The following is a 72,089-nucleotide window of genomic DNA, read 5'->3' as shown; positions in this document are numbered from 1 at the left end:
TACAGGTCACAGAATAGAAGACTACTTAAGACAAAATGGGATAGAACACCAGAAAATGGTTCCATACACACCTGAACAAAATGGAGTAGCAGAAAGGAAAAACAGAACTCTAACAGAGATGATAAGATGTATGCTGACGGATTCCAAACTACCAGAGAAATATTGGGGTGAGGCAACAATGACAGCTACTTATCTACAGAACCGACTTTTTTCCAGAAAACTGACGAAAACTCCATATGAACTGTGGCAAGGTATGAAACCAAGTGTCAATCATTTAAAAGTTTTTGGATGTAAAGTTTTCATATTCATTCCAACAGAAAAACGTTCCAAACTTCAAAACAGATCCATGGAAGGATTATTTGTTTGATATAGTGAAAATTGCAAAGGATACAGAATCCTAGATCCCAAAACAGACAGAGTTACGGTGAGTAACAGTGTGACATTCATTGAAGATTTGAATGAAGACATTATGATTTCAGTTGAAACAAAAAAAATGAGAAAACCAATAATGACACAACTGAAGAAATATCTGATGAGAAAGAAGCAGAAATTAATGAAGAACAAAATACTGAAAGTGAAGAATCACAACTACAAACAGACACAGAACCAAGACGTTCAATGAGAGAGAACAAAGGAAAACCACCGAAACGTCTCTCATACAAGACAAGCACAAGAAAAATCTATGAGCCTATTTCTTGGGAAGAAATATCTAAACTTCCTGTAGAAGAAGCTAATAAATGGATAGAAGCAACAGAAATGGAAATTAAATCCATGCAAGATTCAAATACATGGACACTAACAGATTTACCAGAAGGAAGAAAAACCATAGGATGTAAATGGATTTTTAAAGTTAAATACCAAACAGATGGCACAGCTGAAAGATACCGAGCAAGACTCGTAGATAAAGGGTATTCTCAAAAATATGGAGAAGACTATGATGAGACATTTGCTCCAGTTGTCAAACACACTACAATAAGAACTTTACTTACAGTTGCAGCAATGAAACAGATGCAACTGAGACATCTGGATGTAAAGACAGCTTTTCTGAATGGAGATTTAACAGAAGACATTTATATGGAACAACCTCCAGGATTCAAACATGAAAGAAATCCAAACAAAGTTTGTAAACTACAGAAAAGCATATATGGTTTAAAGCAAGCAGCTAAAGCGTGGAATGACAAAATCACGGAAGTACTTACAAATGAAAAATTTCAAAGAAGCAAAGCTGATCCATGCTTATACACAAAAAGGCTGATTAATAGATGGATTTACATACTCATATATGTAGACGATATTTTGATTTGTTTTGAACAAGAAAGGGATAACGAAAACATTCTAAAAATCCTGAAGCGACATTTCGAAATCAAAGACTTGGGAAATGTAAAACAATATCTAGGAATACAAGTAGAAAGAGAAGAAGACGGAAGTTTCCTACTGAATCAAAATCACATGATTCAAGACATAACAGAAAAATTTGGATTAAAGGATGCAAAAACAGTAAAGTCTCCAATGGAAACTAATTATCTCAAAGAGATGAACAGTGAACAAAATATCCTACCAAATAATGAAGAATACAGAACAGCAATAGGAAAACTACTGTATCTAGCGACCGTTACAAGACCAGACATCGCAGCAGCAGTAGGAATCCTGAGTAGAAAGGTATCAAAACCAAATAAAGCTGATTGGAATGCTGTGAAGAGAGTAATGCGTTATTTGAAAGGAATTAGCAATGTTCAGCTGAAATTACCCACAAGCGATGATTGCATTTTAACAGGATATGTTGATGCAGATTGGGCTGGAGATCCAACTGACAGAAGATCTACCAGTGGACATATTTTTTTTCTCTCAGGTGGACCAATAAGTTGGACAAGTAAGAAACAGTCAATTGTGACACTATCCTCAACAGAAGCAGAATATGTTGCAGTAGCACATGCGAGTCAAGAAGTACTGTGGTTAAGACAATTGTTGACAGAATTAGGACAACCACAGTTGGCACCAACAAAACTGAAAGAGGACAATCAAGGATGTCTTGTTCTTGCTCAGATGGAAAGAGTCAATCCAAGAACCAAGCATATTGATGTGAAATATCATTTCTTGAGAGATCATCAGGAACAAGGAGTCTTGAAGTTAGAGTACTGTCCTACTGAAGAAATGACAGCAGACATTTTCACGAAGGCGTTGAATGCTGATAAACATCAGAGACTAAATAAAAAGTTGGGTTTGATTGAATAAATCCTTACTGTTGAGAAAGGGTAATACTAAATCCAGACTCATAATGTGACCCTTACCAATTGCTCGGTCACTATATTTACCTCCATATATGTCAATGCACAAACAGGAGAAAGACATGGAGTTTGTTTAAAAAATGTACAAAATTGCTTTAATTAAATATACCAAAACACTAACACAGAAATAACAAACAAACAATAAAGAAAATGATGTGTAGATGCCTAAAACATATACAGCGAGCCACATTTCCATATAGTAGTGTAACACATAATATGTAACAAGAGGTGAGGGGCACCAACCCACCTAAAAGCTCCCAAGTAAGTCAAACAAATAACAGAATCACCCCCTCTGATCGAACGGTCCATGCTCCATTGCAATGAACCTAGTCCCTCCAATTAGGGGTCCGTCTCTATAGACCATGTTATGACAGTCAGAGGGAGGTAGATGAAGGGTGAAGGGAGAGAAAGGAAGGTATAGATGTCACCTCACCAGTGGCCACGCTGCCCGAACGTCCCCACTCCTAACATTACCCCTCCTCCTAGGCCCCCCCCTTGGGCCTCGCTACGTTCGAAGGCAGCAATAAGCTGCGGAGCCCGAATGTGCTCAGCAGGCTCCCAGGACCTATCCTCAGGACCGTAACCCTTCCAGTCCACCCAAAAAATTTTTTTGCCACGTACCACCTTGCACCCCAAGATAGCGTTCACCTCGAAATCGTCCGTAGACGAACCCGATGTCTCGGCAGATGACTCAGAAAACCGGGACATGTATACGGGCTTAAGGAGGGACACATGAAAGGTGTCGGTGATACCAAGGCGTGGAGGAAGGGCCAGACGGTAGACCACAGGATTAACCTGTTCGAGGACCTTGAAGGGGCCCAAGTAGTGAGGAGCAAACTTAGTGGACTCAACTCGCAGCCTGATGTTACGGGCGGAGAGCCACACCAAGTCGCCAGGAGCAAAGGTCGGAGCGGGGCGCCGATGAGCATCGGCGGAGGACCTCATTCTCTCCTTAGAGGCCCGAATAGCATCCTGAGTGCGGTTCCAAATATCCCGTGCCTCCACAGCCCAGTCTGCCACCCTGGAGTCTGCGGAAGACGCGGGCATAGGCACAGGTACCCGTGGATGCTGACCATAGTTGAGAAGGAATGGGGTTTGTCCAGTGGAGTCGGCTACAGCGTTGTTCAGTGCAAACTCTGCCCATGATAGCAAGGATGCCCAGTCATCCTGCCTGGCTGAAACAAAATGTCGCAGGTATGTGACCAAGGTCTGGTTGGCCCTCTCTACCAACCCATTCGTCTCGGGATGATAAGCGGAAGAGAGATTCAACTCGATACTGAGAAGACGACAAAGCTCTCTCCAGAACCGAGACGCAACTGGGGACCCCGGTCACTGACAATTTTGTCAGGCATACCATGTAGGCGGAAGATGTGTTTAATGAACAACGCTGCCAAGGCCCGTGCAGAAGGTAACCGTGGTAGCGGCACCAAATGCACCATTTTTGAGAAATGATCGGTGATGATCCAAATGATGGTACAGCCGCGAGACTTGGGTAAACCCACGACAAAGTCCATCCTGACCATCTCCCAGGGTCTATCTGCCACCGGCAAGGGATAGAGCAACCCAGCTGGCCTTTGACGCGGAGATTTATTTTTGGCGCAGGAGACACACGCCAGAATATAATCCCTGACATCCCGGATCATATGCGGCCACCAGTACGTCCTCACCAGTAGCTCAGATGTCCTTTTTGTCCCAAAGTGTCCACCCACCCTGGACGAATGAGCCCAAGAGAGAACCTCCGGTCACAAATTAATGGGCACAAAAGTCTTGCCCGGAGGCACAGACTCTAGCGAAACCGGCGCGACGGTTCTCAGGCTCTCAGAAGGGACAATAAGCCGAGGCTCCTCTTCCTCCTCCTCAGTTGACATAAGGGAGCGAGAGAGAGCATCGGCATGAATATTCTTCTCCCCGACGAGATAATGCAGAGTAAAATGGAACCGGGAGAAAAATAAGGACCATCTGGCCTGATGAGAATTCAGCCGCTGGGCTGTGTGTAAATACACCAAATTTTTGTGGTCCGTGAAAACCTGGAAGGGAAACCGTGCACCTTCCAGAAGATGTCTCCACTCTGAAAAGGCCAACTTCATTGCTAGCAACTCCCTATCCCCGATGGAGTAATTTCTCTCCGCTGATATGAAGGTCTTAGAGAAGAAGCATGGATGCTTCCGACCTTGAGCGTCCTTTTGATAGAGGACTGCTCCAGCACAAACGGATGAGGCATCCACCTCCATTAGGAATGGCTTATCCACATTGGGGCGATGTAAGATGGGAGCGCTAGCAAAATGAGACTTAACAGAAGTGAAGGCCTTGGAGACCTCTTCTGACCACAATTTAGGATTCGCTCCCTTCTTGGTGAGGGCCACCAAGGGAGCTACCAGAGTTGAGAAGTGGGGAATGAACTGGCGGTAATAATTAATGAACCCCATAAAGCGCTGCACCGCCTTAAGAGTATGGGGCTCTTGCCAGTTCATCACAGCCTGTAGTTTGGCAGGATCCATAGCCAATCCCTGGGCGGAGATGATATAGCCCAGGAACGGTAAAGACTCCTGCTCAAACATACACTTCTCCAACTTTGCATAGAGAGAGTTTGCCCGTAAGAGGTCGAAGACTCTGCCAACATCTCTCCGGTGGGAGTCAATATCTGGAGAAAAGATGAGAATATCATCCAGATAGACTACTACCGAGGTGGAAAGCATATCCCGGAAGATGTCGTTGACAAAGTCTTGGAAAACGGCTGGGGCATTACAGAGCCCGAAGGGCATCACCAGATACTCATAATGCCCATCCCTGGTGTTAAACGCCGTTTTCCATTCATCCCCCTCACGGATGCGAATCAGGTTGTAAGCACCCCGCAGATCTAATTTAGTAAACACTCTAGCTCCCCGAAGCCTATCAAAGAGCTCGGATATCAAGGGCAAAGGATACTTGTTCTTAACGGTGATAGCGTTAAGACCCCTGTAGTCTATGCATGGACGTAGTTCCCCATTCTTCTTCTGCACGAAGAAGAACCCTGCCCCAGCAGGTGACACTGACTTCCTGATGAACCCTCTTGCCAGATTCTCTTGAATGTACTGAGACATGGCCTCCGTCTCCGGGAGAGATAATGGATAAACTCGACCCCGGGGAGGCTCTGCACCAGGCAAGAGATCGATAGGACAGTCATAAGGGCGATGGGGCGGAAGGGTCTCCGCCGCCTTTTTGGAGAACACGTCTGCATAAGACCAGTATTGCTTGAGGAGAGAGGAAAGATCTGAGGGTACTTCAGTAGTAGCAACCTGAACACACTCTCGGTAACACCTACCCCCACATGATTCACCCCATCCCAGAATTCTGCCTGAGGACCACTCGATGTGAGGAGAGTGGAACCGTAACCAAGGTATCCCCAACAGGACCTCATCAATCCCCTCGGGAATGATGAGCAGAGATATAATCTCCTGATGGGATGGTGACATGGACAGAGTAAAAGGGATGGTCTGATGTGTTATCTGTGCGGGGAGTGTTGACCCATTCACCACTCGTACCGTTACTGGTTGAGATAGCATAACCAGGGGTATTGCGTGATGCTGGGCGAAGGCAGAAGACATGAAATTGCCTTCCGCCCCAGAATCCATGCAGAGCTCTACCGAGTGGGAGGATGAGCCAAAAGTTATTGTCCCCTTAACGGACAATTTGGAGGCAAACGTCGCCGTGTCTAGTGCACCTCCACCTACTACCACTAGACGCTGACGTTTCCTCGACCGCTGGTGACATCTGTTGGCAAGATGTCCTGACTGTTGGCAAACATGGCAAACCTTGAGTGCACGAGCGGTCCGGGACTTAGATCCCGCTCGAGACACTACCTTAGGTTCATGTGACTCAGGAGCCTGGACTGGAGATTCCAAAGTTTTGGCGAAGGTGGGAGCCAGCCGAAACCTCTGCCTACACTGGGCTCGCTCTAACCTCCGCTCGTGAAAACGGAGGTCAATACGAGTAGACACTGTTATTAATTCTTCCAGTGTGGCGGGAATCTCCCTAGTGGCCAGGGCGTCCTTAACGTGGTCAGCCAGCCCCCTCCAAAATATAGGAATAAGAGGTTTATCCGACCACTCCAGCTCAGATGCTAGAGTGCGGAAGCGGACGGCAAAATGGCTGACCAAGGACGAGCCCTGAGTCAATGCCAACAGTTGGAGCGCCGTATCATGGGTGACACGAGGTCCTAAAAAGACCTGTTTCAGAGTGCTCAGGAATAACGGAGCACACTGCACCACATGATCGCCACGCTCCCACAGCGGCGTAGCCCACTGCAACGCCCTGTCCGACAGTAAAGATACGATAAAGCCCACCTTAGCCCGCTCTGTAGGGAAACGAGAGGCCAGAAGCTCGAGATGTATTGAGCATTGACTCACGAAACCCCTACAGGACTTACTGTCACCAGAAAATTTCTCTGGTAGCGGGAGGCGAGATAGCGTCGGTACAGGGGCGGCAGTGGACAAGGTAGCTGCAGCCACACTTGCAGCCTGAACAGCGACAGCAGTAACATCCACAGCTGAGGTTGAACGCTCAAGAGCCGCCAACCTTCCCTCCAGCTGCTGGATGTACCGCTGTAAACGCTGATCGTCCGTCATTACTAGCCAGACCTTGGTGCTAGTATTATGTTACGGACCGGCGGAACGCACCAAGTATAGATAATATGAAACTAGGTGCGTTCGCAGTCCGAGGTCCACCGTGCAGGTAAAAGACCCTGCTGCTAGTAAGACGGACTATATGGCGGTACTAAGTATACACACATGGGTTAACTTCACCCTGCGTGAAGGAAGCGATCCTGTTGCGTCACAGGACCACAGTACCGCACATAGAGCGCGAGCAAGAAGTCAGCGAACTCAACCCCTACACAGGATTGAAGTCCGATTAGACACTTGCTGGCACAACACCGCAACTGGGTGTGTAAGGAAACTTATAAAATAGAATCTATAGGCACGAGAGTGCGTGCGGTGCCGCACTGACGGACGCCACTAACCACCCAGGCTTGGGTAAGGAAAGCGCAGAGGAAGCGCACGGCGCCGTACTGGCGGGCACAGCAACAGGACGCTGTGATGTGTGTTACATGCAGATGGCTAGTCGGGCGCTAGATAGCTACCATCATCCGCGAGCAGTCAACAACTCTAGGGAGGGATACTTAGGAGCTTTCATCCATCGACATACATCCATCTACACACACACATAATATCAAGACAATACTAGCGCATGGCCGTGCGGTCATGCGCAGTTTATATAGCTGCAGCACAGGAAACAGCTACAGAAGTTTTGCCCTTTCAGGACCTGCCAAAAGGACCAATGGGATGTGCTGCAGTACCTGAGCATGTGACCCTCGATCTCCAACGGGAGATCTTGCCCTGGGCATGCTCAGTGTGTGCAAATAAGGACTTAGTCCCAGAGAAGCCTGCTCGCTGCAGATCAGTGCAGGGTACAAGAGGAGAGCCAGAAAAGGCAGCAGTAACCCTTTGCACAGAATCAGTCCCAGCAAGACGCTGGGAGCGATGCCTCCGCTGAGCAGAGCCCACTGCGGCTGAAACAGAATGGGAGACCGCAGCAGACACGGATCGAGATTCCCCCTGTGCAGCAGAGGAAACTCGACTCCTAACACCTATGTGTTGGGAATGGGCATGTTTATTGCGCTCCAGCAACAGGTGTAGTTGCACCTGCCCCACGTCCTTGACATCTGCGTGCATCATCAACAGCACTTCCACTCCTCCGTCCCTTAATGCACATCTTATGCATTTTGTAATTGCTAGGTTGCTTGAAAAAAAAAAATTGGTCACCTGCAGAAATCAGAAAGAACGAAAAAGTGTATGGATGACAATCAAATTAACCCCTTCATGACCAGAGCTTTTTTCGATTTTGCATTTTCGTTTTTCACTCCCCTCCTTTCCAGAGCCATAACTTTTTAATTTTCAATCAATATGGCCATGTGAGGGTTTATTTTTTGCGGGGCGAGTTGTACATTTGAACGACACCATTGGTTTTACCATGTCATGTACGAGAAAATGGAAAAAAAATCCCAAGTGCTGTGAAATTGCAAAAAAAGTGCAATCCCACATTTGTTTTTTATTTGGCTTTTTTGCTAGGTTCACTAAATGCTAAAACTGACCAGCCATTCTGATTCTCCAGGTCATTGTGAGTTCATAGACACCAAACATGTCTAGGTTATTTTTTATGTAAGTGGTGAAAAAATTACAAACTTTGCTAAAAAAAAAAATTGCGCCATTTTACGATACCCGTAGCGTCTCTATTTTTCATCATATTGGGTTGGGTGAGGGCTTATTTTTTGCATGCCAAGCTGACTTTTATAATGATATCATTTTGGTGCAGATACAATCTTTTTATTGCCTGTTATTGCATTTTAATGCAATATCGTGGCGACCAAAAAAACATAATTCTGGAATTTTGACTTTTTTTCTCGCTACGCCATTTAGTGATCAGGTTAATCCTTTTTTATTGATGGATCAGGTGATTCTGAATGTGGCGATACCCAAAATGTGTTTGTTTGATTTTTGTTATTTTTTTTTTTTTAATGGGTCGAAAGGAGGGTGATTTAAACTTTTATATTTTTTAATTTTTTTAATATTTTGAAAATATTTTTTTTTACTTTTGCTATGCTTCAATAGTCTCCATAGAAGACTAGAAGCTGGCACAACTCAATCGTCTCTGCTACACAGAGGAGATGGTCAGATTGCCTCTACAGTATGTAGTGTAATGGTTGACTTGATATGAGCGCCGACCTCTGGGTCGGCCGCCCCCCCATGTGACCTGGTCTGACTTGGTGTGGGCGGCGTGCAGTGGTGAGTGGCTCAGCGACTGTGCGCCTGCGCGATTAGTTCGTCCTAACTGGTCTCTGATCATTTGATCAGAGAGACCGGATATAAAAGATGGGATATTTGACCTTTTAAGCCATGCCCCCTGATGAAGGACAGACTACCGAAACGTACGTCGGGGACCAAGTGCCGGGACATACGCTACATATTATGACAGGTAATGGCATTTATATACTTTTATTTGCTGCTTCCCACTATGAGAGATATGGTGGATGGAACCCTGGGACTCCCGATCTGGGATTGGGAGATTGAGAGAATGTGTTAGGGATCACTAGTACCATTTCCATTTTGGGCATCCATCTACTTGCACCTCATATACCTAAATTCCCTTAACCTAGGAAACCGCCAACTATCCCACAATATGCAATAGAGGTCTTTTTGATCTGAAACTGCATCGAAGCAGCAGAAACATCCATTTTATTTACCCTATGTGCCTCTACCTTTGTGCCTGGCACTCCTGCTTGTCTTGGATTTTTTGTCACTAACCTATGGTTTCTATGCTTTAAATTGTCTACTCTATACACTGCTTTTAAGATTTCTTATTGATTCAAATTTGTGTGATTAAATGTTTGAAATAAAATAAAATATATAGATTTTTTGATATTTAGCATGGACTCAGGTTTCTCTTATATTTTTTCAAAATGGTATTGAGTCGCTACTCACAATATGCAATCTGCATATAGATGCAATAAAGTGCATCCTTATATATGGTATAGAATGATTTGGAGAATATTTATATTAAATAAATAATGTTGATGTTGTCCTTACTAATGGTTGTTGGATGTCTTCCAGCCTTCTACTAAGAAAAAATACCGACTGGAGATTAGTAGGTAGCACAAAATTCTGAATGGAGAACAGTAGTAAGGACAAAATGCTGACTGGAGATAAGCAGGTAGCACAAAATGCTGACTGGTGAATAGTGGATAGGAGACAAATTATGAGGCCTAACAGCCAATGGTACCCATCTCCACTTACATTTAAGCTACTGATAACTGTGGGGAGAGAAGTAGAGTTATGGAAACAGCTGATCTGGTTGCAGAATGTTGGAGGTTCTTGTAAATGTCTGTAATGGGTCTAACCAATGACCTTCTTGCTATGAATTCAGATTTTTATAAAGCGCATTTTTACACATTCAGTTGATATTTCACAGTTGATGAGCTTGATGAATAAGGATTTCCAAACATGCAGACTTCCATATTTAACTTGGAAAAGGCTTTATCTAAACTGCCGGCTGAGTACTTTTATTGATGTGACCCGTTAAAAATCTCCATAAAAACCTTAATGCTATCTCATTTGTATGGTTGTTTACTAAACCTGATATTTTAGCTGACTACTCTGCTCTGTACAAATAATTACGGTACTTAAAAAAACACTTCACAAAGGTGTAATCATAAACAGGCATGTGTTTAATATCAAACATGTACATTCTACTCTGTGATAGACCTAGATATTTTTCCCAAGAGTTCTGCTTGGCATCAAATCGTGATTTGTCTGTTTACGCTTGTATAAGAGACATGAAACAACTAATTCACGATACAGAACTAGTATTTGATGTTCATTTGCCTTTTTTTTTGCATAATATGATTTTTTAGATAAAAAAAAACATATTACTTAAACAAATCATATACAGTCATGGCCAATAATGTTAGCACACTTGCAATTGTTCCAGAAAATGAAGTATTTCTCCAATAAAATTATTGCAATAAGACACATTTGTTACACACATATTTATTTACTTTGTGTGTATTGGAACAGCACACAAAAAAACTAAGTAAAAAAGGCAAAATGAACATAATTTCACACAAAACCCCCAAAACGGGCAGGACAAAATTGTTGACACCTTTCCAAAAATGTGGGTAAACAATTTTGTTTCAAGCATGTGATGCTCACTCAAACTCACATATGGCAAGTAATAGGTGTGGCCAATCTAAAAATCACACCTGATAAAAGGGGAGAAGTTGACTCAATCTTTGCATTTTGTGTCTGTCTGTGCAACACTAAGCATGGAGAACAGAAAGAGAACTGTCTGAGCACTTGAGAACCAAAATTGTTGAACAACATCAACAACTTCAAGGTTACAAATCCATCTCCAGAGATCTTGATGTTCCTTTGTCCATGGTGCGCAACATAGTCAAGAAGTTTACAAAAAAGCTGGACTGCTATTTGGCAAAATATACGTAAGCCAAAATTCTTCTGGGAAAGCATCTTGCCCACAGATGAAACCAAGATAAAGTTTTTTTGGTGAAGCACATGATTTTACTGTTTATCGAAAACAGAATGAGGCTTTCAAAGAAAAGAACACAGTACCTACAGTCAAATATGGTGGAGGTTCAAAGATCATTGGGATTGTTTTGCTGCTTCTTGCACTGGGTTTCTTGGCTGTGTAAAAGGCATCATGCAATCAGAAGGTTACAAAAGGATTTTTGGTTGCAATGTAGTACCCAGTGTCAGAAAGCTGGGTTTGCATTCTAGATCGTGGGACTTCCAACAGGACAAAGATAGGATAAGAAGTACCAAACAAATGGATGAAAACAAAGCCCTGGAGAATTCTGAAGTGGCTAGAAATGAGTCTGGATCTTAATCCCATTGAACATAGATCTTTTAACATTTCTGTTGGCAAAAGGCACCGTTCAAATTTGAGAGACATGCAGTAGTTTGTAAAAGAAAAGTGGTCCAAATTCCAGTTATGTGATGTTATAGGCTTGTTGATGGTTACAGGAAGTGATTGATTTCAACTATTTATTCCAAAGAGTATGCAACCAAATATTAAGTTCAGGGTGCCAAGAATTGTGTTCTGCCTATTTTGGGGATTTTGTGTGAAACTATGTCCAATTGCCTTTTTTCTCTGTTATTGTCTTGTTCCAATACACACAAAGGAAATATAAATATGTGTATAACAAAAGGTGTAATTGTAATAATTTTCTGGGAGAAATACTTCATTTTAATAAACAATTTCAAGAGCGTCAACACTTTCGTCCATGACATTAAATTAGGCAAAATGTTAATGATGAAGCAGAGAATCAAAAAGTAACGTGTACGTTTCAAGAACATTTGAATGCCTTTAGCAGCACCCAATAGGTGTACAAAGATGGTATCTCTAAGGGCTATTGTTAGGACACTGTCTTCCATAGTCATGCCATCAGAGGGAGAGTGGTGACAGAGTGACTCACTCCTGAGTCAACCACTTACCCAGGTGCGTATTGACTGGGTTAAATTACTAGTAGGAAGTGATAGGAATGTCTGATGTGTCTGCTATAGCTTCCTCCCAAAATGTTAAAGTGGTTGGCCACTACATTTTTATTGACGGCTTATCTTCAGAATAGGTCATCAATCTTTCATCAGCGAGGATGCAGCACTGCTTATTAGGCTAGGTTCAGTTTGCGTTAGTGCAATCCGTTTAGCGCCTAGCGCTACGCAATGTGTTGTTTAGGGGTCGCGTTAAACGTCCCCGCTCTCGCAGATCTGTGATCTGCGAGAGCGGGGAACGGACCGCGGGTGCGCCTTGGACGCTGCAAGCAGCGTCCGCGGCGCGCCACAAAACACCGGCACATCGCTAGCGCGTGCTGAAAATGGCACGCGCTAGTGATGCGCGTCCCCATTGCTGTTAATGGGCGCGCTAATGGACGCGTTGCACGGCGTTAATTTCGCCGTGCAACGCTGTCCGTTAGCGCGGTCCCATTAACGCAATGGGAACCTAGCCTTAGCTGTTACAGACACTGACCAGAAGTTCTTAGATGTTGCAGGAACACAACAGCTCCATTATTTTTATAGTGGCCATGACCACTTACTACAGATACGCCCATTATTTAAATGAGTAGGGGGTGGATGTTGTGTACCTGGCCATGACCATTATAGTTTTGATGGAGCGTCTGTGTTCTGGCAGCATCCAAAAACTTTCTACAACTGCCATCGCCAATAACATCTTAAAGTCATGTTTAAACACTTTGATAACTTAATGACATTTTGTGCTATATTTTTCTTAAAGCCCTGGCCATAGCTGACAGAATTTGTTCCACTTGGTTGAGCCCAAGACATAGCCTCAACTCTCATTCTTATTCATAGTTAAATTGCCTTCCTACAAACGACCCTTCTTCAACTTCTAGCGGCAGGATGTGCTGTAAATGCTGCAGACAAAAAATGGGGTGACGTTTATGCAAACCCTGTCAAAAAATGAGTGTTAATGGGTGGGACGGGTTATTTCTTGATGGGATTGGGAAAGGCTTAAAGATTCCTATACTCCCAACTATACTGTTGCAATTATGCATCTGCTGCAGATATTGCTTGTTCATTCCTCTCTTTTAGCTCACTCCAGTTCTCCACAGAGTGTCTACTTGAAAGACTTGACTGTGTAGTGTATGTAATTACCTTAGTCTGAATTCTGGTTTGCTTTGCCTTAATGCGACCTGACAGGCAGTTACATTATGGTTGTTTCACAGGACTCAAAGCTGTTTCTTTATAATAACAGCTGTGATAGAACAAAATTGATGTTCTCAGTCGCTTATACCTTAGATACCTTATTCACTTCTAATCTCTTTATTAGGAGATACATAAAGTTCCTTTGACAGGCCTCTACCTAACAATCTTATATATGCCATTAAAATTACCTCAATATTTCACAAACATAATCAATAATGTAATGGAATGCAAGTAATAATAATTTAAAAAACTAATACACAAAAGACATGCATAAAAAGATAGATATTTGGTTTCTAACTATTTATAAAACACTGCAAAGTGCCCTGGATGAAGCTGCACCTTCTAAACATTGGCACAGACGGCGACAACTCTGGCACACAATGCAAACACGTTTCCTTCAGCGGTGCTCCAGGTGCACTAAACGTCTGTGGAGAAAATCCTATCAGGCCGAAGATTTCATCCATTATAAGTTTATGCTTAAACACAGAACTCCGCCCTTCACCTCTCCAAACAAACCTACTTCAAAACCCTCATCACCTCACTAGCCAACAATCCTAAATGTCTCTTTGACACTTTTCATTCCCTCCTCAATCCAAGAGTGTAGGCCTCGACCACTAATCTCAGCACGGACGATCTGGCAAATTATTTCAAAGAAAAAATTGACCTTATCTGGCAGGATATTTTCTACCAATCCTTTCATATCATGCACTGTTCTCCCTCCCCTACTGCATATAGCTCACTCTCTGTCTTTGAACTAGTCATGGAAGAAGTGATCAGGTTCCTCACATCTTCTCGCTCTATTACTTGCACCAGAGACCATATTGCCTCACATCTCCTCCAGTCCATTTCCCCAGCTGTCACCACTCACCTAACAAAACTCTCTCTTCCAGTATCTTTCTCTCCTCACTTAAGCATGCTTGCATACATCCATTACTTTAAAAAACATCCTTCTACCAAAACTGTGCTGCTATCTGTAGTCCTGTCTCTAATCTTCCCTTCATCTCTAAACTCCTGGAACTCTTTAGGTACCGTCACACTCAGCGACTTTACAACGAGAACGACAACGATCCGTGACGTAGCAGCGTCCTGGATAGCGATATCGTTGTATTTGACACGCAGCAGCGATCTGGATCCCGCTGTGATATCGTTGGTCGGAGCTGAAAGTTCAGAACTTTATTTGGTCGTTAGATCGGCGTGTATCGTCGTGTTTGACATCAAAAGCAACGATGCCAGCAACGAGCATAGGGGCCGTCGCAGCGTCTCGTTCTAGCCAGGTAGGCATTGTACATTAGAAAAGGAGACTCTAAGTCAACTCTTTGTCAACTTTGTCTAGTATGCTATCTCTCAGATCACTCTCTTCTTGACCCTCTACAATCTAGTTTCCGTTCTTTATACTTTATTGACACTGCCATTACTAAAGTCTCCAATGATCTACTAACAGATATATCTAATGGTCACTAATCCATGATGATTCTCCTGGATCTCTCTGCAGCATTCGACACTGTGGATCATCAGCTCCTCCTCACTATGCTCTGCTCTATCTATGCTCCTCACTATGCCTCAAGGACACCATTCTCTCCTGGGTCTCCTCCTACTTCTTTGACTGCTCCTTCACTGTATCTTTTCCTGGCTCATTCTCCTCTCCTTTTCCCATTACTGTAGTGGTTCCTCAAGGATTAGTCCTAGGCCCCTTCCTCTTCTCCTTGTATACTGCCCCTATTGGACAATCAGTAGACTTGGTTTCCAATGCCATCTCTATGCAGATGACATGTGATTATACACCTCTACTCCTGATATCATGCTTGCATTGTTACAAAACGCCACTGATTGTCTTACAGCTGTCTCTTACATCATGTCCCCCCTCTATCTGATCCTGAACCTGTTAAAAACGTAATTCTCTGTGCCTGCTGTCTTGAGGTCATACTTGATTCAGATCTTTCATTGATCCTCTACATCAGATGACTAGCTCACCCTTAGCCATTAAAAGGTATCAACCACTGAGGACTCTCAATTTTAAATATTTTTCACCCTTGTGATCTACACCTCAAAACATTTCTAGAATTTGACCTTTTCTTACTTTCGACTCTGCAAAAACTCTTACTGTAGCTCTAATTCATTCTTGTCTGAACTATTGTAACTCTCTACTAATCAGTCTCCCTCTTACTAAACCCTCTCCTATCCAATCTGTCCTGAATGCAGCAGCCAGGATCATATCCCTCATCAACCTTTACACTGATGCCTCTACTCTGTCAGTTACCCGTGCACACCAGAGTTCAATATAAACTTATCACTCTCACCCAGTGCTCGACGGTTCAGCACCACCCTACATCTTCTCCCTTCTCTCTGTCTACCACCCTTCCTGTGCCACCATTCTGCTTATGACCTAAGATTAACATCCTCATTAATCCGAACTCCCACTCCAGTCTCCAAGACTTCTTGTGTTCTGTGCCAATTATTTAGAATGCACTACCCAGGACAATTCGATAAATCTCCAATACCCACAGTTTTAATCGTGCCCTAAAGTGCATTTCATCAAACTGGCCTATTGCTTAAAAACGTTTTGCCCATATTAAAATTGTTTTCAAAACCAGGACCCTTGTATCATCTTTTCTCACACGCTTTTTGCATTTAATAGCCCTCTGTGTCTGTACTTTTACACATACCAGTTGGTTACCGATTCATGCAGCATTACGTGAACACCCTATCTAATACATTGATGGCTGGACCGTACAATGAAAACAATTGTTACCGTCCACCTTTCATGTCTCCTCTATTTCCCCATAGATTGTAAGCTTGCGAGCAGGGCCCTCATTCCTCTTCGTATCCGATTTATATGATTATTGTTATTCTGTAATGTCTTTTATCGTCTGTACAAGTCCAATCTAACATGTAAAGTGCTGCATAACATGTTTGACGTTATAGAAACTTATTATTATTTATTGCACCTAAACAACCATGTGCCTTCCAACAACAGTTTACTGAAACCTAAAAGACCAATTATGCAGAGAATTGAAACTAGATTATTCTTATGAGATATGTTTAACTTTGTGGAAGGACTTAGATGCACTTGAACGTTTCCGTTTAAGTTACTTTGCATCCATAAGATCTTAATAACCTTTAAATACTCATGAAGGTTTAAGTTAGAAGATTTAGCTTTGACATGTTAATAACTACTTCAATAGATCTCGTTTTCACATTTCTAAGTGGAAAAAGCATTAAAAATTACTCGGAGGACACCCGAGCGTGCTCGGGAAATCTCGAGTAATGAGTATATTCGCTCATCACTAATAGGCATAGATAGAATCTAAATGAATTAAATACAAGTTATGCACAATCTTACTCCACAAACCTATAATATCATTCAGTTCCTCCTGCTCTCCACAGATAGGATTGCATATAAAATATTTTAGGCTCCCATTACGGGATGGGAACCTACTTGAGCACCAACCGTTAACATGAGTGCCGGGTCTATATTGAACCCCTTATTCTAAAAACATACAGGCAGGGAATTTAGATTGTGAGCCTCAATGTGGACAGCTATGGTAATATCTGTCAGCACTGTGTGATTAATGACACTATATATACATACTTAGGCTGTTAACTGGTTCATGCAGCTTTACATGAACACTCGATCCTTACACTATGGCTGGTCCGAACAACAATTTTGGCATCTCTGTTGCTAAAAACAAATTTTCTTGACAAGAGATAGTGGACAACTCTCAGGAACCAGTACTTTGAAGCAATTGATGGTGCTAATCTTTTGTTTTTAGTGAATAATTTCATTGTCAGTATTGATTAGATTAGTTATCAAATACGTATCTTTGAAAACATTACTGACCATTGAAAAGTAATCCTCCCAGAAATGTTTTGTGTATGAGGTTTCGATTTTGGAGCTATATCTTACAGATAAAGAAATAACAGTTGCAATGTAATGGACCCATTTTTCTTCCTTTATATTGAAAATAGTTTTTATTACAGTATTTAAGAGGTAATGTAAATGGGCTTTACATAAAACTTGTGATATTTGAACATTTAGAAATCTTAATTTGATAATTGTCAAAAAATTGTACTTTTCAAAATGACACATTCAATCTAAAACGCAGCTATACATTTGGATTCATAAGGTGAAAATGTATTGATCAGAAGAGCCTGTGACATTTTCTTACAAGTCTTTGCAGTAATTGAAAACGGTGCAAGCAACACCAGCAAGGATCTATATCTGCCATAGCTGACTGCTTTTCCTAAATCTCAGCTGAAAGCTCAATATTTGTGTCGATGCTCCAAAAACAGAATCAGATAGGATTGTTTCCATAAAGTGCGATAGCACAGCTCTTACATCTGATATCACAGATTAGAAGTGTTGTGCTGGATTGCCTGAGGAAAGCATTAAAACCGTCTATTTTATCACCCAAGTAGTGTCTGCCTAATCGAAAAGAAGCGCAGCAGAATCTATTATTGTACTGCTAAAAGTATATTTTCAAGTCAAAATAAAATCTCTATTACCGAGGAGAAATGGTAAAATTAAAAATGATTTTAGAGGTAATGATTGTTAGTGACATTTTCATTGGTACAAAAGTTTATGGTGAAATGTAGAGCGGTCAAGTTCAGACCAGCTATACATGTGTTATGTCTAGCACTGTGTAATATATACAATACAGCACATGCTTGTGGGAAATTATGGAAAATTGAGTATCATTCTTCTCCATGGTGTGAAAATGTAGCAGGGTCAGTTCTTTGGGATTTTACGTGATGTTACCCTCACGTGAGACTTTTTATGTTTTGCTAAAAATACCTCTGAAAATTATCATTAAACCTCAACAACACAACTCTTTTCTACTGTATATGGCTGAATTCAGACATTATATGGAAAAGCTGGAAAAGCAGGGTAGTCATATCAACAAATTGCGGATGTGACTGGCTCCATGTGCAGCTCGCTGTGCTCATCTGCATTGCCGATAGGTGCAGGAGCTGCCTGCAAGTACATGCACTAGTCTGGTCCTAGAAATGGATGAGATTAGTGCATGCTGTGATATTCTTACCACTGGTGTGCACAAGTATATCAGATATTATTAGATCATTGTGCTGTCGATTGAGCACATGGACAGCACACTAACCAAAAATATGGCTGTCTGAGCTTGGTGTGTTTCTTAGTTATGCTATGCCAAACCCCAAAAATAGGACATGAGCTGTTCCTAGGGCTGTGAAGTCAATAAGCCAAACCTCCCACTACAACTCCTAAATTTCCCTGACTCTGACTTCCAACTCCGACTCCACAGCACTGGAGATGGAGCGTCACTACTGAGCATGTACATAAAGTGCAGCACAGATTCATCTTAACTAAAAGCCTAGATCCTTAGTTCAGGAACAGAACAGACATTTGTAGAACATTTCAGAACTTTCCCAAATTGTTGAAAAAAATGACAGCACATACTGCATTGTATTACTGTACCCAATGTATTATATATTTTAGGAGTTGAAGGTGGTCCATTTTATACCGACTGACTCCAACTCTGAATCTATACAGTGGCATGTAAAAGTTTGAGTACCCGGGGTTAAAATTACTGTTGTTGTGAACAATTAAACAAGTTAAAGATGAAATGATCTCTAAAAGGGCTAAAGTTAAAGATCACACATTTCTTACTTTAGTCAAAATATATATAGTAAATTTTTTACATTTTAAAAATTAGAAAAAGGAAAATTGGACCAATGCGAAAGTTTGCATGGTTAGTATCTAATAACACCCCTTGTGCAAGTATCACAACTTTTAAACACTTTTTGTAGCCAGACAAGAGTCTTTTTATTCATGTTTGAGGGATTTTCATCCATTCTTCCTTGGAACATTTTTCCAGTTCTGTGAGATTCCGGGGTCATCTTGCATGCACGGCTATTTTGAGGTCTAACCGCAGATATTCAATGATGTTCAGATCAGGGAATGATGAGCGCCATTATAATACCTTCATCTTGTGTCTTTGGAGATAGTCTATTGTGGATTTTGAGGTGTGTTTAGGATCATTAATTCTCCATTTGTGGATGACATCCTCTTTTCAATTCAGCCTTTTAACCTCTTAGGCCCCAGAGCATTTTTTGGCTTTGCGTTTTCGTTTTTTGCTCCACTTCTTCTCAGAGCCATAACTTTTTTTTTGCGGGGCGAGTTGTACTTTTGAATGACACCATTGGTTCTACCATGTCGTGTACTAGAAAATGGGGAAAAAATTCCAAGTGCGGTGAAATTGCAAAAAAAAGTGCACTCCAACACTTGTTCTTTGTTTGTTTTTTTACCATGTTCACTGAATGCTAAAACTGACCTGCCATTATGATTCTCCTGGTCATTATGAGTTCATAGACACCAAACATGTTTAGGTTCTTTTTTATCTAAGTGGTGAAAAATAATTACAAACTTTGTTACAAAAAAATGAGCCATTTTCCGATACCTATAGTGTCTCCATTTTTCGTAATCTTGGGTTGGGTGAGGACTTATTTTTTGCATGCTAAGCGCATGTTTTTAATTATACCATTTTGGTGCAGATACAATCTTTTAATCTCCCGCTACTGCATTTTAATGCAATGTTGCGGTGACCAAAAAAACATAATTCTGGCGTTTTTACTTTTTTTCTCGAGATGCCATTTAGCGATCAGGTTAATCCTTTTTTTTTTTATTCATAAATCTGGTAATTCTGAATGCGGCGATACCAAATCTGTTTTTTTTTTTTTTACTTTTTTTATTGTTTTTTTTTTAATGGGGCGAAAAAGGGGGTGATTTGAAATTTTATATTTTTTTTATATTTTTAAAAACATTTTTTTTTTAACTTTTGGCATGCTTCAATAGTCTCTATGGGAGACTAGAAGCTGCCACAACCCGATCGGCTCTGCTATATAGAGGCGATGATCAGATCGCCTCTATATAGCAGAATTACTTACTTGCTATGAGCGCTGACCACAGGGTGGAGCTCACAGCAAGCCAGCACTGACAACCATAGAGGTCTCCAGGAGACCTCCGGTTGTCATGCCAACACACTGGTGACTCACAATCATGTACCTAGAGTCACCGGTGTGCGTATTTCCGGTGCAATTACCAGAAGTGCTTGTTAAATGCCGCTGTCAGAGTTTAACAGTGGCATTTAACTGTTTAATAGCTGTGAGTGGATGTTCAAAACAGCTGACATGTCCCGGGAAAGATGTGGGCTCACTGCTGGAGCCCACATCAAAGAGAGGGAGTCCGAGATCAGCGTACTATTATGCCCAATGTCGGAATGGGGTTAACAAATGGTGTTATGTTTGTATCAAGAATTTATTGAAAATTCAATGAACCCATTCTTCCCTCTACCCATGAAATTTTCCCTGTGCTATTGGGTGCAACACAACACGAAAGCATGATTGATCCACCCCCATACTTGGTGGTTGTCGAGATGTTCTTTTCCTGAAATTCTGTGCCCTTTTTTCTCTACACATATACCTTTGATTATTGTGGCCAAATAGTTCTATTTTAACCTCATCGGTCCACAGGACTTGTTTCCAAAATGTATTAGACTTGTTTAGATGTTCCTTTGCATATTTGTAATACTGAATTTTATGGTGAGGATGCAGGAGAGGTTTTATTATGATTGATATTTATTATGATTGATATTATGATGACTCTTCTTTGAAGGCCATATTTGTGCAGATGTCTCTGAACAGTAGAACAATGTACCACAACTCCAGAGTGTGCTAAATCATTCTGAAGTTCTTTTCCAGTCAAGGGGAGGTTTTGATTTGCCTCTCTAGCAAGCCTATGAGCAGCTCTCATTGAAAGTTTGCTTGGTCTTCCAGACCTTATCTTGACCTCCACTGTTCCTGTTCACTGTCATTTCTTAATTACATTTCAAACTGAGGAAAGGGCAACTTGAAAATGCTTTGCTATTTTCTGATAGCCTTCTCTTGCTTTGTGAGCCTCCACAATTTTCATTTTCAGAGTGCTAGGCAGATGCTTAGAAGAACCCATGGCTGTTGTTTTTTGGCACAAGGTTATAAGAAGCTGGGTCTTTATGAAGCTTGGAGATTTCCATCACTTGACCTTTCCTAACGAAGATAATGAACAAGTGATAAGCCTAACAGGCTAATTAATGTCTGAATCCTTGGTCAAAGTTATTTGAGCACATAAATTTCCAAGGGAGTTCAAACAATTGCATCAGCCCATTTTCCTTTTTGTAATTTTTAAAATGTAAAAATTGACTACACATACACATATTACATACACATAACTTCCTAAAATACAAAGAAAATGTGTCATTTTTAACTTAGGCTTTTTAGAGATCATTTCATATGCCACTTGCACTCATCAGCCCAGAAGCTGCACATGGGACGTACTTGGACGATCAATCCAACATTACAATGATCCAAAACACAAGGCCAATTCGACCTTTCATTGGCTACATCAGCACAAAGTGTCTGTTCTGGAGTGGCCATCTCAGTCTCCTGACCTCAATATCATTGAGCCACTCTCAGGAGATCACAAGCACGCAGTTCACGCTAGACAAAAATTGAAAGGATGGCACTCACCGGTTAAAAAAAGTTCTTTATTCCAATACTTTAAAACATTGGTGTCAGGAGGATGGGAGCAGGAGAATGTGGAATTGGGTGTTTTGTCCAGAAAAAAGGCTGAGAAGCTGCTGCCGGCGTTCCCACGCTGCCCTCACTGGTATTATATTCCAAAAGTTCATAAGTTCCTCACTACCCCGCTAGGATGCCCCATTGTGTCAGGGATTGGGTCCCTTACAGAGCAATTATCACAGTACATGGATTGGTGATTGCGTCCTTTGCTGTATGACATTCCCTCCGATATTAAGGATACTGATGAGTTTTTAGGGGTCCTAAGGGATATTACTTGGCAGGCAGGCTTTTTCTTGGTCTCCATTGACGTGGAAAGCCTGTAAACAAGGATCCCGCAAGATTTGGGTGTTGCAGCTTTGAGGAAAATTTTGGGGTCATTAAAAAGAAGTGATGGTTTTGTCAACTTTGTGTGTGAGGGCATGGATTTCATTTTAAGACAGAATGCGTTCAAATTTATGGATTCCTAGTTTTTGCAATGCACTGGGACGGCGATGGGAACTCAGGTGGCGTGCACTTTTGCGAACCTTTTCCTGGCTTTGTTGGAGGAGGATTATGTGTACAATATTGGAAATACATTTTTGAGGCACATCAGACTTTATGTTCGCTATGTGGATGACATTTTCATGATATAGGACGGGCCTCGTGAATCATTTGATGATTTTGTCCAGTATCTCAATGAGTCTAATTGAATGAATATGTCGTTCACATCGAGATATGGATGCCTTAATTTGGATTTTTTAGACGTCCAAATTAACATTGTGGATGGTGCGATCTGTACAAGAGTCTGCTACGAATTCTGTCCTACATTTTGATAGCTTCCATCTGGCTCATGTAAACCGCTTCCTCCATTATAGCCAATTATTAAGATTGAAGCGGATTAATAATACTCAGGAGAGCTGCACTCAGCAGGCAGAAGAGTTGTGCGATAGGTTCCGTTGTAGGGGTTATCCCAACAAACTTTGAATGAGGCTAACAATAGGGTTAGTCAGGCAAGAGACAATAATTGTGGTTCTGCTCACAAACGTGATAAGAGATTTGTTTTTTGTTTTAAATTCGGCCCTATGGACGGTATCATATGGTCTGCCATTCGCAGGAATTGGCACATTCTAGAAAACGGTAAAGATATTGCGGAGGTGGCAGCAAGGGGTCCCATTATTTCGTATAGACGCAGTACCACTCTGGGTGACTTTATAGTGAAAAAACGGATGCAAACTAACAAAGTAATTGGTTAAGTAAAAGTGTTCCTCATGGTAATTTTTAGTGTGGACATTGTCCTTTTTGTAATTACCATGATGTAAATCAAACACTGTGCATTGGAGGTGTGTCTCATACTGTTAAAGATTTCATCACGTGCAAAACGACATATGTGGTTTATATAGTTTTATGTTGCTGTAAGTCCTTCTATATTGGTAAGACCATTCGCCCCCCTATGTAAGGTTCAGAGAGCATTACAACTCGATTGGTTCAGGCAAGGGGGTTCTACGTTTGATTAAACATGTTAGGGAATTCCAAGGAGGAAACCCAGAGGTGCTTTCTTTTGCTGGCCTAGAAAGGGTGTCTCTTCCAGTGCAAAGCGGAGATCTGCATAAGCTTCTACTAAAAAGAGAGGCCATATGGATTATGCGCACTCGAGCGCAAGAATCCGCTGGTTTGAATGAAAGATTGGATATGTCCATTTTCCTGTAATAAGCCGGTTTTATTGTGTTTTTGTATTGTATTCATTTGTTTTCTAAATGCATTTTAATTGAAAGAGGTGACCAGTATAAGCGCCACTGCAGCGCGAAGCGGCTGTCGTCTATTCCACTCCTGCTCCCATCCTCCCAACGCCGATGTTTTAAAGTATTGGAATAAAGAAGTTTTTTTAAACGATGAGTGCCATCTGTTCCTATCAATTTTTCTTTCCATTGTGGCTGTTTTCTTTGGAGTGGCACCCCGGCTCACGGAGCACATACTGCTGTATATACGCTTGCAGCATCATTTCATGCTATTACTTGTGCACTGAGTGGGCTTCCCCCGCTGTGCGGATTTATATTTCGTTGGTTCATGCTAGACAGCCCAGAAATTTGCAGGAACTGGAGGCTTTTTACCAAGAAGAGTGGGCAGCTTTACCATCTGGGAATACAAAGAACCTAATCCACAACTACCACAAAAGACTTCAAGCTGTCATTGATGTTAGAGGAGGCAATACACGGTATTAAGAAATGGGGTATGTAAACTTTTGATCAGGGTCATTTGGATGTTTTGAGTTGTCATTATGATTTAAAAAGAGAAAACACAGTAGTTTGACAATAAATGGCTTCACCCAACCACTAACCATGAGTGGAGAAAAGGTTTTGGTGTTATGATTCATATTCTCTGAAAAAGGCCAGGAAAGCAAAAATTCTGCCGGGGTATGTAAACTTTTTAGCACAACTGTAACAAGTGAAAATTAATCATTCTACTCTCCTGGATGAGAATGGGACCAATTTTTTTATCTCCTAGTGTGGGTGAATCCTAAGTGTGAACTTCACCAACACTGAAGTTTGGAGGTAGGAACATCATGGTGTGGGCTGTTTTTCAGCACATGGTACTAGCAAACTTCATATACAGTTATAGCCGAAAGTGTTGACACCCTTGAAATTGTTCCGGAAAATGAAGTATTTCTACCAAGAAATTATTGCAATCACACATGTTTTGTTATATACCTGTTTATTTCCTTTGTGTATATTGGAACAACACAAAAAAAACTTAAAAAAGGCAAATGGGACAAAAATTGAGAAACAAAAATGTATACATTTGTAAAAAAAATATATTTCTTTCCTTAACATTTGCTTCAGAAATGGTATTATTACCATAGTGTCTTACCAGTATAATTCTAATAATTACTTCTAAAGTTAAGTATTTATATTGCAGTTTTGTACCAGAAGTTTAACAAAGGTATTTTGTGTGTAAATAAACAAAAGGAGGAAAGAAATTTGCAAAAAAATGTATGTCTTCCGTCTTGGTTAATTTGTCTTGTTACTTTGAAGGAACTGCAGACATCACTGGAATGAGAAAGGTAAACATGCAAGCATCAGAAATTTATACACAGAATCGTACTAAGGATGTAGTAACAAAACCACAGATGCAAACAATCTGTCTACATTTGCACACTTGTGCGTTTGCTTTTAACTACAGAACCACAAATAAAGGCATTAATTTTAAGCCAAGAAATGACTTCCAAAATTCATACCTGTGCCATTAGCATGATTATGTACAAGACATCAAAATAAATTATTACTCAGCATGAGATTATTGCTCAGAAAAAAAGAAGTGGAAATCAAAATCATTGGCACATGTGCAGAACATATGGACACACCAACACTTTTCCGCACATCTGGCCATCTGCTTTAATCTAACAATATAGTTGTCATTAAAATATTAGTCAGGTTTGTCTTAAGTCATGTCTAAAAAATATAGTTAACAATATAAGAGGACAAACGACAAATCATGTCATATCTCTTATTTCCTGCTTAATTTTTTTTTTTTTAAATGCACTATATACATATTAAGTGACATCTGCGAGATTTATACTGTCCCTTCTTCAGCCACAAGTAAGAAATGTAGCTGACAATGTACAAAGGAGCTGGGTTTTGCCAATTAAATGGCAAGGACATAATAATTTGTTCTTATGACTGTGACAGACTTTTATTGGGGAACGCAACATGTAATTAAAAGTGATCTATAGGTCATGAAGCAAAATCCAATCATCATATTGCAGTATACCAAACAGAAGACCAGTATAATTTACTGTTATAGCCATCCTTCTGTCACCCCTAAATAATTATTGTTACTTATTTCTTCTGTTTGTTGCCTGAGTGCTTTAAAGCACATTTTCTTATCTTAGCTACAGAGCTTACAGGCTTTAACCGAGACATGGTTAGATGAAAGCTATGACTGGGCAGTTAACTTACAGGGTTACAGTCTGTTTAGAAAGGATCGTAAAAATCGGAGAGGAGGAGGGGTTTGTCTCTATGTAAAGTCTTGTCTAAAGTCCACTTTAAGGGAGGATATTAGCGAAGGGAATGAGGATGTCGAGTCCATATGGGTCGAAATTCATGGAGGGAAAAATGGTGAAACCCATAAAGGCAACAGGTTTCTGCTAATAACCAAGAAAAATTATCTTTCACAATTGGTGCAGAATCCAACCAGAGGAGCAGCACTTTTAGACCTAATACTATCTAATAGACCTGACAGAATAACAAATCTGCAGGTGGTCGGGCATCTAGGAAATAGCGACCACAATATTGTACAGTTTCACCTGTCTTTCACTAGGGGGACTTGTCAGGGAGTCACAAAAACACTGAACTTTAGGAAGGCAAAGTTTGACCAGCTTAGAGATGCCCTTAATCTGGTAGACTGGGACAATATCCTCAGAAATAAGAATACAGATAATAAATGGGAAATGTTTAAGAACATCCTAAATAGGCAGTGTAAGCGGTTTATACCTTGTGGGAATAAAAGGACTAGAAATAGGAAAAACCCAATGTGGCTAAACAAAGAAGTAAGACAGGCAATTAACAGTAAAAAGAAAGCATTTGCACTACTAAAGCAGGATGGCACCATTGAAGCTGTAAAAAACTATAGGGAGAAAAATACTTTATCTAAAAAACTAATTAAAGCTGCCAAAAAGGAAACAGAGAAGCACATTGCTAAGGAGAGTAAAACTAATCCCAAACTGTTCTTCAACTATATCAATAGTAAAAGAATAAAAACTGAAAATGTAGGCCCCTTAAAAAATAGTGAGGAAAGAATGGTTGTAGATGACGAGGAAAAAGCTAACATATTAAACACCTTCTTCTCCATGGTATTCGCGGTGGAAAATGAAATGCTAGGTGAAATCCCAAGAAACAATGAAAACCCTATATTAAGGGTCACCAATCTAACCCAAGAAGAGGTGCGAAACCGGCTAAATAAGATCAAAATAGATAAATCTCCGGGTCCGGATGGCATACACCCACGAGTACTAAGAGAACTAAGTAATGTAATAGATAAACCATTATTTCTTATTTTTAGGGACTCTATAGCGACGGGGTCTGTTCCGCAGGACTGGCGCATAGCAAATGTGGTGCCAATATTCAAAAAGGGCTCTAAAAGTGAACCTGGAAATTATAGGCCAGTAAGTCTAACCTCTATTGTTGGTAAAATATTTGAAGGGTTTCTGAGGGATGTTATTCTGGATTATCTCAATGAGAATAACTGTTTAACTCCATATCAGCATGGGTTTATGAGAAATCGCTCCTGTCAAACCAATCTAATCAGTTTTTATGAAGAGGTAAGCTATAGGCTGGTCCACGGTGAGTCATTGGACATGGTATATCTCGATTTTTCCAAAGCGTTTGATACCGTGCCGCACAAGAGGTTGGTACACAAAATGAGAATGCTTGGTCTGGGGGAAAATATGTGTAAATGGGTTAGTAACTGGCTTAGTGATAGAAAGCAGAGGGTGGTTATAAATGGTATAGTCTCTAACTGGGTTGCTGTGACCAGTGGGGTACCGCAGGGGTCGGTATTGGGACCTGTTCTCTTCAACATATTCATTAATGATCTGGTAGAAGGTTTACACAGTAAAATATCGACATTTGCAGATGATACAAAACTATGTAAAGCAGTTAATACAAGAGAAGATAGTATTCTGCTACAGATGGATCTGGATAGGTTGGAAACTTGGGCTGAAAGGTGGCAGATGAGGTTTAACAATGATAAATGTAAGGTTATACACATGGGAAGAAGGAATCAATATCACCATTACACACTGAACGGGAAACCACTGGGTAAATCTGACAGGGAGAAGGACTTGGGGATCCTAGTTAATGATAAACTTACCTGGAGCAGCCAGTGCCAGGCAGCAGCTGCCAAGGCAAACAGGATCATGGGGTGCATTAAAAGAGGTCTGAATACACATGATGAGAGCATTATACTGTCTCTGTACAAATCCCTAGTTAGACCGCACATGGAGTACTGTGTCCAGTTTTGGGCACCGGTACTCAGGAAGGATATAATGGAACTAGAGAGAGTACAAAGGAGGGCTACAAAATTAATAAAGGGGATGGGAGAACTACAATACCTAGATAGATTAGCGAAATTAGGATTATTTAGTCTAGAAAAAAGGCGACTGAGGGGCGATCTAATAACCATGTATAAGTATGTAAGGGGACAATACAAATATCTCGCTGAGGATTTGTTTATACCAAGGAAGGTGACGGGCACAAGGGGGCATTCTTTGCGTCTGGAGAAGAGAAGGTTTTTCCACCAACATAGAAGAGGATTCTTTACTGTTAGGGCAGTAAGAATCTGGAATTGCTTGCCTGAGGAGGTGGTGATGGCGATCTCAGTCGAGGGGTTCAAGAGAGGCCTGGATGTCTTCCTGGAGCAGAACAATATTGTATCATACAATTATTAGGTTCTGTAAAAGGATGTAAATCTGGGGATTTATTATGATGGAATATAGGCTGAACTGGATGGACAAATGTCTTTTTTCGGCCTTACTATGTTACTATGTTACTATGTTTATCACAAGGGTGGATATACCATGGGGGCCCTACTTCCACTTCCAAGGCAGGTGGAATTGGGCATTATGATAAGTTAGTAGATTGCATAGTTCCCATATATTGTTCTTGTACAGGACCACCCTTCTGTCTGTGTATACTCCTGGAGTATCAGGTATTCATTCTGGAATGCACTCCTGTCTACATCAACCTCAGGCTGTTGTTCTAATCTCCCTCCCACATGTTTTACTGCAGCACTATTTATTTAGATTGGATGTTCAACAAAAGTACAAGCCCACCAAGAGCTATGCAGAAAGTCAGTGCATAGAGGGCTCATTTAAACTGATGAGCAAAAGGGTAACAATTAGGGATGAGAGAACCCAAATTGGAAAGTTTGGGATTCGTACCTAACTTTTAGCGTCCGGTACCCAACCGCAAACATGGACTACTTACTGTATGTCCAGTTTCCTGTTGGGGTTCGCCATTCTAATAAAGCTTGCTGAAAGGCTATAGCACATCCAATAAACAAGCTTTAAGGTTATGCAATCTTCCGACTCCATCACAGCCATGTCAAGTAATGGCATGGATGCCAGAGCAACACTTGACCCAGCCTGGCTGTGTAAAATAAATTAAAAAAAAAAGGACGTACGGTCCCCATCTTTTTTAACACCTTTCTGACGTTGTGCGTAAAAGTACGCTCACGTCGGAATCCCTCTCTTTGATATGGGCTCCGGCGCTGACCATCCATCCTTCTCAACACGTCAGCTGTTTTGAACAGCTGACATGTGTCTCTAACAGCTGCGGGTTGAATCACGATCCACCAGCAGCTGTTAACCTGTTAAATGCCGCTGTCAATTTCTGACAGCGGCATTTAACTCATATTTAGTGAACATGGTAAAAAAACAAAAACAACAACAACTGTGGAATTGAATTTTTTGGCAATATAACGGCACTTAGAATTTTTTTCCCGTTTTCCAGTACAAGTTACGTTAACCAATGGTGTCGTTCAAAAGTACAACTTGTCCCACAAAAATCAAGCCCTCATATGGCCATTTTGACTGAAAAATAAAAAAGTTATGGCTCTGGGATAAAGGGGAGTAAAAAACGAAAAAACGCAAAAATGAAAATACCTCTGGTCATGAATGGGTTAAAACCAGCCAAGGGAAAACAGACAGCTGTGAGCTGGTGTTATTATTCTGGGAAGGATCCAATATCCATAACTGTTCCCAGCCTATTAATATCAGCTCACAGCTGCTTGCATAGCCTTTTCTGGTTATTAAAAAGGGGGACCTCATTGACCATGACCATAAAACTATGGGGTTGCGCATCAAGAGGTGTCTTGTAGATGACTCTCCATTACTAACCTGCACGCTTGATATCACCTGAAAGTACAAAGGTGACATCAACTCCACAAATATGAACCCCACTTGCCACCAACACAGGGCAAGTTTGAAAAGATGGGCAAAGTGCCTGAATTGGTGCATCTAATAGATGCATCTTTTCTGGGGTGGCTGTGTGTTGCTATATCCATTACCAGCTTGAGAATATCACACCCCAGGTGTCTGCTTTAGCTTGTCTGGTTGTCAAAAATGCTGGGACCCCATGTCATTTTATAAAATTGTTTATTTAAATAATTAATATATGGTGAGGACCCCTCTATTCTTGATAACAAGCTGTGATAAAGTGGACAGCTGATGGTTGCAGCTCACAGCTGTCAGTTTTGCCATGCTGGTTATCAAACATACAAGGGAACCCATTTCATTTTTCAATTAATTTATTTATAGTGCAGGGGCTGGCAGGGGCCTTTTCTTGCTGCTAGTAGAAAAAGTAGGCGTTGGCTGATGGGGATAGTAGTTCCATCAATCAATGCCTGTGACCACATGTAAACTTTTTACCTCAGGCCACAGCTGCCGGCTCACACTGTCATCTGACAGCATGCAAGCCGTGGCTCCCTGACTGGTCATAATAATCTTACCAATTAGAGGTACTGTTTTCTGCAATGTCTTGCAGATGACAGTCTTGAAAACAATGGGGTCCAAGTTTGGGTAATGTTCTGGTACCCGAACTAAACTTTTTTCAACTGTTCGGCCAAACCACCGGACCTGACCATCCAGGGGTTCACCCGCCATCACTATTTACAGACTGCTCCTGTGACAACTATTACCGATGCTGTGCTGTGAATACAACTGTGGTAATGTACTGTGCATACCCTGACAAAAAGACTGTGCAATAAACTATATAATCACTGCACTCATACAGGAGAAGGTTTGCTTAGGGTTACAAGCAAACCTTCTCCTGTACGAGTGCAGTGATTATATATTTTATTATCGATGGGACCACTGGCTCCATTCACTAGCACCGTCACCTCCACAGAAGTCGAGTGCTAGCCTTCTTCTTCTAAAAATACTGTGTGGTTTATTATATATTTTGGACTGAAGGAAAGTGGTTATGTTTTGATTTTCTTATCCTGAAAAAAGCATTTTCATTTGGGGTGCAATAAGCGTTACCTTGTTTTACACCAAGACCTGTGCCTATGCTAAGTGAGTGCGTACTGCTGAGCATGAATGCATAAACTATGCACTATATTGAGCACGTACATCTGGATAAATTGAGACAAACCCCCTAAACCAATTACTATAATGAGGAAGATGGAGTTAATTTGGTCTCTGCTCTGGCAGAGTGTATATTCCAAAATGGAGCCCCTTTTTTGCTGTTTTGACAACTCATGGGCTCTGCCAATGTGACATGGTGCCCATAAATCTATTCCTGCCAAAGTTGTACTCTAAAAATCAAGTAGCGTTCCATCCCTTCGGAATTCTACTGTGTGCCCAAGCAGTAGTTTTTGACCACATATGGGGTATTGGCATACTTAAAGAAATTACACAACAATTTCTGTAGCTTACTTTGTTAAAATGCTATGTTTTCTTGAGAAAATTAATTTTGGGGGGCTAAACCAATATTTTAGTGGAAGAAACAACATTTTTATTTTTCTCGGCACAGTGTTAAAAAATCTTACTAAACATCTGTGAGTTAAAAATGTTCATCACATCCTAGAAAAATTTCATAAGGAGTGTACTTTCCAAAATGGAGTCACTTTTTTTTGCCGTCTTGACACCTATGGTTTGCAAATGGGACATGGTGCCACAAATTGATTTCTGCTAAAATAACAATACAAAAGTCAAACAGAGTGCCTTCCTTTTTGTGTGGTCCATTTTCTCTTTTTACACACTGTAGTATAGTGACCTATGTTATAGGTAGGGGGCGCTGTATGAGCTTCCCAGAGTGCGTATTGAGGCCATAGGAATAGATGGCAATCGCAGATGTAACTGTGGTGATGAGTCAAAGTCCAGCATTGTTGTGAATGGCCGGTGTGTGTGTCGCAGAGGAAGCCACTTTGCACTGTCAGCCAGAAGTAAGGATGTTCTGGGACCTGTAGTCCTACAAGTGAAGTGTGTTGTTTAACTAGGGAGGCTGGCAGGCTAGTTCTGAGAGATCGGAGGGTCAGACTAGCCACACACACACAATCCCATCTAGGGGAGTTGTTACAACCATATAATGTGACTGAGGTCTGGTCACATGGGCTCTGAGTGTGGACCTGAATGATCTGTACTAGAAGGTCCTAGAGAGCCCATGTGTTGGGAGTGTCATCTCCCTGAAGAGCACATGGCACGGGCTCTGGACCTCGCATAGACCAGACTGTGGAACAGATGGAGATCGGTGTTGCCCTGACTGGGGTCAGAGTGAGAATGTCGGAAGGATGCCTCTAAGGAAGAGAGGTATCCGAGAACCTGTGCAGCTGTGAAGCGACAACAGGTAATGGATGGAGATCTGTGTTGTACTGACCGGGGTCAGAATGAAAGGAAGAGTGAAAATGTCTGTGGGATGCCTCTAAGGAAGAGCGGTATCCTAGAACCTGTGCGGCACCAACAGGTAACGGATGGAGATCCTTGTTTTACTGACCTAGGTCAGAGTGAAAGAAAGAGAGAGACATTGTGTCTGGGGCACCTCTGAGGTCAAGAGGTGTCCAGGAACCCGTGTAGGTTGCCAACGAGTAACGGTCTGAAAACCGTGTGTTATGCTGATCGGGATCAGTGAGGTACTGTGATAAAGCTGAATATGTACAGACGGTGTTCATGCTGTTGTCAAGTTCCTGAAGATGTTGTTTATGTGGATGTGTAATAAACCTAAGAGACTGTGTTTTGTAAGAAAACCGACCCTGTATGCGTTATTCCCGTGCCAAGCGAGTGTCCCCCAAGACCAGAAGTAAGGGAAATGCTACAATTGGTGTTTCGAATGCAGGCAACGGCTCAGGAAGCACATGTGGAATTAATTGCTGTGGCTCGGCGGGGCCACGAAGATTGCGTCTAGCCTGTAACTCGGCGGGGTTACAAAGGTGACAAGCGTCTTGCTGTGGATTGGCGGGTCCATTAAGTCTGCAGTGGAGCCGTACAGAGCATTGTGGAGTGCAGCTGCAGTTGCAGCAAGAGGTTCAGCAGCAGCGGCTTGTGGTTGCCAGCAGGAGCTGGTGAAGTGTTAAAGAAAAAAAAAAAGAAAAAACTTTTTTTTGCAGACTCTTAAAGGGCCAGTGCAAGGCCAGAGTCACATTGGTGTACTGTGCGAACTGGGGCCTGAAAGTACTGTGGGGAGTCCATGGAGTGTACCCCAGGGAAGGGGTGTTGTCCCTAATAGGGTGGTGTCCCAATAAAGGGGTGGTGACTCAAACAGGGATGGTTGCTAAAAAGGGGTGGAGTCCCAAAAGGGGACGGTATCCCAAAGGAGCATAGTTGCCCAAAAGGGGGTGGAGTCCCAAAAGGGGGTAATGACCCTAAAGGGGGCGGTATCCCCAAAAGGTAGTAGTTGCCCAAAAAGGGGTTGTGTCCCAAAAGGGGGGTGAAGACCCTAAAGGGGGTGGAATCCCAAGAGGGGGTGGCAACCCAAACAAGGATAATGGCCCAAAAAGGTGTGGAGATCCGGGGAATTCCAGTTTCCCCCCAAAAAAGGGGCGGAGCCTCCTGAAGTTAAAGGGGTGGTGCAGACCGGTGGGCCCCAGGTGCAATTGTGCTATGCAGGTCCATGCTCTACTGTAAATTGCTCAGTTAATGATGTATCTCGACAGTGCTCCTTTTTGTTGGATGGAGAATGTGTGATAGGACTGATAGACCCAGAGAGTAAAGCGACTTTGCTGAAAACCCCTTCTGAATGCACTGTGTCACCTGGGTTAGGGACAAGTATGAATGATACAGGTGGGGGACGTTAAAGGACATTTGACAGCCTGCCTCTACATTGACATGACAGAGAAGTCCACGTACCACGATGTAAGGGTAGTTCCGGACTTACTGTACGCTATGGTAATAGGGCGAGATATGGAAACCCTGTGGGACTGGTGGACAAAGTGTCTGTGGAATTAATATGTATGAAAATTAATGCAGAGTATGCACCCCCTATAGTTGACAGTCCTAAGTTAGGCGTGACCAAGGAAGATGGTGGACGGTTCCAACTTACAGACAGGATGTCACCTGATGTGGCCTACAATATGACTGTTAGTGATGTGATAGATAAAACGAGTGGAGCTGACACCCAGTTATAAAGGAACTTGAGGGTTCACAGTACTGTGGGGTGTGACACAGACTCCGGGGGGTGACTGTGACATTTCCAGTAGCAACCACTAGGACTGAGTACAATGGTGTGCTGACAGAAACACTGACACAGGGGAACGACAGTACTCCACAAAGTGACGTCAGGATGGCGGGGGCAGCCATACCAAAAAATATGACCTGTGTAAGTGGTGACTAAAGGTCTGGTGACGCAGACGGACTGTGACTTGAAGACTGGAATTCAAGACTTACATGTTGAGAAACCTAGCAAGGGGGTGTGATAAGTGTTCAAACCTACGGGTTTGAACAGAGGGGGGTAATATGTAGTATAGTGACCTATGTTATAGGTAGGGGCGCTGTATGAGCTTCCCAGAGTGCGTATTGAGGCCATCGGAATGGATAGCAATCGCAGATGTAACTGTGGTGATGAGTCAAAGTCAAGCATTGTTGTGAATGGCCGGTGTGTGTGTTGCAGAGGAAGCCACTCTGCACTGTCAGCCTGAAGTAAGGATGTTCAGGGACCTGTAGTTCTACAAGTGAAGTGTGTTGTTTAACTAGGGAGGCTGGCAGGCTAGTTCTGAGAGATGGGAGGGTCAGACTAGCCACACACACACACTCCCATCTAGGGGAGTGGTTACAACCATATAATGTGACTGAGGTCTGGTCACATGGGCTCTGAGTGTGGACCTGAATGGTCTGTGCTGGAAGGTCCTGGAGAGCCCCATGTGTTGGGAGTGTCATCTCCCTGAAGAGCACATGGCAGGGGCTCTGGAACTCACACGGACCAGACTGTGGAACGGATGGAGATCCGTGTTGCACTGACTGGGGTCAGAGTGAGAATGTCGGAAGGATGCCTCTAAGGAAGAGAGGTATCCGAGAACCTGTGCAGCTATGAAGCGACGACAGGTAACGGATGGAGATCCGTGTTGTACTGACCGGGGTCAGAATGAAAGGAAGAGTGAAAATGTCTGTGGGATGCCTCTAAGGAAGAGAGGTATCCGAGAACCTGTGCGGCACCAACAGGTAACGGATGGAGATCCGTGTTGTACTGACCGGGGTCAGAGTGAAAGAAAGAGAGAGACATTGTGTCTGGGGCACCTCTGAGGCCAAGCGGTGTCCAGGAACCCGTGTAGGTTGTCAACGGGTAACGGTCTGAAAACCGTGTGTTATGCTGATCGGGATCAGTGAGGTACTGTGATAAAGCTGAATATGTACAGACGGTGTTCATGCTGTTGTCAAGTTCCTGAAGATGTTGTTTATGTGGATGTGAAATAAACCTAAGAAACTGTGTTTTGTAAGAAAACTGAGCCTGTATGCGTTATTCCCGTGCCAAGCGAGTGTCCCCCAAGACCCGAATTAAGGGAAACGCTACAACACCTAAAAATGTAAAAACATTTTAGTAACAAAAAAAAAACTACATTTTTTCATTTTTTCCTTCTTCATTCCATTAATTCTTCTGAAGCACATAAAGGGTTAGCAGGCTTTTTGAATGCAGTTCTGAATACGTCAAAGGGTGCAGTTTTTAAAGTAGGATCTTGTTTTGGGCTTTTCTAATATATAGGCCCTTCAAATTCACTTCATAAATTGAAAAAAAATGAAAAATTGTTGCTAAACTTTTATCTTTTCTAACATTCTAGCAAAAGAATCATTTTTCAATTATGATGTTGATGTAAAGTTAACTATTCTGTATTGACTGACTGTAATGTATGTTTTAGGATCATAAAAATTCAAAGCTCCAAATACTTTTTGTTAAAAAATTTTCTGAAATGTCAGATATTTTGATAAATAAAAGCAAATCATATCCACCTAAACTTACCACTAACATAATGTGCAATGTCATGACAATCATCTTCAGAATCACTGGAATATCCAGAATCATTTTAGAGTTATTACCACATAAAGTGATATATACAGGGTGGACCAAAAGTAGGTGGACAGAATGTGTAATAGGGTAATGAAGGGGGAGATTTATCCAACACGGTATTTGGGGTTCAAAGTTCTCACCACACATCTAGATAAGTTTCTTGGGGGGGGTCTAATTTCACTTGTGGGGGGTTTCTCCTGTTTAGGTACATCAGGGGCTTTGCAAACACAACATGACGCCCGCAGACAATTCCATCTAAGTCTACAATCCAAAACATCACTAGTTCTCTTCCGAGCCCTGCCATGCGCCCAAACGGTGGTTTACCCCCACATATGAGGTTTCAGGATACTCGGGACAAATTGGACAACTTTTGCGCTCCACTTTCTCTTTTTGCCCTCGGGAAAATAAAAAAAATTGTTGCTAAAAGATCATTTTTGTGACTAAAAAGTTAAATGTTCATTTTTTTCTTCCATATTGCTTTTGCTGCTGTGAAACACCAGAAGGGTTAATAAACTTCTTGAATGTGATTTTGAGCACCTTAAGGGGTGCAGTTTTTAGAATGGTTTCACTTTTGGGTATTTTCAGCCATATAGACCCCTCAAACTGACTTCAAATGTCAGGTGATCCCTAAAAACAATGGTTTTGTAAATTTTGTTGTAAAAATGAGAAATCGCTGGTCAACTTTTAACCCTTATAACTTCCTAACAAAAAAAAATGTGTTCCCAAAATTGTGCTGATGTAAAGTAGACATGTGGGAAATGTTATTTATAAACTATTTTGTGTCACATAACTCTCTGGTTTAACAGAATAAAAATTCAAAATAAATAATAATAATAAATCAAAATAAATGTTATTATTTTCTGTCCACCTACTTTTGGACCACCATGTATATATATAAAATGTTTAACCCCTTTCTGACCTCAGACGGGATAGTACGTCTGATGACAGATCCCCTGCTTTGATGCGGGCTCCGTCGGTGAGCCCGCATCAAAGTCGGGACATGCCAGCTGTTTTGAACAGCTCACATGTGCCCGCAATAGCGGCGGGAGGAATCACAACTCACCTGCCGCTATTAACTAGTTAAATGTCGCTGTCAAACGCTGACAGCGGCATTTAACTACCGCTTCTGGTCATCCGGCCAGAAATGAGCTGACCCCTGTCACATGATCGGGGGTCAGTGATGCGTCGGCATAACAACCAGAGGTCTCTATGGTTGTTGATGCGGATTGCTATGAGCGCCATCCTGTGGTCGGTGCTCATAGCAATGCAGGAATTCAGCTACATAGGAGCAACCTGAGCTTCGCTGATATGTATCTGAGCCGATTGAGTTGTGCCAGCTTCTAGCCTCCCATGGAGGCTATTGAAGCATGGCAAAAGTTAAAAAAAATGTTTTTAAAAAATATGAAAAAAATAAAAAAATATAAAAGTTTAAATCACCCCACTTTCACCCCATTCAAAATAAAACAATAAAACAAAAATCCAAGCTACACATATTTGGTATCGCCGAGTTTAAAATCGCCTGATCTAGCAATAAGAAAAAGGATTAACCTGATTTCAAAACGGCGTAGCGAGAAAAATATTGAAACGCCAGAATTAAGTTTTTTGGTTGCCATGACATTGCATTAAAATGCAATAACGGGCGATCAAAAAAACGTATCTGCACCAAAATATTTTAATTAAAAATGTCAGCTCAGCGCACAAAAAATAAGCCCCCCCCGACCCCAGATCACGAAAAATGGAGACGCCACGGGTATCAGAATTTTTTTTTTTTTTTAGCAAAGTTTGGAATTTTTTTTCACCACTTAAATAAAAAAGAACCTATACATGTTTGGTGTCTATAAACTCGTAATGATCTGGAGAAACATAATGTCAGGTCAGTTTTAGCATTTAGTGAACCTAGCAAAAAAGCCAAACAAAAAAACAAGTGTGGGATTGCACTTTTTTTTGCAATTTCACCACACTTGGATTTTTTTTTCCCGTTTTCTAGTACATGACATGGTAAAACCAATAATGTCGTTCAAATCAAGAGCTGGCCCCGCAAAAAATAAGCCCTCACATGGCCATATTGATGGAAAAATACAAAAGTTATGGCTCTGGGAAGGAGGGGAGCGAAAAACAAAAACGGAAAAATGAAAATACCCCGGGTCAGTAATACATAAACTGATTTTGGTGTGAAAGGTTAAAACAAATTGCACCTTTTAGTTTAACCATGCTCTTTGATCCTGAGCACATTGCTGTCTGCAGAATAAGTTAACCAAGGATTCATCAGTGAGCCCGTTTTTATTAGGATCTTGTCGCTCCTATATCTTAAGCAGCTCTCAAGGATAATAATAATAATAATAATAATTTTTATTTATATAGCGCCAACATATTCCGCAGCGCTTTACAAATTATAGAGGGGACTTGTACATACAATAGACATTACAGCATAACAGAAATACAGTTCAAAACAGATACCAAGAGGAGTGAGGGCCCTGCTCGTAAGCTTACAAACTATGAGGAAAAGGGGAGACACGAGAGGTGGATGGTAACAATTGCTATAGTTATTCGGACCAGCCATAGTGTAAGGCTTGGGTGTTCATGTAAAGCTGCATGAACCAGTTAATTAATTTTTTTTTTTTTTTAATATAGGCCACACAGGGATCGTTAGGTTAATGCATTGAGGCGGTAGGCCAGTCTGAACAAATGAGTTTTTAGGGCACGCTTAAAACTGTGGGGATTGGGGATTAATCGTATTATCCTAGGTAGTGCATTCCAAAGAATCGGCGCAGCACGTGTAAAGTCTTGGAGACGGGAGTGGGAGGTTCTGATTATTGAGGATGCTAACCTGAGGTCATCAGCGGAGCGGAGGGCACGGGTAGGGTGGTAGACTGAGACCAGAGAGGAGATGTAGGGTGGTGCTGAGCCATGGAGTGCTTTGTGGATGAGGGTAGTAGTTTTGTACTGGATTCTTGAGTGGATGGGTAACCAGTGTAATGACTGGCACAAGGTAGAGGCATCGGTGTAACGGTTGGTGAGGAATATGATCCTGGCAGCAGCATTCAGGACAGATTGGAGCGGGGAGAGTTTGGTAAGAGGGAGGCCGATTAGTAGAGAGTTACAATAGTCCAGACGAGAATGAATAAGTGAAACAGTAAGAGTTTTTGCAGAGTCGAAAGTAAGAAAAGGGCGAATTCTAGAAATGTTTTTGAGATGCAGGTAAGAAGAGCGAGCCAGTGATCGGATGTGGGGGGTGAATGAAAAGTCAGAATCAAGGATGACCCCAAGGCAGCGGGCATGTTGCTTTGGAGTAATGGTGGAACCGCAAACGGAGATGGCAATGTCAGGCAAAGGTAGGTTAGTAGAGGGAGAAAACACGAGGAGTTCAGTTTTTGACAGGTTTAGTTTCAGATAGAGGGAGGACATGATGCTAGAGACAGCGGTAAGACAATCACTGGTGTTTTCTAATAAGGCAGGCGTGAGATCAGGAGAAGAAGTGTATAGTTGGGTGTCGTCAGCATAGAGATGGTACTGGAAGCCAAATCTACTGATTGTTTGTCCAATAGGGGCAGTATACAAAGAGAAGAGGAGGGGGCCTAGGACTGATCCTTGAGGAACCCCAACAGTAAGGGGAAGGTGAGAGGAGGAGGAACCAGCGAAACATACAGTGAAGGATCGGTCAGAGAGATAGGAGGAGAACCAGGAGAGAACGGTGTCCTTGAGGCCGATGGAGCGGAGCATAGTGAGGAGGAGCTGATGATCCACAGTATCAAATGCTGCAGAGAGATCCAAGAGGATTAGCATGGAGTAGTGACCATTAGATTTAGCTGTTAGTAGGTCATTAGAGACTTTAGTGAGGGCAGTTTCAGTAGAGTGTAAAGAGCGGAAACCAGATTGAAGAGGGTCGAGAAGAGAGTTATCTGAGAGATAGCGGGTAAGACGGGAGTGGACCAGGCGTTCGAGGAGTTTAGAGATGAAGGGAAGATTAGAGACAGGTCTATAATTAGCGGCACAGTTTTGGTCGAGGGATGGTTTTTTAAGTAATGGATGTATGATGGCATGCTTAAATGAGGAGGGAAAAATACCGGAAGTGAGGGAAAGGTTGAATATTTTAGTTAGGTGAGAGGTGACAGCCGGGGAAAGGGACTGGAGGAAATGTGACGGAATGGGGTCACTGGTGCAAGTGGTCGGGCGAGAAGATGCAAGGAGCCTGCTTACTTCTTCTTCTGTAACTGGTTCAAAGTCAGAGAGTGAACTAGATGCAGTGGGGGAGGGAGGACAGTGCATGGTATGAAGAGATTGGGAGATGATTTCCTGTCGAATATGGTCAATTTTTTCTTTGAAGTAATTGGCCAGATTGTCAGCACGGAGATCCGTGGTTGGGGCCTGCGCTCTTGGGTTGAGTAGGGACTGGAACGTGTCAAAGAGACGTTTAGGGTTATTGGACAGGGAGGTGATGAGGGTGTTGAAGTAGGTTTGTTTGGAGAGGTGAAGGGCAGAATTGTATGTCTTTAGCATGAACTTATAATGGATGAAATCTTCGGGTAGATTAGATTTTCTCCACAGACGTTCTGCGCACCTGGAGCACCGCTGCAGGAAACGTGTTTGCAGCGTGTGCCACGGTTGTTGCCGTCTGTGCCGAGTTGTTTTATGTATAGGAGGAGCAGCTTCATCCAGGGCACTTTGCAGGGTTTCATTGCTCCTTATCCGCCATAGTTTATGGGTGTCAATTATCTCGTAAACTTTTTTTTGTTTTATGGTTTAAGTTGCCAATATCCCTCAGATACTTAGATAACTGTTAGTAGATAGCACATTCGGCCAATAGCTATCTACCTCAACTTCTTCATACCCATAAACACTAGGCTTGGCCAAGAGTCTATGCTTTTTCAAAGAATGGGCTAAGCCGCTACATAAAACTTCTATCATTGGCTTATCTCTTGGGAGAGCAAAATAATTGTTTAAATTCAAAAATGCTCCTTGCTTTTCTTCATATGGCTGGCTGCAGATTGAGTTAACTAAGTATCCCTCAGTGAGGATGTTGTGAGGGGAGTTTTTTAATTCTTATCTGTCTTTTTCAAAGTGCTTTTATGCTGATGTAAAACCACTTTAAGGCTATGTGCACACGTTGCGGATTCTCTGCGGATCTGCAGCGTTTTTTGAGGTGCAGAAACGCTGCAGATCCGCAATTGACTTACAGTACAATGTAAATCAATGAGAAAAAAAAATGCTGTGCACAGTTTGCGGAAAATCTGCTGCGGAAACGCTGCGGGTTAAAAGAAGTAGCATGTCACTTCTTTTTTATGAATCTGCAGCGTTTTTGTGCCCATTCCATTATAGAAAACCGCAGGGGTAAAAAACGCAGTATATCTGCAAGAAAACTGCAGCAAAAACGCACAAAAAATGCTGCGGAACCGCACAAAAAACGCGACAAATCCGCAGGTGCGTTTTCTGCCAGGAGAGGCAGAATCCGCACAAGAAATTCCTAAGCCTAATCCGCAACGTGTGCACATAGCCTAAAGCTTGGCCCCGGCCTGATCTAGTCTGTGGTCATAAATCAGCACAGGGGAGTTTAAAAAGACAGGTATAAGAGTTACAAATTCCTCGTCATAATGAGCTCACCTTCAGATTTTTTGTAAACGTTTTCTGTAAACTTTTTTGTAAACTATTATTTAATATACTTGCATTAAAAATTGCCTACTATTCTCTAACTACACTATCTAATTGCTTTTCTAATTTTTTTCTCTCCTTTTCAATGACGCTTCTTTTGAGAAACCCAGTGCATGCTGGGATACTCAAATGAAGGATCATCAGGAAAGAGATTCTGCGGTAACTGCAGTCATTTCTGACTCCTTCTGAAATGAAGCATAATCAGTGACGCTTATTTCAGGGGCTAAGTCTGCTCTGTCACTGTGTGATATGCACAATGACAGTTTGCTCTCTGTTGTTGGCTCAGATCTACAGTAATGAGTCAGAAACAGAACAATGTCAGAATACACTGAGTGCAGAAACCATTCCCATTCCCCCAGTCACAATACTAGTCTCTGCATGGTGGGATTACAGACACCGCTCTATTTCCGGATCATTACTTCTGATATGCGCCGGCAACAAAGAGCGAGCTGTCATTGTGCACATCGCACAGTGCACAGCACGCAGGGACTAACAGCCTCTGAAAAGAGTGCCACTGATGACGCTTTGTTTCAGGGATGAGGCAGGGGCTGTGGCAGTAGCCTCTGCTCCCTGATGATGCTTCACTTGAGCATCTCAGCATGCATTGAGATTCTCAAATGAAGAGTTATAAAAAAGGAAGTAGGTAAAAAAAATGTAATCTCAGTTAGATAGTGTAGTTAGGGAAGGACAGGGAATTTTTACTGCGAGTATATTATAAGATAGTTTAGTTTATGGCACTAAATAGATAGAGATTTAGAATGAACAAATCTTTGGCCTTTGGACCACTCCTTTAAGTAGAAAACATATTGTCCTTGAAAGGTGCTCATTATGTTTGTCATTTAGGCTTGATGATATATTGATTTCCGTTTCCATTACTATAGCAGTCCAGCATGGTCACGCTCTTTTTTACTTTTTTATAGTTACTTTCACATCCATTAATACTAATGGAAATGCAGTAATTTGCATTTATACTTTGTTGAAGCACAATAGTGACACATTGTTATGTTGTCATTTAAGACAAATAAAAGAAATGACTCCCGATGTCAGCTAACGATGTGTTGTGTCAGTATGACATTTTTGTTTGTGAAATCATAATTAAATTTTTTTGGTTTCAGTGTCTTCTACTTTGTTCTGTCGGATCATCCGTTCACATGAAAGAGAACTGCTGTCAATTTTTCATATAGTAATTAAATCAAACATTGTTTTTCACATCATAACTTACAACCAAGTGAACCTATTTGATATTTGAGAAGCTGTTACCTTTAACAGGCACAGCGCACGTCTGATTGCAGTGAGGACAGCACTTCAGATTATCTGGACAATCTCTATCAGTAGAGCATTTAAGGTCAGACTTTGGTTCACAGACGTCAGGACATTTTCCTGGTTTTTCTAAACAAGTAATGAACAAAAAAAAGATAAAATATACCATTATAATATTTATGATAGTCAACACTATGAATAATTGCAGCTTATTATCACACCAACAACAACAGTTACATTCTTGTCATTATTTACAGGATTGAATATATTGCTAGTGCCCAAACAGTATATTAATCTGGACTTGTGCAAAATGCTCGGATGCTGAAAGGTCTTTGGGGCTCTGCGTAAAATTTATTGTATTATTGCTCCAAGGCATATAAAAAATTTCCGCCTTATGCTTTGAAATTATACATTCCATAGCTTATATATTTATATGGAATATTAACAATCATTGAGATATCTCTACTCCACACAGAAGGGTCTTTAGCAACTAATAAAACTTCAGTAACAAGAAAATAATACCGTTTAATAATAGCATGCAGTCTTTTGAAGGTCCACGCTCACAACATTTAGTATTTTTAGGACAGTCAAAATCACTGAAACATTTTGGATCTTCAGTTACACCTTCTTTCACTGGCAGGTCATTTAATGAGCAGAATCCAAGACGTTCTAAAGGAAACAGTCAAAATGAAATTCTAAATATGAAACTACATACTGCTTAGGACAAATTGTACATTAAAATATGGCTAGGTTGCCTGAAGTGGAGAAAGCCTTTGACATGAGAAAAATCAGAAGTTGCAACAACTTCCATCATCTTTTGTCAGACACAAAAAAAAAACAGTTTCACGTTTCATCAGATGAAGTATTTCTATTACTTCTATGGGAGAATAATACATATGGCACCCAATGGAGCTGATTTGAAAGCACATGAAGACGATGTTTTTCATGCAATGCTATGCAGACTTCATAATCATGAGCCTAATCAATAACAGTGTTGTAAGTGTAATGCATACATTGATTTCTATGAAATTTCTATAATTTAATGGGAACCTGCCTCCAGGTTTGACCGATATGAGTTACAGCCATCACCTTTCAGGCCTGATAAACAGCTTTCTATAATGCTGTACATGTGCCCCAAACCTAACCTGCATGAGAAGAAAAAGAGCTTTTATTATACTCACCTGTGGGGCGGTCCGCTCCAAGGCGTGTCGATGTTTTTGGTCTGGTGCCTTCCATCTTCTTTTGATCATCATTCTTTTTGCTTCATGTGGATGATGTGTCCCTATGTCATCCACACTGTCTCCCCATCATTGAGCTCTTGCGCAGACGTGCTTCTCTACCATGACTAGGGCAGGGTAAAGTACTGCAGTGCGCAGGCGCTGGGCCTCTCTGACCTTTCCGGGCACCTGCGCACTGCAGTACTTTACTCAGCCCTCAACAGGGCAGATAAGTACGCCAGCGCAGGAGAGCGATGCTGGGGAGACTGTGTGGATGACGAAGGGATGCATCATCCACTTGAAGCAAAAAGGATGGAAGCGATCATAAGAAAAGGGAAGGCGCCAGACCAAGACCAGCAACACCCCTTGGACCCGGCTGCCCTGTAGGTGAGTATAATAAAAGTTCTTTTTCTTCTCTTTCAGGTTGGGTTCGGGGCAGATATTCAGCATTATAGAAAGGTGGTGGCTTTACATTCATATCGGCCAAACACGGTGACAAGTTTACATTAACAGTCTTTTGGCTACACTTGTAACAGTAGAACACCAACAAAAAATAGATAAAAGATAACTATATAAAACCATACCGGCATTTACACATTGGCGTCCACATCCAGTATTGCAGCATTTCATGTTGTCTGAGCATTCAATGTCATTAGAACAATTATCACAGGAAGCTGTAGATTTAATTGACGCCACTGATTTTGGACATACTCCTCTTTTAGCTTCAGGAAAAAAGCATAGATTGTGAAAGTGTTAGATACACCGAGGAGTCCATTTTTAGTGTACAGAATGCTAATGAACATTATACTCGTGGTTAATTATATTATTTCTTCTCCCACTGTCTCTGTTCAGCTGACATGAGCAGAAAGGTCATGCCACTTCCTTTGATTGATATACCAATCACTATACTGTTTTTTATGGCAAGCATATAAATGTAAAATGAGGACATATTTGTGTTTCTTGGCCATGTAGAGGAAAAAATAGAAGCCATATTGATATAAATGTATACATCTTCTCTGTGCAAATTAACTCAACTATGTATGAAGTTGGTCATGTGTTAATATTAACGGAAAGATCTTAAGGATGCAATACAAATGAGCAGGACCACTAGTGGTAATGAAGAGATCAGAATGTGAACTCAAAGCTGTTTAGTGCATGTTCCACCTCAGCTTTGAGAAAATTATACTGCATATACAGTTGTGCTCAAAAGTTTACATACCCCGGAAGAGTTTTTGCTTTCTTGGCCTTTTTTCAGAGAATATGATTGATAACACCAAAACCTTTTCCCCACTCATGCTTAGTGGTTGGGTGAAGACATTTATTGCCAAACTACTGTGTTTTCTCTTTTTAAATCATAATGACAGCCCAAAACATCCAAATGACTCTGATCAAAAGTTCACATACCTTGGTGATTTTGGCCTGATATCATGCACAGAAGTTGACACAAATGGGTTTGAATGGCTACTAAAGGTAACATCCTCACCTGTGACCTGTTTGCTTGTAATCAGTGTGTATGCATGAAAGCTGAGTGAGTTTCTGGGATTCAAACAGACTTTTCTATCTTTCATCCAGCCAGTGACATTTCTGGATTGATTGTAAGTCATGGGGAAAGCAAAAGAATTGTCAACTGATCTATTGGAAAATGTAGTTGAACTGTTTAAAACAGGAAAGGGATACAAAAAGAGATCCAAGGAATTGATAATGTCAGTCAGCAGAATTCAAACTGTGATTTACAAATAGAAAATCAGGGGTTCTGTAAAAATAAAACCACAGTCAGGTAGACTAACAAAACTGTAGTCCACAAGTGTCAGGAAAATTGTTTGGAATGCAAAGAAAAACCCAGAAATAACATCAGTTGAAATACAGAACGCTCTGAAAACTAGCGGTATGGCTGTTTCAAAATGCACAATAAGGAGGCACTTGAAGAAAAATGGGCTGCATGGTCATCAGAAGAAAGCCATTACTGTGCAAATGCCACAAAGTATCTCACCGACAATATGCAAAACAGCACAGAGACAAGCCTCAAAACTTCTGGAACAAGGTAATTTGGAGTGATGACTCATGAGACCTAAATTTAACTTTTTGGCCACAACCATAGACGTTACATTTGGAGAGAGGTCAACAAGGTCTATGATGAAAGGAGACACCATTCCTACTGTAAAGCACGGAGGTGGATTGCTGATGTTTTGGGGATGAATAAGCTACAAAGGCACAGGAAACTTGGTCAAAGTTGAAGGAAATATGAATGCAACACGTTATCAGAATATACTGAAGGCAAATTTGTACTCATCAGCCCAGAAGTTGCGCATGGGACGTACTTGGACGTTCCAACATGACAACGATCCAAAACACAAGGCCAAGTTGACCTGTCATTGGCTACAGCAGAACAAAGTGAAGGTTCTAGAGTGGCCATCTCAGTCTCCTGACCTGAATATCATTGAGCCACTCTTAGGAGATCTCAAGCATGCAGTTCATGCTAGACAGCCCAGAAATTTTCAGGAACTGGAGGCTTTCTGCCAAGAAGAGTGGGCAGTTTTACTATCTGAGAAAATAAAGAACCTCATCCACAACTACCACAAAACACTACAAGCTGTCACTGATGTTAGAGGGGGCAATACACGGTATTAAGAAATGGGGTGTGTGAACTTTGATCAGGGTCATTTGAATGTTTTGGGTTGTCATTATGATTTAATCCATTAGTGACATAGCCAATTTGGTGCTTAATGACCAAGCCAATTTTTACAATTCTGACCACTGTCAATTTATGAGGCTATAACTCTGGAATGCTTCAACGTATCCCACTGATGCTGAGACTGTTTTTTCGTGACATATTGTACTTCATTATAGTGCGTTTATTTATGAAAAAAAAAATGGAAATATAGCGAAAAATTTTAAAAATGTTGCAATTTTCAAAGTATAACATTTTTATGCCCTTAAATCAGAGAGTGGTGTCACACAAAATACTAAATAAATAAAATGTCCCAAATGTCTACTTTACATCAGCACAATTTTGGAAACAACAGTTTTTTTTGTTAGGAAGTTATAAGGGTTAAAAGTTGACCAGCGATTTCTCCTTTTTCCAACAAAATTAACAAAACCAATTTTTTTAGGGACCACTTCACATTTAAAGTGACTTTGGGGGGTCAATATAACAGAAAATACCCAAAAGTGACACCATACTAAAAACTGCACCCTTCAAGGTCTGCAAAATAACGTTCAAGAAGTTTATTAACCCTTCAAGTGCTTCATGAGAACTAACGCAATGTGGTGTTAGGGTTTGGCAGAACGCGCAAAATATATATTTATAGAGTAATAGGTGCGTTCGCAACCCGGGGTCCACCATGCAGGAGTAAAACCCGCTGCTAGTAACTGACGGTACTATATGGTGGTATAAGTGAACTCTGTTACTTCACAGAGTCACTTAAGACAAGAGAACGCTGTGCCCTGTTAACTTCACAGAGGAACACATCTACCAAATAGAGCGAACAGTGGTCATGCAGTCAGAATAGCACACGCAAAACTCCTCACCGGAGGTGCCGGTATTCTAGGGGCTTATTTCAGCTGGGCCCTGAATCCACTCACACAAAACTCCTCACGGGAGGTGCCGGTATTCTAGGGGCATATTTCAGCCGAACCCTGATACCACATACATATGACCACACTGGCGCAGAATACTTAACTTAGCTGATACTAGCGCATGGCCGTGCGGCCATGTGAACCTTTTATAGCTGCAGCAACTACAGGACCTTCCTAGAGGATGAATGGGAGCTGCTACAGTACCTGAGCCACTTCAGGACTTTCCTAGAGGAACAATGGGAGCTGCTGTAATACCTGAGCATGTGACCCCCGACCTCCAATGAGAGGACTTACCCTGGGCATGCTCAGAAGGGAAAAATCAGGACTTAGTCCCAGAGACGTCTGCTCGCCGCTGACCAGTACTGGCTACAATAGCTGAGCCTGGAAAGGCAGCAGTAACCATCTGCATCGTATCAGGCTGAACCAGACGCTGGGACCGACGTCTCCGCTGACAGGCTCCACTGTGGCTGGAGAAGAATGGGAGACCACAGCGGAGATGGTTCAAGATTCCTTCTGTGCAGAGGTAGGAACTCGGCCTCTAACATGTGGAAGATAAAAAATGAACATTTAACTTTTTTCACCAAAAATTTTCTTTGGAACCAATTTTTTTATTTTCACAAGGGTATCAGGAGAAAATGGACCACTAAATCTTTTGTGCAATTTCTCCTGAGTATGCCGATACCCAAAATGTGGGGAAAAGCCACTGTTTGGGTGCATGGCAGGGCTCAGAAGGGAGGGAGCACCGTTTGACTTTTTGAATGCAAAATTGGCTGGAATCAATGGTGGCGCCATGTCGTGTTTGGAGATCCCCTGATGTACCTAAACAGTGGAAACCCCCAATTCTAACTCCAACTCTAACCCAAACACACCACTAACCCTAATCCCAACCCTAACCATAACCCTAACTACAACCCTAACTACAACCCTAACCCCAACACGCCCCTTACCCTAATCCGAACCCTAACCATAACCAAAAACCTAACCCCAACACACGACTAACCCTAATCTCAACCCTAACCATAACCCTAACCACAAACCTTACCCCAACACACCGCTATCCCTAATCACAACCCTAACCATAACCCTAACCACAAATCTAACCCCAACACACCCCTAACCCTAATCCCAACCCTAACCATAACCCTAACCACAAACCTAACCCCAACACACCCCTGACCCTAATCCCAACCCTAACCATAACCCTAAGCATAAACCTATCCCTAACACGCCACTAACCCGAATCCCAACCATAATCGTAATCCCAACCCTAACTCTAGCCCTAACTCTAGTTCTAACCCTAGCCCTAACTTTAGCCCAAACCCTAACTTTTCTCGAAGTCTAACCCTTATGGAAAAATGGAAATAAATAGAAAAAAATAATTTTATTATTTTTAGCAAATTTACTATTTTTTTTATTTTGATCACTGATAGGGTCATTTTTAAGATTTCAGAAGTTAGCCGCCTGGGTCCTAGAAAATTAAAGCCTATGTTTTCTATTACAGTTCTAAGCTCTCAGTAAAGTGGTATGAATTGCTAATGTTGCCTGTAAGGCATTCTGATTGAATAAACTGTGTACAGCTATAAATTTGCATGCACTGACAAGTTATTAAATAATACAATGGGATATTCAACAACATTTTACTAAAGAATATTAGAGTGCTGTATGTCAATCTTTACAAATGTGGCCTTTAGTAACTTGTATGAAAAACCTGACAAGCACCTCATTAGTATGAATAGGTGCAAGCTGCAGTAACTGCACAACATGTATAAAAAAGCACAGCAACATTCTGTGAAGGCCAAGACATACAGAAACCATGGAAACATTAACTCCAAGCTGTATTGTTACTCAGTAAGGTGTGGGTAAAGCAGAAGTCCAGCGTGGGTGATGTCCATAAAAAATAACTTTTATTCCATTTTCATTAAAAGAACATAAGTCCAAAATCCATCTTTATAGCCAGAGACACAAAAACGGGTGATTCATACCAGTGACAGTCACAGGCTTAAAGTGCATTGAAAATCATACGCATTTCGATGGTCGTACCGCCTTAGTCATTGTCTAAGGCGGTATGACCGTTGAAACGCGTATGATTTTCAATGCACTTTAAGCCTGTGACTATCACTGGTATGAATTTTTTTTCTTGTGCCTCTGGATATAAAGATGGATTTTGGACTTTGGTTATTTTTTATGGACATCACCCACGCTGGACTTCTGCTTCACCTTCACACTACTTGCACCACTGCATGATCCGTGCGGTGGGACTGAGAGGAGGTGAGCTTATCTTTGTTGCTTTTTTTTTCAGTAAGATGTGCTAACAAAAAAAGCAAAGGTTCTTAGTGCATAAATTGGCCAATTCATGTTTCCCCATCATCCACGGCAAGGTGACACTTCTCTGATGGGTCTTATTATACCCCTTTCCTATTCTCTCTTGTACTAAAAGCTTATCTATCTATCTATCGATCTGTGGATAATTTCTATAATGGTGATTAATAGAGAACATGTGTATTAGCTATATATACTCACTTCATTTGTATGTTCACTGCTTGAAAAAGGATTGTATATCCAAAACGTTGCCACTCCGTTCAGGCATTAAAAGCCCACTTTTTCTATTTTTTGTGTGCTGTTTTCCTTTTTTTCTTCTATGATTGAAGCCATTGGAATATTGGTTTGAAGAGCTTTGCACTACAAGTGTGGTAATATGATGCTGTTCTAATTTTTTCTATCTATCTATCACTTGTCAATATATCCTATAAATCTATTTATCACTTATCCATCTATCTATCTATAATATAAATCTATCACCTATCTATCTATCTTATAAATCAATCTATCTATCTATCTATCTTCTCCATGCTATCTATCACTTATCTATCTATCCTATAAACATATTTATCACTTATCCATCTATCTATCTATCTATCTATCTATCATATAAATCTATCATCTATCTATCTTATCAATCTATCTATCTTATCAATCTATCTATCTTATCAATCTATCTATCTTATCAATCTATCTATCTATCTATCCAGGGCTGCCACTAGGAATTTCAGGGCCCCGTACTGACAAAATTTTTGGAGCCCCCTCGAGACTCTGCCCAGGCTCCACCCCTCGAACCGTCCACAGCCCCACCACTCTCTCTTGGAAAAACTCCACTTCTCACCAATCACATATGAAGGTCGGGGTCACACTTGCGAGATCAATGCAAGAAACTCACGTGAGTCTCTCGCATCAAGTCCTGGCACTGTCGTAGGCACTCGGGATCGGAGCGTACGGCTGCATAGAAATACATGTAGCGCAAACTCTGTTCCCGAGTGCCGGTGGCAGTGCTGGGATTTGATGCGAGTTTCTCGCATTGAACTCTTAAGTGTGACCCGGCCTAACAGTTCCATGACCAGATCACACATATAGCCAGCAGCTTTTGTGTTTTGGCCAAAAGATTTTTTAAGTCTCCACCAAGACAAGGTAGACTCTTTTGGCTGAGCACTACTCTACTCTATCCTATTAATCATTTGTTAAAATATCCAATACAATTTTGGAATATTTTTATTTATTTTTCAATGTTTAAAATGACCAATAATATCACATAAGAAAGAGAAGGAGATCCAGCTCAACGAAATAGTGAAAAATACATAGTTTATTTCACTTAAAATATAGTGAAAGGACAAAACATCAGCATACAAAAAAATATTATAAAACCAAGGTCAACGCGTTTCCGATCATGATTAAGGGTGCTTAGTCACCGGAAACGCGTTGACCTTGGTTTTATAATATTTTTTTGTATGCTGATGTTTTGTCCTTTCACTATATTTTAAGTGAAATAAACTATGTATTTTTCACTATTTCGTTGAGCTGGATCTCCTTCTCTTTCCTGTTCGTCTACGCCCTGACACAGCGGTTCCGTGCTCCGAGCTCTTGGGAATGTCGGTATGGTGAGCTGGATTTTGTTTTTTCCAATAATATCACATACAAGAGAAAAATACAACCGCACCATGACCAAACACGATATTACCACGACATAGTGACCTATAATACCACATACAAGGAACAAATACAGCCACACCATTTCCAAACCACATATTACCACCACAGTGACCGAATAATATCACATACAAGGAACAAATGCCACCAAACCATGACCAGACCACATATTGCCACCACATAGTGACCAAATAGCAGCACATACAAGGAACAAATATTGCCACACAATACCCAGACCACTTATTATCACCACAGTGACAGAATAATATCACATAAAAGGAAAAAATACCACCACACCATGGCCGGACAACATATTACTACCACATAGTGACTGAATACTACAATACTGATCATTAATAAGAAAGCAATACTAATATCACCATAAGTGCCATTATGTACAAAAGATCTGTATTAGTATGCAGTGTCTGATACAGGTAATACAGTGATTACTGGTGACATTATACACAGGAGCTCTGTATACAGTATCAGTGTACAGGTAATACAGGGACCAACAGTGACATTATACATATGACCACTGTATATATTGTACAGGTTATACAGTGAACAATGAAATTATACAGAGGAGCTCTGTATATAGTGTCAGTGTAAAGGTAATACAGTGATCACTGGTGACATTGTACATAAGACTGCTGTATATAATATACAGTGTATAGTGTCAGTGAACAGGTAACATACTGACTCACCAGTGACGTCTCTAGGTGAAGTCATTCTTTGCTTTTCATCTTCATCCAGCACAGACCGCCATCACTTCTTCCAGCCAGGGCTCGTCTCTGCAGAAAATAACACAGTTATAGTGCCTTGTGAAACTATTTGGCCCCCTGGAACTTTTCAACCTTTTCCCACAAACAGAACCCTGAGACTATCACAGAGCAGGTGCATTTATACGGGGACTTGATTACACACAGGTGGATTATATTTATCATCATTAGGCATTTAGGACAACATTGGGTCATTCAGAGAATCACAATGAACTTTTGGAGTGAGTTTGCTGCACTGAAAGTAAAGGGGCCAAATAATATTGCACGCCCCAATTTTCAGGTTTTGAATTTCCACAAAAATTTAAAATAACCAATAAATTTCGTTCAACTTCACAGTTGTGTTCCACTTGTTGATTCTTCACCAAAAATTTACATTTGGTAACTTTATGTTTGAAGCATGATATGTGGGAAAAGGTTGAAAAGTTCCAGGGGGCTGAATACTTTCGCAAGGCACTGTATCTACAGCACCGCTTGCAGAACACATTACTTGTTTTTCCCAACTTCTACACTACACCAGATGAAGAAAAAAAGGTGACATAGTGTCGCTCTGCACAGAGACAGGACCACCCCCCCATTTAAAACTGTATCCTTAAAAAATAAAATACATGACTGCAGTAAAAATATCCCTTAATTAGCCCCTATGGTAATAATATACCCATCCTGGCCCCCGTGTATCTCATTTCTGGCTCCAGCCATATGTTCTCCCATCCTGCCCCCATGTGATGTTCCATGATCCTGCTCCATCTGCCCCGTATTGATGCAACATCTGTCCCATGATCCTGCCCAATGTCTCCATTGTATCCATCCTGTACCATGTGTCTCCATGTATATCCATCCTGCCTCATGTATCCATCCTGCACCATGTGTCTCCATCCTGCCCCATGATCCTGCCCCATCTGTCTCCATCCTGCCCAATGATTCTGCCCCATCTCTCTCCATCCTGCCCAATGATCCTGCCCCATCTGTATCCATCCTGCCCCATGATCCTGTCCCATCTGTCTCTATCCTGCCCTATTTGTTTCCAACCTGCCCCATGATTCTGCCCAATCTGTCTCCATCTTGCCACATGATCCTGCTCCATATCTCCATCCTGCTCCATGATCCTGCCCCCTGTGTCTCCATCCTGCCCCCTATGTCTCCATCCTGTCCTGTGTTTCAATTCTTGCCCTCTGTGTCTTCATTCTTTCCCCGTGTCTCCATTCTTCCCCCTGTCTCCCATCCTGCCCCCTGCCACTTTCAATAAAAATAAAAAAAAATTTCTCCTTACCTTGCCACGCTCATGTGGCTAAGTTCTGTCCAGGGAGTTCGAGCGCGCACTTGCCGGCGAATGACAATAACATCATACGCTGGCAACGTGCGCACTGACGTCACCAGCCAGCCTCCGATTGGCTGGCGGATTTTAGCTCAAAAACCATCTCAAGGAGTAGAACCATCTCAAGGAGGATGACAAGGAAATGGACAGCATGTGACTTAAATATGAGTGAGCAAAGGGTCTCAATACTTATGACCATGTGATATTTCAGTTTTTCTTTTTAATAAATGTGCAAAAATTACTACATTTCTGTTTTTCTCAGTCAAGATGGGGTGCAGAGTGTACATTAATCAGAAAAAAAATAAACTTTTTGAATTTACCAAATGGCTGCAATCAAGCAAAGAGTGAAAAATTTAAAGGGTTCTGAATACTTTCCATACCCACTCTATCTATCTATCTATCACCTATAGTAGTCTACATAGTGTTTAAACGGCTCACTCTTTTATGCTGTTCCGTATATATCAATTCCTTGTTCTTATGATTCTTCACAATTTTAGAACAAACTTCCTCTCAGTATAGACCATAAGGAGACATATTTCAGAAACAGTGAAACCCATCACTAGTGTTGAGCGATACCTTCCGATATCGGAAAGTATCGGTATCGGATAGGATCGGCCGATATTCAAAAAATATCGGATATCGCCGATACCGATACCCGATCCCAATGCAAGTCAATGGGACCAAAATATCGGAATTAAAATAAACCCTTTCTTGCCTTGTAGGTTCATTCTACATGAAGGAAAACAACTAAGAATAATGCCGGATGTATTTGGGGAGGTGGCGGAGACATTAAAGTCATAGAGGTTTATCCCAATCAAATAGAATAGCATGTTTTTTGTTTTTTTTTAAGACGTTCGGAGTGACAAAGATATTGACTATGTAAATTTTTTTTTTATTTTGTCAGATATTGATGTTTTACTATTCCACGCCCTTCCCCTTCTTTTTTTTCTTTTTTTTTTTCTTTTCCCACACTTTCATCTTCATCATCATCAGCATCTTTGACATCAACTTCTTCTTCACCTTATTCATCTTCTTCTTCATCCTTTACCTTTTTTTTTTTTTTTGATTACATTCTTCATATTCATTTTATTCAACTATTATTATTCTTCCTATTCTACATATTCTTTTTATTCCACTGTTATTATTCTTCCTATTCTACTTCTTCATCATATTCTCATTTGTGACAGGCATTCCCGTAGTTGTTATCTATAAAAGTTGGAAGATTACACCTTCCGTTCTGCCAGTCACAAAAGTTACATTTGTCCGCGTTCAGTTTGGCCTGCAGCATCAGGCTTTATCCAGGGGCACCACGAGGAGGAACGGACTCACCCCCATACACTGCTTAGTCTTCTTCTGCATATAATTTAGATAATATCTTTTGCTCTGATATTAAGTCTTATGCTTAATGTTCTTCTGCTCTTTGTTCTGCAGCCTCTTGTTCTTCTGCTTCTCGGTCTTCCATGTCGTCGTCTCCAGGGTCGTCGTCTCCAGTGTCGTCATCTCCGCCGTCGTCGTCTCAGCCGTCGTCGTCTCCGCCGTCGTCGTCTCCGCCGTCATAGTCATCGGGGTGGTCTTCCGGGTCATCGTCGTCGTCGTCATCGGGGTGGTCTTCCGGGTCGTCGACTTTAGGGTCTTCAGCTTGGAAATGTAGCAGAAGGTACAAGAAGGCTGAGAAAATGCCAAGAACCAGCTGATGGAACTGGAACTCGGATGGCTACCCGAAGGTTCAAGAGCCTATGGAACTACCGAGGACCAGCTGACGTTACTGGAACCCGGTTACTAAGCAGGAGGTACCCGTGCTAAAAAGCACTACCAAGGACCGCCTGACGTTGGCGGAACTCGGATACCCAGAAGGAGGCCAAAGGCTCTGCCCGGAACCAGCTGACGGTACTGGAACCAGGATGGGGAGCAGAAGGTACAAGAGCAAAAGACACTGCCGAGAACCAGCTGACGGTACTGGAAACCGGATGGGTAGCCGAAGGTCCAAGAGCCAATGGAACTACCGAGGACCAGCTGACGTTACTGGAACCCGGTTACTAAGCAGGAGGTACCCGTGCCTGAAAGCACTACCAAGGACCACCTGACGTTGGTGGAACTTGGATACCCAGAAGGAGGCACCTAAGCCAAAGGCTCTGCCCGGAACCAGCTGACGGTACTGGAACCAGGATGGGGAGCAGAAGGTACAAGAGCAAAAGACACTGCCGAGAACCAGCTGACGGTGCTGGAACCAGGTGGTGGACCCGAAGGCCCACAGGAGAGGAGAGAACAGCTAGGCCGCGAGGCAGCCGCAGTTACCAAACCCCAACAGTCCTACAGGGGGAGCTGGGCCTACTGGCACTACAGAACCAGCCTTGACTACCAGTTCACGCAGCCCACATAGGAAGCTCCTAAACTGGAGGCACCCTGGAGTTGGCTAACCCGACCGCACCACGACGGGGCAAGCATAGGCGTCTCAGTGAGCTTGACACAACCCGGAAACAGCTGACGATGCTGAAACCAGGCTTGGCACGAGGGAGTACCTGTGTCAAGAACACTGCTGAGAACCAGCTGGCGGTGCTGGAACCCAGATGCGTTGCCCCAGTGTGCAAGAGCCAATGGCACCGAGGACCAGCTGGCGGTGCTGGAACCCGGTTACTAAGCTGTAGGTGCCCGCGCTTAAAAGCACTACCAAGGACCGCCTGACGTTGGCGGAACTCGGATACCCAGGAGGAGGCACCTAAGCCAAAGGCTCGGCCTGGAACCAGCTGACGGTGCTGGAACCAGGTGGTGGACCCGAAGGCCCACAGGAGAGGAGAGAACAGCTAGGCCGCGAGGCAGCCGCAGTTACCGAACCCCAACAGTCCTACAGGGGGAGCTGGGCCTACTGGCACTACAGAACCAGCCTTGACTACCAGTTCACGCAGCCCACATAGGAAGCTCCTAAACTGGAGGCACCCTGGAGTTGGCTAACCCGACCGCACCACGACGGGGCAAGCATAGGCGTCTCAGTGAGCTTGACACAACCCGGAAACAGCTGACGGTGCTGAAACCAGGCTTGGCACGAGGGAGTACCTGTGTCAAGAACACTGCTGAGAACCAGCTGGTGGTGCTGGAACCCAGATGCGTTGCCCCAGTGTGCAAGAGCCAATGGCACCGAGGACCAGCTGACGGTGCTGGAACCCGGTTACTAAGCTGTAGGTGCCCGCGCTTAAAAGCACTACCAATGACCGCCTGACGTTGGCGGAACTCGGATACCCAGGAGGAGGCACCTAAGCCAAAGGCTCGGCCTGGAACCAGCTGACGGTGCTGGACCAGGTGGTGGACCCGAAGGCCCACAGGAGAGGAGAGAACAGCTAGGCCGCGAGGCAGCCGCAGTTACCGAACCCCAACAGTCCTACAGGGGGAGCTGGGCCTACTGGCACTACAGAACCAGCCTTGACTACCAGTTCACGCAGCCCACATAGGAAGCTCCTAAACTGGAGGCACCCTGGAGTTGGCTAACCCGACCGCACCACGACGGGGCAAGCATAGGCGTCTCAGTGAGCTTGACACAACCCGGAAACAGCTGACGGTGCTGAAACCAGGCTTGGCATGAGGGAGTACCTGTGTCAAGAACACTGCCGAGAACCAGCTGGCGGTGCTGGAACCCAGATGCGTTGCCCCAGTGTGCAAGAGCCAATAGCACCGAGGACCAGCTGGCGGTGCTGGAACCCGGTTACTAAGCTGTAGGTGCCCGCGCTTAAAAGCACTACCAAGGACCGCCTGGCGTTGGCGGAACTCGGATACCCAGGAGGAGGCACCTAAGCCAAAGGCTCGGCCTGGAACCAGCTGACGGTGCTGGAACCAGGTGGTGGACCCGAAGGCCCACAGGAGAGGAGAAAACAGCTAGGCCGCGAGGCAGCCGCAGTTACCGAACCCCAACAGTCCTACAGGGGGAGCTGGGCCTACTGGCACTACAGAACCAGCCTTGACTACCAGTTCACGCAGCCCACATAGGAAGCTCCTAAACTGGAGGCACCCTGGAGTTGGCTAACCCGACCGCACCACGACGGGGCAAGCATAGGCGTCTCAGTGAGCTTGACACAACCCGGAAACAGCTGACGGTGCTGAAACCAGGTTTGGCACGAGGGAGTACCTGTGACAAAAACACTGCCGAGAACCAGCTGGCGGTGCTGGAACCCGGATGCTTTGCCTATCAAACATTGTCTTCCTACAGCCCCAACTAGCGGTGTTGGAGCAAAGGGTAAGCAGGGGGAGCAGAGTGTAGGCCGAAGCCTGCACTGGAGTCAGCTTTGTGTCTGCATAGCGTTTGCAGGACACTTTGCCGGCTACACAGTGGGGGAACAGCAGGCGGTGCTGAACCCCACTAACACATTGGCTGGTGTTTTTCTCTGTGCAGCTAGCACTTCCAGGCTAAAACTGGCGGTGTTATGAGCCCAGGGTCAGCAGGAGGAGGAGAGGAGCAGAGTGTAGGCCGAAGCCTAGTTGAACCAATTTCAAAGGTAACCTTTTACCCCCCCTCAGGTGTTGCAAGGTACAAGAGCCACACCTTGTGCAGCATTAATGCTGCACAAGTAAAAGGTTGCTCTATTTAGTTTGCTCCTTGAACACCCTGAATAAAACACGTACACTATTTAGCCCATTATACTGTCAAATAGTAGTGGAGGCGTGACTTGTCTTTTTAAGGAGATGCAGCACAGGTGTCAAAATTTACACCTAGGTGCTGGGCGAAGATTCCTGAGCGTAGTTATTTGCTGTACAGGAGTCTGCGCTCTTGTTATCCCTTGGCCATGCGCTATGAGCGATGCCTGTCTTCTCACCTCATTTCATGTTGGCCGGTGCGGTTAGCGATGGCCATGAAACCCAGACCCGCAGTGTCTTTTAATAAAGTCACACTGCAGAGCTGGGAATCGTGACCTTGCGCAGTAAATTTTGTCGCCTGTCCCTCATGTCCTTACACCTGCATCAGACTGGGCGGCCTCATCTGATCCCTTCTCGCATGCCGCGGCCATGAGGCCGCACATTCTGAAGAAGGCGGAAGGAGATGAGTAAAGACAGGCGAAGATATCCACTGCTCGTGCCCATCAATCACACCCTGGCAGTCAAAATAAGCAAGACAACGAGGAGCGTGGTTTCAGGCAGGGCGGACGCACAGCCGCAGCCAGCCAACCAAAGATGTCAGAAGACGGGCAGCGCTAACAAGGGGGGTGCTGTGTGTCATTAAAAAGGAAAGTCATACCTCAGGGACATTGTAATGGTCTGTAATGAGACACATTTTTTCCGTGTTTAATTAAACGTGGGCAAGTAGACAAAGTCAGCCACCTTGTACAAATGCAGCAGTACTGCTGTACAAGGTGGCTGTTATACATAGAAACACCTTGGGGTGGGTGGCAGGGTCCCTTTAATTTCAGTTCATGTGCCTGCGTGGCGTTTGCAGGTCACATTGCCGGCTACACAGCTGGGGAACAGCTGGCGGTGCTGAACCCCACTAACACATTGGCTGGTGTTTTTCTCTGTGCAGCTAGCTCGTCCGGGCAAAAACTGGCGGTGTTAGAGCCCAGGGTCAGCAGGAGGAGGAGAGGAGCAGAGTGTAGGCCGAAGCCTGCACTGGTGGCAGCTTTTGTTCTGTTGTGCCTGCGTGGCATTTGCAGGTCACGTTGCCGGCTACACAGCTGGGGAACAGCTGGCGGTGCTGAACCCCAATAACACATTGGCTGGTGTTTTTCTCTGTGCAGCTAGCACGTTCGGGCAAAAACTGGCGGTGTTAGAGCCCAGGGTCAGCAGGAGGAGGAGAGGAGCAGAGTGTAGGCCGAAGCCTAGTTGAACCAATTTCAAAGGTAACCTTTAACCCCCCTCAGGTGTTGCAAGGTACAAGAGCCACACCTCGTGCAGCATTAATGCTGCACAAGTAAAAGGTTGCTCTATTAATTTTGCTCCTTGCACACGCTGAATAAAACACGTACACTATTTAGCCCATTCTACTGTAAAACAGTAGTGGAGGCGTGACTTGTCTTTTTAAAGAAAAGAAGCACAGGTGTCGAAAATAACACCTTGGTGCATGGGCGCAGCTTCCTGAGCGTTGTTATTTGCTGTACAGGAGTCTGCGCTCTTGTTATACCTTGGCCATGCGCTGTGAGCGCTTCCTGTCTTCTGACCTCATTTCATGTTGGCCGATGCGGTTAGCGGTGGACATGAATCCCAGACCCACAGTGTGTTTGGAAAAAAATCACACTGCGTGGCTTGGATTCGTGCCCTTGTGCAGTTAATATGTTTGCCGCTCACACATGTCCTTACACCTACTTCAGACTGGGCGGCCTCATCTGATCCCTTATCGCATGCCGCGGCCATGAGGCCGCACAGTCTGAAGAAGGCGGAAGGAGATGAGTTAAGACAGGCGAACATATGCACTGCACATGCCCATCAATAACACCCTCGCTGCCAAAATATATGAGACAACGAGGGGCGTTGTGTTGTGCAGGGCGGACGCACAGGCACAGGCAGCCAACCAATGATGTCAGAAGACGGGCAGCGCTACCAAGGGTGGTGCTGCGTTTCATTAGAAAGGAAAGTCACACCTCAGGGACAGTTGAATGGTCTCAATGAGACACATTTTGTACGTGTTGAGTTCCACGTGGGCAAGGAGAAAAAGTCAGCCACCTTGTACAAATGCAGCAGTACTGCTGTACAAGGTGGCTGTTATACATAGAAACACCTGGGGGTGGGGGGCAGGCTCACTTCAATTTCAGTTCATGTGCCTGCGTGGCGTTTGCAGATCACGTTGCCGGCTACACAGCAGGGGAACAGCTGGCGGTGCTGAACCCCACTAACACATTGGCTGGTGTTTTTCTCTGTGCAGCTAGCAATTCCGGGCAAAAACTAGCGGTGTTAGAGCCCAGGGTCAGCAGGAGGAGGAGAGGAGCAAAGTGTAGGCCGAAGCCTGCACTGGTGGCAGCTTTTGGTCGGTTGTGCCAGCGTGTCTTGTGCTGGACACGATGCCGGCTACACAGCAGGGGAACAGCTGGCGGTGCTGAACCCCACTAACACATTGGCTGGTGTTTTTCTCTGTGCAGCTAGCACGTCCGGGCAAAAACTGGCGGTGTTAGAGCCCAGGGTCAGCAGGAGGAGGAGAGGAGCAGAGTGTAGGCCGAAGCCTAGTTGAACCAATTTCAAAGGAAACCTTTAACCCCCCCTCAGGTGTTTCAAGGTACAAGAGCAACACCTTGAACAGCATTAATGCTGCACAAGTCTAAGGTTGCTCTCTTCATTTTGCTCCTTGCACACGCTGAATAAAACACGTACACTATTTAGCCCATTATACTGTCAAACAGTAGTGGAGGCGTGACTTTTCTTTTGAAGAAGACGCAGCACAGGTGTCAAAATTTACACCTAGGTGCTGGGCGCAGACTCCTTACCGTTGTTATTTGCAGTACAGGAGAGTGCGCTCTTGTGTTATCCCTTGGCAATACCCTGTTAGTGCAGGCCGTGTTATGACCTCATTTCATGTTGGCCGGTGCGGTTAACGATGGCCATAAATCCCAGACCCACAGTGCCTTTCCATAAAGTCACACTGCGGTGCTGGGATTCGTGGCCTTGTGCAGTAAATATGTTCGCCGCTCACACATGTCCTTACACCTGCTTCAGACTGGGCGGCCTCAGCTGATCCCTTATTGCCTGCCACGGCCATGAGGCCGCACAGTCTGAAGAAGGCGGAAGGAGGGGAGTGAAGACAGGCGAACATATGCACTGCTCGTGCCCATCAATCACACCCTCGCAGTCAAAATATATGAGACAACGAGGGGCGTTGTGTCGGGCAGGGCGGACGCACAGGCACAGCCAGCCAACCAATGATGTCTGAAGACGGGCAGCGCTAGCAATGGGGGTGCTGCGTGTCATTAAAAAGGAAAGTCACACCTCAGGGACATTGTAATGGTCTCTAATGAGACACATTTTGTACGTGTTGAGTTCCACGTGGGCAAGGAGAAAAAGTCAGCCACCTTGTACAAATGCAGCAGTACTGCTGTACAAGGTGGCTGTTATACATAGAAACACCTGGGGGTGGGGTGCAGGCTCACTTCAATTTCAGTTCATGTGCCTGCGTGGCGTTTGCAGGTCACGTTGCCGGCTACACAGCAGGGGAACAGCTGGCGGTGCTGAACCCCACTAACACATTGGCTGTTGTTTTTCTCTGTGAAGCTCGCATTTCCTGGCAAAAACTAGCGGTGTTAGAGCCCAGGGTCAGCAGGAGGAGGAGAGGAGCAAAGTGTAGGCCGAAGCCTGCACTGGTGGCAGCTTTTAGTCGGTTGTGCCAGCGTGGCTTGTGCTGGACACGATGCCGGCTACACAGCAGGGGAACAGCTGGCGGTGCTGAACCCCACTAACACATTGGCTGTTGTTTTTCTCTGTGAAGCTCGCATTCCCTGGCAAAAACTAGCGGTGTTAGAGCCCAGGGTCAGCAGGAGGAGGAGAGGAGCAGAGTGTAGGCCGAAGCCTAGTTGAACCAATTTCAAAGGTAACCTTTAACCCCCCTCAGGTGTTGCAAGGTACAAGAGCCACACCTTGTGCAGCATTAATGCTGCACAAGTAAAAGGTTGCTCTATTTAGTTTGCTCCTTGCACACGCTGAATAAAACACGTACACTATTTAGCCCATTATACTGTCAAACAGTAGTCGAGGCGTGACTTGTCTTTTTAAGGAGACGCAGCACAGGTGTCAAAATTTACACCTAGGTGGTGGGCGCAGATTCCTGAGCGTTGTATTAGCTGTACAGGAGTCTGCGCTATTGTGATCCCTTGGCCATGCGCTGTGAGCGCTTCCTGTCTTCTGACCTCATTTCATGTTGGCCGTTGCGGTTAGCAATGGATATGAATCCCAGGCCCACAGTGTGTTTTCAAAAAATCACACTGCATGGCTGGGATTCGTGGCCTTGTGCAGTAAATATGTTTGCCGCTCACACATGTCCTTACACCTGCTTCAGACTGGGCGGCCTCAGCTGATCCCTTATCGCCTACCACGGCCAGGAGGCCGCACAGTCTGAAGAAGGCGGAAGGAGATGAGTTAAGACAGGCGAACATATGCACTGCACATGCCCATCAATCACACCCTCGCAGCCAAAATATATGAAACGAGGGGGGTTGTGTCGGGCAGGGCGGACGCACAGGCACAGGCAGCCAACCAATGATGTCAGAAGACGGGCAGCGCTACCAAGGGGGGTGGTGCGTGTCATTAAAAAGGAAAGTCACACCTCAGGGACATTGTAATGGTCTGTAATGAGACACATATTTTACGTGTTTAATTCTACGTGGGCAAGGATAAAAAAACAGCCACCTTGTACAAATGCAGCAGTACTGCTGTACTAGGTGGCTGTTATACGTAGAAACACCTGGGGGGGTGGGGCCAGGTTCCCTTTAATTTCAGTTCATCTGCCTGCGTGGCGTTTGCAGGTCACGTTGCCGGCTACACAGCAGGGGAACAGCTGGCGTTGCTGAACCCCACTAACACATTGGCTGGTGTTTTTCTCTGTGCAGCTAGCACTTCCGGGCAAAAACTAGCGGTGTTTGAGCCCAGGGTCAGCAGGAGGAGGAGAGGAGCAGAGTGTAGGCCGAAGCCTGCACTGGTGGCAGCTTTTGTTCTGTTGTGCCAGCGTGGCTTGTGCTGGACACGTTGCCGACTAAACAGCAGGGGAACAGCTGGCGGTGCTGAACCCCACTGACACATCACCTAGTGTTTTTTCTGTGTAGACAACACTTCCAGGTGGCAACTGACAGTGTTGAAACCCAGGGAATCAAAGAGGAGCAGAGTGTAGGCCGAAGCCTGCAGTGGAGCAAGTTGAAAGGGAACCTTTAACCCCCCCCCCCCCAGGCATTTGTTGCTGAAAGAGCCATCTTGTACAGCAGTAATACTGCACATGGAAAATGGTGGCTCCGAAAATTATGCTCCTTGCAAACGCTGAAGTACACACTCATATAATGTGTCCCCTCACACCGTCAAACCATCCCGGAAGTGGGACTTTCCTTTGTAATGTGACACAGCACAGCCGTCATTCCAACCCCCTTGGTGCCGTGCGCCACCTCCTCAACGTTGTTTGGTTCTGTCACGGAGCCTGCGCTGTAATGTTATCCCTTGGCCATGCACAGTTAGCGGTGCCCGTCTTCTGACATCATGTAGGTGTCAGGCTGGCAGTGCCTGTGCGTCCAAGCTGCCCGAGATCCAACCTTGCAGTGTAATCTAATGTAGTCCCACTGCGGGCCAGGGATCCATGGGCATTCGCAGTGCATATCATCGCCTCTCACTCACCTCCTTCCTGCTTCTTCAGACTGTGCGGCGTCACGGCCGTGGCATGCTATTAGGGATCAGCTGACGCCGCCTAGTCTGAAGAAGCGTGAAGAAGGGGAGTGAGAGGCTAGTATATGCACTGCGCATGGCCATGGATACCAGGCCCACTGTGGGATCACATTAGAAGACACTGCGAGGTGTGATTTCGGGCAGCGTGGACGCACAGGCGCAGCCAGAACGACAGCAAATGATGTCAGAGGACGGGCAGCGCAAACTGTGCATGGCCAAGGGATAACATAACAGCGCAGGGTCCATGACGGAATCAAACAACGCTAAGGAGGCAGCGCACGGTGCCAAGGGGGTAGCAATGACGGCTGTGCTGCGTCACATTATAAAGGAAAGTCCCACCTCCGGGACGGTTGGACGGTGTGAGGGGACACATTACATGAGTGTGTAGTTCAGCGTTTGCAAGGAGCATAATTTCAAGAGCGACCTTTCCCTTGTGCAGTATTAGTGCTGCACATGGTGGCTCTTTCAGTAACAAACGCCTGGGGGGGGGGGGGACAGGTCCCCTTACATTTTAGTTGTGGCAGCGTGGCGGTCGCATGACACGTTGCCAGATACACAGCTGGGGATCAGCTGACGTTACTGAACCCCAATAACAGAGGAGCGACTGTTGACTGTGCACACAGCACTTCCAGGCACCAACTGGCGGTGTTAGAGCCTAGGGACAGCAGGAGGAGCAGAGGAACAGAGTGTAGGCCGAAGCCTGATTGGAGGAAGTTGAAAGGGAACCTTTAACCCCCCCCCCAAGACGTTTGTAGCTGAAAGAGCCATCTTGTGCAGCACTAAGGATGCAAAAGGAAAAGGTGGTTCTTTTAATTATGCTCCTTGCAAACACCGAAGTAAACACTAAAAATGTGTCCCCTTATACCGTTAAACCGTCCCGGAGGTGCGAATTTCCTTCGTAATGGGACACGGCACAGCTGTCATTCCTATCCCCTTGGTGCCGTGCGCTGCCTCCTCAGCGTTGTTTTAAGCTGTCACGGAGCCTGCGCTGTTCTGTTAGCCCTTGGCCATGCCCAATTAGCGCTGCCTGTCATCTGACATAATTTGGTGTCAGGCTGTCAGTGCCTGTGCGTCCACGCTGCTCCAGATCCCACCTCGCAGTCTCGTCTAACGTAATCCCACTGCGGGCCTTGGAACCATGGGCATGCACAGTGCATATCCTCGACTCTCACTCCCCTCCTTCCTTCTTCTTCAGACTGTGCGGTGTCACGGCCGTGGCATGCTATTAGGGATCAGCTGACGGCGCACAGTCTAAAGAAGGCGGAGGGAAATGAGCGAGAGCCCGAGGGGAAGATATGCACTGCGCATGCCCATGGATCCCAGGCTGCAGTGTGACTCAATCAGAAGACACTGCGAGGCGGGATCTCGGGCAGCACGGCCGCACAGGCGCAGCCAGCCTGACACCAAATTATGTCAGAAGACAGGCAGCGCAAATAGGGCATGCCCAAGGGATAACAGAACAGCGCAGGCTCCGTGACAGCTTAAAACAACGCTGAGGAGGCAGCGCATGGCACCAAGGGGGTAGGAATGACGGCTGTGCTGTGTCACATTACGAAGGAAAGTCCCAGCTCTGGGACAGTATAACGGTATCAGTGAACACATTTTATAAGTGTTAAGTTCTGCGTCTCTTTCAGTAACAAACGACGGGGGGGGGGGGGGGGACAGGTTCCCTTACATTTAGGTTGTTGTGGCAGCGTGGCGGTCGCAGGACACAATGCCGGCTACACAGCTGGGGATCAGCTGACGTTACTGAAACCCAATAACACTGGGTCGTATGTTTTTACTGTGCAGCCTGCACTTCTGAGCCGCAACTGGCGGTGTTGGAGCAAAGGAACAGCAGTTCAGGTGGTAGAAAGATGAACACAGCAGGAGACCTGGATGACACCCAATTACTTAATCAGGCAGAGGAGTGGCAAATTCCTGCGAGATCCAGGCCTGGTTCATTTTCAGGAAAGTAAGCCGGTCAACGTTATCGGAGGATAGTCGCATGCGACGGTCTGTTAGTACACCACCTGCGGCACTAAAGACACGTTCCGATAAGACACTAGCCGCAGGGCAAGCCAGCACCTCCAATGCATACTGGCTTAGCTCTGGCCATGTATCCAGCTTAGAGACCCAAAACTTGAACGGGGAAGAGCCGTCTGGGAGTACAGTAAGAGGGCAAGCCATGTAGTCTGTCACCATCTGACGGAACCGTTGCCTCCTGCTGACTGGAGCCGCCGGTGATGGTGTAGACATTTGGGGCGGGCACACAAAAGTGTGCCAGAGTTGTGCCATACTGGGCTTGCCTTGGGCAGAGGCACTGCTTCTGCTCCCTCTTTGGGCAGAGCCTCCCCCACTGCCTCGACGCACTGAGCTGCTTTGTAAAGCACTAGCAGCACTCCTCTCAGTTGGACAGGAGAAGATGATGGAATTCACCAGTGTGTCGTGGTACTCCCGCAATTTACGCTCCCGGGTCAACGCAGGGATGAGGTTTTGGACGTTGTCCCGGTAGGGAGGATCGAGGAGGGTGAACACCCAATAATCAGGCATGTTGAGAATGTGGTCGATGCGGCGGTCGTTTCTCAGGCACTGCAGCATGAAATCCACCATGTGCTGCAGAGTGCCAACTGGCCCAGAAACGCTGTCCCCTGCTTGAGACATGATCTCTGCCCGCTTGTCATCACCCCACCCTCGCTGTACACACTGACCACTGGACAATTGTGTCGCTCCCTCCTCTGGACGGAGCTCTTCCTCCTCCATTGACTCCTCCTCATCCTCCTCACAAATTGGCCCCTGCGTACCCCTTTGTGAGGAACCACGTGGCGCTGACTCTCCAGAAGCTGATGGAAAAGGTGACTCCTCATCCTCCACCTCTTCCACAACATCATCTCTTAACCCTTGCAAAGTTTGCTGAAGCAGGCAGATAAGGGGGACAGTCATGCTGACTAGTGCATCATCTGCACTTGCCATCCGCGTGGAATAATCAAAAGGACGCAAAACCTGGCAGACGTCCTTCATAGTGGCCCACTCTGTGGTTGTGAAGTCTGATCGGCGCTGACTGCGACTTCTTTGCGCCTGATGCAGCTGGTACTCCATAACTGCTTGCTGCTGCTCACACAACCGCTCCAACATATGTAACGTGGAATTCCACCTGGTAGGTAGGTCACATATGATGCGGTGTTCCGGAAGGCGGAATCGGCGCTGCAGAGCAGCAATGCGGGATCTGGCCAAGCTGGAACGCCGCAAGTGAGCACACTCTAGGCGGACCTTGTGCAGCAGGGCATCAAGATCCGGATAGTCCCTCAGAAAACTCTGCACAACCAAATTGAGCACATGTGCCAGACATGGGATGTGAGTGAGGTTGCCAAGGGCCAAAGCTGCCACCAGATTTCGGCCATTGTCACACACTACCATGCCTGGCTGGAGATTCGCTGGCAGTAACCACACATCGCTCTCCTGCTTGATGGCATTCCAGAGCTCCTGCGCTGTGTGGCTTCGATGCCCCAATGAAACTAGTTTCAAGACGGCCTGCTGACGTTTGGCCACGGCTGTGCTCATGTCGGTCATAGGTAAACGTTCACGGGTCCATGTGGAGGTGGACTGTGACGGATCCTGCAGAGAGGAATCTAAGGAACTAGTGTAAGAGGAGGAGTCGATGCGTACAGACTGGATTCCTGCAATCCTTGGAGTGGGCAGGACACGTCCTGCGCCACTCGCACGATCTGTACCTGGCTCAACAACATTAACCCAATGGGCAGTGAGGGAAACATATCGCCCCTGTCCATGCTGACTGGTCCACGCATCGGTGGTGAGGTGGACCTTGCTACTGACGGCGTTCAGTAGCGCATGTTTTATGTTTGCCTCAACATGCCTGTGCAGGGCAGGGACAGCCTGCCTGCTGAAGTAAAAGCGGCTGGGCACCTTGTACTGTGGGACAGCCAATGCCATCAAGTCACGGAAGCTGTCAGTCTCCACCAGCCTGAACGAGAGCATTTCCAGGGACAACAGTTTGGCAATGCCTGCATTCAGAGCCTGTGCTCGGGGGTGGTTGGCCGAGAATGCCCGCCTTTTCTCCCATGCCTGTACTACCGATGGCTGTAGAGTAGACTGGGAGTGTGAGGATGACTGGGAAGGTGGTGCTGTGGGTGGAATTACACAAGGTCTCTGGACAATAGTGCTAGAGGTTCTTCCATGGCTATCTTGGGAGGAAGCCAAACCAGCTGTGCGTGAGCTGGAGGAAGAGGCAACACGAGCTGAAGAGGTGGTAGCTGCCGCTGTTGGTTGGCCTACATCTTCAGTCTGTTTCTGAAACTCCACCGCGTGCCTGGTCCGCACATGTTTCCACATATTTGTGGTATTGAGGTTGCTGACATTTTTCCCTCTTTTTACTTTCTGATGACACAGCTTGCATTTGACAAAACAAATGTCATCTGCAACTGTGTCAAAAAAGGACCAGGCACTGCAAGTCTTGGGAGCACCCTTTATGGCTTTGGAAAGAGACAGGCTCCTAACGGGTGCCAAAGTGGAGGCTACAGGCTCCGCAGTCTTCCCCCTCCCTCTCCCTCTTTGGCCCGTAAGGGGAATCTCTTCCTCAGAGCTGCTCCCACCACCTTCCTGTTCCTCACGCCACGATGGGTCAAGGACCTCATCATCTCCACTACCCTCTGCCACCAACTGCTCCTCCTGGGTAGTCTCGGCAGCACAGTACGCATCAGAAAGCGGCACCTGAGTTTCATCATCAGATGCGTACTGCGCTGTGGTCACCGGAGGCACTGGCCCACCTACCTCTTCAGAGTCAGAGAGAAAAAGCTGTTGGGCATCACTGCACACTGCCTCTTCTTCCATTTCTCCAATGCTGCTTGGCTGGCCCCCTGTTTCCAAGCCAAGAGATTCAGAGAACAGAAGTAGAGACGGCTCCTGTCCTGGGCTCTATGACTGCCTGGCCAATTTGGCAGGTGGTGAAGAGACAGATGGCTGCTCTCCAGTGCTCTGTGCCTGAGAGGATGTGGCACTAACTGAAGTCGATGCCGAGGCGTTAGCTGCCATCCACCCGACAACGGATTCAATTTGGTCTTCACGCAGCAGCGGTGCACGGCGCTCTCCGACAAAGCTGCGCATGAAGGACTGTTCCCTGCTGAAACTGAGTGACGATGAGTCACCGGCGCCCGCAGCAGGCACAGAATCACCACGTCCTCTCCCTGCTCCTCTCCCTGCTCCGCGCCCACGCCCACGTGCCTTACTCCCTGCCCTCTTCATCTTGGTTGACAGATAAAGATAAGCAGAAAAGTACTAAGGCCTTAGTGTGCTTATTCCTGAAATGCTCCTCCTAACAGGTGTAAGAAACACTAATGTTGTAAAGTGTGGACTAAACTTTATTATTTCTCAAATGTGGCCTACACAAGTGTTAAGTTGTGTTTGGTGAACTTTACTTTTTTTTTTGTGCAGATCGGGCTACAGAGCTAGTTTAAATCACACGGAGACCGTGCAGACAGCCGTAAACGGCGCTGCAAGGCCAAGAAACCCTCCTCTAGGTTATCCTATATAGTGTTTTTCCACTATTTAGCTGGAGACGGGTGGAAAAACACTAATAGGAATTTTTTTTTTTAAATTTTAAACAGGCTGCACTATTTGAAAAAAAGTAAATTGTTTTTCAAGGTATGAGGCAGTAACGCACCCTGAGCTGAATCCAACCGGCTATAGCTGCACACAGACTACAGGGCGAGCTGCGCTCACACAAAGACCGTGCAGACAGCCGTAAATGGCGCTGCAAGGCCCAATAAACCCCCTCTAGGTTATCCTATGTAGTGTTTTTCCACTATTTAGCTGGAGACGGGTGGAAAAACACTAATAGGAATTTTTTTTTTTACATTTTAAACAGGCTGCACTATTTGAAAAAAAGGAAAATTTTTCTCAAGGTATGAGCCAGTAACGAACCCTGAGCTGAATCCAACCGGCTATGGCTGCACACAGACTACAGGGCGAGCTGGGCTCACACGGAGACCGTGCAGACAGCCGTAAACGGCGCTGCAAGGCCCAAAAACCCCCCTCTAGGTTATCCTATGTAGTGTTTTTCCACAATTTAGCTGGAGACGGGTGGAAAAACACTAATAGGAAATTTGAGAAAAAATGTGCAGCAGGCTGCACTATGAGCAAAAAAGGACAACTGTGTGAGGCAGTGTGAACCCCCCCTGAGCTGAATACAACCGGGTATATGGCTGCACACAGACTACAGAGTGAGCTGCACACACACACACACACACACAGAGACCTTGCAGAACGCTGTTAAAACAGCGCTGCAAGGCAAGAGCAAGGTGAACAGTGAAGAACACACAGCGTTTTGCTAAATTAGCCTTTGGAAAGGAAAATAAAGCAATTAGCTAGCTCGACTGGCCCTCAGTTAGAACACAGCGTCCTGTCCCTAACTGAAATCACAGCAGAGTGAGCGCAAAATGGCGGCAGCGTTTTTTATAGTGCAGAGTGACATCATTTCAGCAGCCAATCACAGCCTTGCCAGTACTTACATGCCCACCATGCTAAACAGGATGTGCCCACACTTCCAATCATTCCTCATTGGCTGCTGCGTTCTGTTTGAATTCTGGGAACTTCCGATTCCGGTATCCGATATGCGGGAAGTATCGGAATTCGGTATCGGAATTCCAATACCGCAAATATCGGCCGATACCCGATACTTGCGGTATCGGAATGCTCAACACTACCCATCACCCACTACCTGACAGCAAAATCATAGCTCATTCAATCTTATGCTGCCATACAGCAGCCATCTGTTTTAAAATGCAAATTATAGACTTTTTTTTTCTAAAATGTAACAAAATTACAGGTCAGGGGCTCCACTTGCAGCAGATGGTTCTTTTTTTTCTCCTATTCTGTACATTATTCCTTATCACTCAAGCCAGAAAAAAGCATATAAACACTGGCGTAAAATGTTTAACTCCTCAGTCATTTACATGTATTTATGGCTTCAATGGCTTCTCATTTAGCTGCTTCATATATCTCTGTCTTGGAAATCAGATAACTGACAAATACAATCTTACATTTTTTTTGCAAAATCCATAAAGTATTTTTAGCAACACATTTGTCTCTGCATATTTAGAACTATAATCCAATGGGTAATCTAAAGGAATAAGTAAAAAAAATGTACTGGTAATAAATGCACACATACTCTGTAAATAACCAGATGCATCATCCAAGTAGATGTGCCCATATTTTCTAATGTCCTATTCACAATTACTTGCAATCCAGATGTAATAAAGCTGCATTATAACATGGCCCTTGGTTATTTTACTCACTGTTTCCAGTTACTGTGGGCACAGAGCTGACTCCCATCCATAGAACCAGGAAAGTTACTAAGAAAAGCTTCTTACAAGTCATCTTTCAACTTTATGGTAAAGCAGCTACCAGAAAGCTACTGTCATAAGGTCCCAAGCTAAAGATTAGCCACACCGAGGCAACTCCTATTTAATAGCTTTAATTTATACTTCGGCCCATCCCTCCTACTGACATATGCACAGCTATATGTTACCTGTAGGTGTTTGTCTGACGATAAATAAGGGAACGGGAAAGGTTAGTTTTGTAATCCTACGTATAAAATCATTTATTGTTATAGGAGCAAGTTCTTCTAGCTAAAGATCTGCGTGATCTGCCCTACTATGATAATGAATAAAAGACAATGAAGTAAAGCTGTACATTTACATGTATGGTGCTTCAAATTTCCCAATAAATCTCAAACTGCGAAGAATGAAACTCAACACGTCGGGCAAAGATGGGCATATAAACTCGCTATACATGCTCACGTTCGGCAAGGATGGGCGTATAAACTGGTTATATAAGATTGCATTCAGCAAGGATGGCCATATAAACTGGCTATATCAGCTCACGTTCGTCAAGGATGAGCATATA

At 44.0% G+C, this 72,089-nt stretch overlaps 1 protein-coding gene across 1 annotated transcript; it reads right to left on the bottom strand.

Annotated features, from left to right (window-relative positions):
- Positions 1-24,816: 24,816 nt before the first annotated feature.
- LOC138658280 (perlwapin-like) lies at positions 24,817-71,622 on the bottom strand. The gene is made up of 5 exons (XM_069745761.1): positions 71,480-71,622; positions 44,810-44,947; positions 43,531-43,677; positions 43,009-43,137; positions 24,817-25,161 (listed from the first exon to the last, which is right to left on the bottom strand). Exons 1-5 carry the CDS (start codon positions 71,559-71,561, stop codon positions 25,136-25,138), a joined length of 522 nt encoding a protein of 173 aa, XP_069601862.1. The 5' UTR covers positions 71,562-71,622; the 3' UTR covers positions 24,817-25,135.
- Positions 71,623-72,089: the final 467 nt, after the last annotated feature.

The sequence above is a fragment of the Ranitomeya imitator genome, chromosome 1 (genome assembly GCF_032444005.1).
Source record: "Ranitomeya imitator isolate aRanImi1 chromosome 1, aRanImi1.pri, whole genome shotgun sequence".
Taxonomy (NCBI): domain Eukaryota; kingdom Metazoa; phylum Chordata; class Amphibia; order Anura; family Dendrobatidae; genus Ranitomeya; species Ranitomeya imitator.
Note: the sequence above shows the minus strand (reverse complement) of the source record. Positions and strands in the feature narration are given on the sequence as shown.

Coding starts and splice junctions, on each gene's coding strand:
- LOC138658280 (XM_069745761.1), bottom strand. CDS start 71,561: ATGACTTGTAAGAAGCTTTTCTTAGTAACTTTCCTGGTTCTATGGATG. Junction 43,678..44,809: donor ACGCCAATGTGTAAATGCCG/GTATGGTTTTAT, acceptor TGTTTCCTTTAG/AACGTCTTGGATTCTGCTCA. Junction 43,138..43,530: donor CTGCATGCTATTATTAAACG/GTATTATTTTCT, acceptor TTACTTGTTTAG/AAAAACCAGGAAAATGTCCT.